At 39.4% G+C, this 72,089-nt stretch overlaps 2 long non-coding RNA genes across 2 annotated transcripts; both read left to right on the plus strand.

Annotated features, from left to right (window-relative positions):
- The first annotated feature begins 9,987 nt into the window (after window positions 1-9,987).
- LOC138916347 (uncharacterized) lies at window positions 9,988-41,690 on the plus strand. Its single transcript, XR_011423549.1, has 3 exons — window positions 9,988-10,081; window positions 36,890-37,047; window positions 40,139-41,690. It is a non-coding gene; the product is annotated as an uncharacterized lncRNA (long non-coding RNA).
- A 733-nt stretch (window positions 41,691-42,423) lies between these two features.
- On the plus strand, window positions 42,424-48,021 carry LOC138916362 (uncharacterized). The gene is made up of 3 exons (XR_011423568.1): window positions 42,424-42,486; window positions 43,951-44,013; window positions 47,948-48,021. It is a non-coding gene; the product is annotated as an uncharacterized lncRNA (long non-coding RNA).
- The last annotated feature ends 24,068 nt before the right edge of the window (window positions 48,022-72,089 follow it).

The raw sequence follows: 72,089 nt of genomic DNA on the forward strand, positions 1-72,089 counted from the left end.
AAGTGCATTATTATTCACCTAATACAACTAACATGAAAGTTATCATCTACAAACAAAACAAAATGAAGACCAACACAAACAAAAACGACAGTTGCAAGGCTTACTATACGTCAGAAACTCTTTGGAGAGCTGTGGCTACAAGGAGGAATAAAGTATCATTTCTAACCTTGAACGATTCACAGTCTAGTGGGGAGACAGAGATAAACCAATAGCTGTAATGCAGTGCAATACATTCTATAAATGAGACATGTACACAATTCTCATTCACACAGGTGAAAGAGAGATTGATTTTTCTGAGGATGTTGGGGAGAGTTACAGAAGAAAAGGAGAACTTAGAGTTCAACACTAGAGGGTGAGTTGATTCTCCAGGTAGGGAGGTGAGGCAGGTCATTTCAGGGAGTGGGACAAAGTCCTCTGGGTGAGTTGGGAGGAGTGGGAAGTAGTCTACCAAACTGAACAGAATGCAGAGAAAGTAGGAAAGCTTGGAGGGAGCCTAAATGCCAAAGGACTTACATATGATGTGGAGGCATTTAAACTTCAGGTGACCCTACCAGCTCAGGTATCAGAGGATGGTGAAGACACCTGACCTGAGAACCAGACCACCTGTGGGCAAGTCCTGATTCTGCCAGTAGTAAGCAAGTATCACTTGAGGCAAGGTTCTTTACCTTTCTTGCCTCCAAAATGAGGCAATTCCTGCAGTATTAAAATTCTAATTTATAGATTGAGGATAATGTTTCATCCAAAGAGATACTGAGTTAGAAAAATGAGTTTCATTTGCCTCTTAGAAGCGTATTTAATTCCTATTGTAGTAGTAGTCACTTCAGTTTATAAATAGAGCTGAATTTATATGGTGTAATCAAGCAAGGGGCTTGACATATAGGCTGATGATCTACAAATACCCTCAGCAAAATATTATAAATGAAGAATGGGAAATTGCATCCTCCAAAATTGGGAAAAGAAGAAATAATAGCCTGAGACAAAGGACGGGACTATTTTTTCAGACTAGACTTAAAAGCCTTGCTAATCTTTGAGAGCATCTGGGCTCTATTCCAGAGTCCCTAGAGGGCTTGGGAAGGGCTTCTCTGAGACGCTCAAGGGCAGGCGAGTGAGCTATTGGATTGTGGAAGAGGAAGGAGGAGTTGAAGTAATAAGCAGACCATGGCAGTAATTTGCAGGCTGAAGTCGGGCAACAATGGGCTTCGAGAAGCTCAGACCTGATGCTGTCTTACTGGTTTCTGGCTACCCACTTGCACTCAACCTGAGAGCACCACTCCCAGGAAACTCAGGACTCAGAATTCCTCATTGCCTTTTAAGGAGGTACCATTTACTGAGCAGCTACTGGATATTTGGCACCATTGTACTCACTCTACACACACAGGAAAGCCCTGAGAAGGAAGAAGGAAATGAACACACTTTGACATATATTGGACACTGACTGAGTACCGCAGGCTGTGCTGTGTGCTTTAGTGAACAGGATCGCATCTAAATCTCAGAGCAGCCCTTTCATGAAAGTATTGTATAATTATTATAATCTCCTCCTGAAGCTCATGAAGGATAAATAAAGCTGCCCAAAGTGCCCAAGCTTTAAACCTAGAACTCTCCAACTGCAAAGGCCATGTCTTGCTGCAACATTCTAGGAAGGGATTGTCAATCAATTCCTCATAGGGTTGGTTTCTCACTGGGTCATTGCTTATAATCTGTTGGAAGATTTCCCTTAATAAAAATGCTCCATTTGAATCTGTTCCTGCAGGTGGTAGAGACGCAGCCTGTAATGGCTGACACATGACCACTGGAAGGGTGTCCATTTTTCTTTCTTTCTTCAGTTAAGGCTCTGAATTGGATCCAGCTGTTCTTTGATGCAGAGGCCAAAAGACCCCAATATCCTGCTCTTTGTTTTCCTGGAAGTTATTGGCTATTGTTAGCCATGAAGGCCAGGTTGGAACCCCTTAAAAAACTAAAACGTTGGTCAATGGGTACTGGAAAGCAAGGTCAGGGAACAGTGGAGATGATGGTATTTCAAGATCAAGTCTCAGTTTCGGGTTTGGCTAAAGCCATGTATTGACCCTCATGGGAATAGTCTGTAAATAGGCCTTAACAAAGAAGCTAACTGGACTCTTCTCACCTTTTATGTAGAATAAATAATAATGTAATAATTCCCATCACTCATCGAGTCATTATTACATGCTAAATACTGTGTTAAGCTGTTTATACACACCATCATCATCATTTTTATCTCTAACATTTACTGAACACTTATTATATGCCATGCTCTTGTACTAAGCACCTTAGTCTTCACCATCTTGTAAGGTAAATGCTAATATATTCCGCATTTTTGAGGCAAAGAAATTGAAACTTAGGTTAACTAACTTATCCAACGTACCATAATTAGTTAATGACAGAGTCGGAGGCCGGGATGGAAATGTTTATTGAGATTCTCAAAGGGTAGACATCGGTTCCAATAGGATTAAAGGAAGGGACAGGAAAAGAACAAAATGATTGAGAGGACTGAGAAGTTTGCCAACTTCTCGTACTATGGCAGCATTATGCCACTGCCCCTTGTAGCTCCTGTTCTCGCCTTTTATCTCCTGGTTTTGCAGCAAGAAGGGGCTGACCATTTGGACAGGCACGATCCTAGGCATGTTTAGAAATGGGATTCCCAAATTTCCAACTAGATAGCAACTCCAGTGAGATGACCAAGCATGAGCTTGGTCGGACAATACCTTTCTGGATCAGCTTGGTCAGAATAAGAAACTCACAATTAAACTTGGAACTCAAAAGAGATTTTTGTCTCCCAAATGTCAGATGTGACAGAGGGCTGTTGGTGAGTCACTCCCTTTTTCAAGGAATAGAGGCATAATTCCCAGCGGAATAATGAGCTTCAGCTCACTGGCGCCCAAGGAGCTAACACAATGGGCAGATGTCCGAACTCTACTGGCCACGTCCCAGATGCAAACAATAGAACCCCGGCCAACTTCTACTAAAGAGAATTTCTGAAGCCATGGTATTGCCTTGGCAGGCCAAAAATGCATTACGAGACCGCAGTTATCCACAATAGTCTCACTTCATAAAGAAGGAAAGGATTGGGGAGGGGAAGTAACGTGAGCTTACATTCTCTGATGGAGTTTGAGGAAAAGTGCTCAGAAATTTTGCCTTTTTGCCCTTTTGGATGATGGATTGCTTCAGTTTTATGAAATGCTTGGGCTAAATCCCTTCTGGGTTGGGACTACATGAATATTAATTGGTCCCAAATAAGAAGAGTGAGGCCTTGCTCATTGCCAGTCTGGGACAGTCATCATCGTTGGTCTTTTCCAGACTTGCCCTTTGTTTGAAAGGAGACCTTTTTAGTGGGGAAACTCAGAGACTTAGACTTGGGTAGGAGATTTTATTAAGCTTTCTACAGTCATCAGTTATTTTGTTCCTTAAAAATCGCATCATGTTAAAGGACTGTAATGACATTGGATTATCTAAGCAGATCCTATTTCATATCCTCTAAAACGGATGCAGATTACGAAACTTAGGATAAGCACTTTTTACAGTTCCCAGAATTTTGTCTATTTGTGTGTTTACTTTGTGTAGTACTTTCATATGTATCATCTTCCCTCAAGGTAAATAAAGCAGGTATTGTTTTTCCCCTTTTACAGGCAAAACCAGCGATTAAATAACTGGCAAATGATAGATCACAGTGAGTGAGTGTCAGAACTGGGCCTTTGGTCTGAGTCTCCTGATTCCAGGCACCCTCTGTTTTCTACACAGTTCCTATCCAATCCATATGGGTCACTCTCTTCTCTCTACCACTCACTCCATTAATAAGTTCAGCCCTGGCTATGACTGCTTCTCTATAAAAAGGAGGAAAGTGGGGCCTAGACAACATTATATTTGTACAATTCACCTGGAGCCAAGGAACAACTTTTGCTTTCTTGGATGTATCAACTTTGGGCACACACCATTTCTGTGTGTGGGGGGAGATAAGAAATTATTTCTTAAGGGAGTGTTTCGAGGTCCGTTTTCTCCAATGAATAGAACTCTGTCAATCACACCAAGACAATGAAAAGCAGGAAATACAGATGCATTTGGCTGTGTAGGATCAAAAACTTAAAAACATTAAAAATCACATTAGGTCGTTTAAAGGAGTTTTTTTTCAGAGCCATTGAATAGCTATATATAATTCCCTTGGGACATAATTCTGAAGACTTTTGCTAAATTAGAGGAAAATAAAACAGAACAACTCCCCCTCAACTTCCAGAAGATTCCAGCCAAGCCTGAGTTCTAACCCTTTTAGATTTGGAATGGGTTCTAACCTTGGCAAAAAAGCACTAGCCCATCCCTACTGGAAAAGTCTCAAGAGAGTCAGTTCCAGCTTTCCAAAAACTTGCAGCCCAAATATGTTTGGCTCCACATCTGAACCTTTGTAATATTTGACATCTATTAGAAATTACCAAGTCAACTTCAGAAACCTAAAATTAAGCTGTACTCCAATGGGTGTAGGAAGTCAAACTGATAAGATTGCCATATAACTTAAGCAAACATTGAACCTGACTTGAACACCCGTGTGAAGGCTCTCTTACATTTTTGGCAAGGGCTCAGAGATCTTTGGAGATATTAATGAGGAGGAAGAGGAGGGAGATCTCATTTTTCTCTTTTAATCCGTTGCTTCCACATAGCTACTGTATCCATGACCTCAGAGGAGAGAGCTCTTGAAACTAGCCTAACAATGGCCCCTGTGAAATCAGAGTTCTTTAAAAACAAGGTGATAATTTTTCCTAATCTGAGTTAACCCAGTGGAGCTGGTAAAAGAATAAAAAGAAAGTTACTACTTTAACTTCACCAAGAGACTGGCAGCCTTTAAGCTGGGAAATCCTGGAGAAGTTCACTCACAAAGACGGAAAAGCACTCACAGATCAGATAAGATATTAATCCAATTTGGAACTCTCTAGAGAACAGACAGGAAGCGACCAATTAGAGGGATCTGTTCGGGCCTAAAAGCTGAGAAGACCCTCAAAGTGGCCAATGGACTTTTTGGTTTGGTTGGTTGCTTGTTTCTTTAAAGGATGCTATACCGTAGAAAAGCTGCCTACTATATTTTGTCTCTTGAAGGCTTTGGGGGTTTGGTAACCTTGCAATTTGTTTGTGAATGTCTAAGGCTCATGGACACACTGTCTGAGAAGTAACATATGCTACATCCATTTGAGGCGGCAGGAAGTAGCAGGAAAAGCCATGGGCCTGGCCCAAGCGTTCTGCCACTTAAACAGCAGTACGACCTTGAGATAAATCACTTAATTCCTCTGAGCCTCAGTTTCTTCAACAGCAAACGGTTCTTATAATATCTTTTTCAGAGTGTCTTTGTGAAAATTGAATGAAATAATGTGTATTTAATCGCTTAACACTGTGTGTGCCATAAGCACATGTTCTAGAAAAGTTATTTAAATCTATCGGAAATGCAAAATCCATCTCTCCTGCTCTCTTATCCCTTCTACTGTCTCATATTTTTTCCAGGATAAGAAAATCTAAGCTTCTCTCTGGAACAATATTTCATGATATTATGATAAGTACTGGACTCCTAATATGTAGTTACTTTCTCCCTCCAAATCAGAGCAAAGAAGGAGACAAGACAGAATATATTCATTTTCATTTTTCCCCTTTCTTTCCCTTCTACTAATTTCGTTAGCCACCTTGCCGGTTTCTTTAAATTCACTGTGATTATTTGTCTTCATTTTAAGACAGAACAGCCAGTATATTTTACCACGTGTAGAATAAACAATTAGAGTCCTTGATTGAATAGAAATGGTATGATGTCTAAATAGTAGTTTTTGGCTGATATTGTATAATCCACTGAAACATTAATGTCCTCTAGGCAGCCCACACGAAGCTTTCATAAAAATGACAGAGAGTTCCCTCTCCCTCAAACCCCTATGTTTCCCACCCTACAGAAAGGCTCTGGCATCTCCTACACGTCCTGCTGTCAATAGGATGATAACGTTTACTTTTACGTTATTATAATTGTGTTTTATGGGTACCACGGCAGCAAACTGAGTAACCAAAGGATTCCAACAATTTTAATCTACTGATGAATTATGGTTTTAATTTGTGTTATAATAGCAAGAAAAAGTATTCCTTATAATGCCACTATATACACCTTTGTTGTTGCCGTTAACAGTAACTGCAAAGCACAAAGTTGATGACAGCATTCCTGTCAGGATATTAAGGTCCATCGCAGGAAAAGTTGAGTTTTTGTTTCATCATTATGGGACTCAGTCTCTGAAAGACAGCTTTAGGTACGGTACCTGGGAGATTGGAAGGCAGGACAAAGGAGTGGTTTTTTGGAGATTTTGGCATTTGGAGTCTGACAGCCTCTTTTTCCAACCTGGCTCTGTTATGAAATTGGATGAGCCATTTAACCTAAGTGTATTCTGTCACCTGTGAAAATGGAATTAGAAACCTATTTCTCAGAGTTGTTCCAAAGATTAAATGAGATTATAATATGTGAAGTGTTTGGCAAAGAGAGTCACACAGTTAGTGTGAGATGACTGGTAGCTATTAGTCGAGGTTGAGAAACATTAGGGAAGATGACAAATAATGGGCAAGACCTTCAGGATTGGCATGAATCTTGGGCTGCAGCCATGACTTTCTATGTAACGTCAATGAACCGTTTGTGATTTCTCTGCTTTTCCCGCGTTATACTGTGGAGACTGATGCATTTGAGCCATTGTGGAGCCCTTGGCTTCCCACTGCTGCAGCTTTCAGAGTTTTTAAAGTGACGGACCAAGTAGCTTATTCGTCTGCTGGAGAGGCCCTGTCTGTGCATAAGAGGAAGACTGAGCCTGTGTCCACGTGAAATCCTTTTAAACAAGCTGGTCCTCAAGTCATAAATGACTTCCCTCTTTCCATCCTTCTCTGTCTACCTGTTTCTTTCCTTCTCTTCCTTTGTTCCATTCATTTATATAGTCAACAATTTGTTTGCGTGCTAATTATGAGCCAGTCATTGGTTGAGACTTTATATGTAACGGCAGTAAACTGTATGCTGTCCCAGCTCTCCCAGAGCTGACAGTCCAATGGTACGGAGGGAGGGACAGGAAGTAAAGACATATAGAATCGAATACACATTATGTTCATTTAGGTGGCAGTAAGTACTAGGGCGAAATGGCTAATAGGATGGAGGCTGATGGGGCGTCAGGCTGGGGAAAATGTTTCTGATCAAGGAGCATTGTAGTAGAGATTGGAGAGGGAGGTGAAGGAGAAAGGCATCTATATGGTCTTCTGGGGGAAGATCAGTAGGCAGAGGGAACAGCCAGTGCAAAGTTCTGCTGGAGGACTTGGGGTTACGCTGAGTTGAGTGTGAAGCCATCAGAGTTTGAGCCAAGGAAGGACAAGACAGAATGCAACTTTTTAGAATGACATTTTGGGACTCATTTGGGACATGGCAGTAAACACAGAGTTAGAAAAGAACAATCGTGGGGAAGATTAGAAAATTGATCAGAAAATAGAGGGTATTCTCATAAAGGAAACCTCTGCATTTTTGTTGAATACTAATGTTTAGTTAAAAAAAACCAAGCAAGTGGAGGGCTAATACTCTTATCTAAAGATGCAACTTCTAGCTTTTCTCTCATCCTTTCTCTTCCTTTCCCTTCTCGGTTCTCATTGGCTTATGAATTAGGATTCTTCCTGCCGGGTAATTCAGTTGAATCATGAACATTCATTTATTTCAATGATCCATATAAGAAAAAGTCCTCTTTAGTGTTCCACACTTATATTTGAGGTTGCCCGTGACTCAGTTTCCCAAACAGTCTTCTCTGAGAACTTCTAAAGAAAGCTTCATGAAGAATCTGTTCCTCATGATGGTCACTTTGCCCTATGTTATTTTGCCCTGGCTACCATTCCTTTGCTTGGAAAAGAAAGCACCCATGTGAGAAGGAAGTTATTCTTCTCCCTTAGCAGGAATGTAGACAGAGTCAGGAGCAGTGTTGCTTCTGATACTTCTGATCAATTTCTAGGTCATCATCCTAATAATCAGTGCTAATAGTTATCAAAGATTTACTATATGCCAAGCATATTGCTAAGTGCATTGCGTGCAAAACAGTGGCTCCTTGAAAGCTCAGTACTGCTATCGTCCCATTTTGTAGACAATAAGACTGCGTCTTGAAGAGGTTCAGTAATTTTCTCAATGTCATATACTTAGCAATTTTTGAAGGCCATACTCTACTGAGGTCTATCTGATTCAAAGTCTACAGCCTTCACAATCATGCAATATTACTTTCCAGCCACTCACTCATGCAAATCAGTTATTAAATAGGAAATTATTAACTGCACCAGGTATTGTGTTAGGGCAGGAAGTGCAATGTACATGTAGTTGTATAAATCAAATCTAATGTAAAATGGTATTCCTTCAAAACATTGAGCTTAACTTTATGTCCACAAAAAAATTGAACTCGTAAGGAGACTTTTCTTATTATGGAAAATTCTGCCCCTTTTTGTAATCATTAAGGGTTGGAGTACAACATTCAAAACAGAGTCTGTACTCCAAAAAAATCTTAGGTCCCATTTTTCTCTGGAAAAGGAGTGTCCCACTTTCAATTATTTCATGCTGAGCTCTTGTGTTTTACTTATTGTCAAAATATGTTTGTGAATGACCTTCTCATCCCTTCCACTAATGAGAACTAGTTTTCAGGAGAGATAAGACAGATTGCAATGGCTAAAGCCAGCACGCAGCTCTGCCTTGGTAGTGATGGAAAGGTAAGTCTTCCGTTTTTCAGTCAGAGCTGAAAGATTGGTAAGTTCTGCTAGATGATACCGTAAGACTGATTTTCTTAGTGCACGGGTGTATGAATGGTGCATCCTTTTAGGATCTGGTTGCAATTTATCTTTGTATCGTGTCATTAGCATTGGGAGGCATTTGATCACTTTTTGCCCCGTGTTGTAGAAGGGGAAGAGGAGCCTGAGAAAATTTGGTGAATCACTGAAGATCCTGAAGATGTTTGACTAGAACCTGAGTGTATGAGCCAGAGTTCTCCCAAGAAACAGGAACCAATCATTTATATAAATGTATGGAATTGGCTCATGTGATTATTGAGTCTGATGAGTCCCAAGAGCTGTAGTCAGCAAGCTGGAGACCCAGGTGGGGCCGATGGTGTAGTTCCGGGCTAATTTCTTGCAGCCTAGAGATCCAAGAAGAGCTGCTATTTCAGTTGAGTCCAAAGGCAGGAATGAAATGATGTCCTAGATCAACTAGTCGGGCAGAAGTTCCCCCTTACACAAAGAAGGGTCAGCCTTTTTGTTCTATTCACACCCTCAACTGACTGGATGAGGCCCATCCACATTAGTAGGGCCATCTGCTTCACACATTCTACCATTTTAAATGTTAATCTCATCCAAAAACACCCTCACGGACACACCCAGAATAATGTTTGACCAAATCTTTGGGTATCCGGCGGCCCAGTCAAGTTGATAAAAAAAATTAACCACCACACTGAATCTCTAGCTCCATGCCTTGTGCCATATATATTTAACTATGCTGCCTTTTAACTCTCCCTCCAACACACACACACACGCCCATGTGCGCGTGTGCACGTGCACACACACACACACGCAATGCAGTAACATAGTAAAGGCAAAACAGAAACAAACATAAGAGAGATAAATAAATCAGCAAATATTTTTCTGCAAGAATATTCTCTTGAATGAGAAAGGAGCTTACAAGCAGGATTGAATCTAAACATAAGACTTTATCAAAATTATTTGTCATGGCTTAGTGTTCACCTGAATATCCTGACCACACATAAGGTATAGACCCAGGCATTGTAAAAAATTGGAAATGAAAATCACAACAGGGATTGCTTGTGCATTTTAATATGTCCCGAATGTGAATCAATACCTTAGTAAGTTCCTGATTCATTGCATACCATGAAGTGACCCAGGGGCCTTTCAGCACTCCAGGTGGCATCCAGCCTGCTTGCCTTGGCCTGGCTAAGAAAACCACAGCTCACTGCCTTGCTCAACACACTCAGCAAGAAGACGAAAGGAGACTGGGTGAGAGAAAACATTCCGGGCAGCATTGACTCCATTAGAAAAGCCTCGGGACAATGAAGGGGTAATGTGTCTCGACTTCTGACGCTGTTAAATACTCTGCTCCTACTTTTCTTTCCATTTCTCACCTTCCTGAAGTCGGAGGGAAATGAGGAAAGTTGGCATGGACTCCACCTTGGAGAAAGAAAATCTTATTTGAATAAAGGTCCCACTTTGAGGAGCCCTCATTGCGTTGCTTTGGTAACTGGTTATTAACTCCTTATTAACTTGCCCACAAAACTTGCAAAGGTTGGATGGGAGGAGGGACTAGCCATGTTGAGTTTGCCAGATGATTGTAAGAGGGGCACTAAAATGAAATAAAAATTGGTGCATGTTTATGAAAGAGGGGACAGGAGAGAGTGGAATGCTCAAGACCGATAGAGTTAGTGGTTCTGAGCAGCTGATAATAAGAGCGTATTGAACTTGAAGGCCAATTTAGGCATCTGTGCTGTTCTCTCTTGAGGCGTGTGAATCCTAAATGCTTTGGGTTCACAGTAGACTTGGGAATCCTTTATCTTCTGTTGGCTAAGAACATGGGGACATAAAGATATTTGGAGCTAAGTTGAAAACAAAAGGCTTGCTTTCTGGTTGTAAGAAGGGACTTTTTTTTTTTTTTTTTTTTTTTTAACCAGGATAAGTTTATTTGACTATGAGAAGGGGGACTCAAACGGAGTTGGAGAATGGGGGGTAAACCTGAGCTGGACTCCTGATTGGAAGTTGGGTGTCTTCACAGATAACCCCGCCTGGGGCCGAGGGTGTGCATGTGTGTGTGTGTGTGTGTGTAGATGTGTGCTCATAAGATGCTAATAAGTGCCAGTTGAAATGAATTGAATCTTTATTGGTCTAGTAGTTGAGTGGGACTGGAAAATCCATTACAAAGTGAGTTGAGCTGCTCTGGGGATCTTCCCATGCAGCAGAGAACTCCCAAGAGCTATAAGCCCCCACCTACAAAGCTTTGTTCTGTGCAATTGCAAAATCCTCTCTTCTAATATTACTCCCAATGTAGATTTTTCTTATTAGGAAACTCATTATATGACACAAGATTCACTAATATATTATAAGATATTGCCACAAAATAAACTTTGCCCACAGGAAGAGTCTTATTCTCTTCCTTTTGGGGAAACTGAGGATTTTGCAAGGACTGGGATGATACTTCTGTATAAAAGTCAAAATACGAATTCTTCTTAATCTCCTGAAGGAGTAGGAGTCTACAGAACAAACTTGCGTAAGTGCACGCGCGTGTGTGTGTTACATCGGAAGATCCACTTGGGATAAAAGTGTTAAGGAAGCGCACAGAAGCTCCTAGTTAGGGTTGGCAGGAGAAGAGGAGAACAAACTTTGTAGCATGAGTTATTGAAAAGAAGTCAATTCAGAAAACCATCTGTACAAATTGAACTGGAGCAATGAAAAGGAAGACAGGCAGCAGGCCCATGACAGTGTGTGCAGGGGTCCGGGGCGGGGCAGGGGTGGGGGCGTCCTAGGGGTGGGGGAGTGCAGCTGCCTGTCTGGGTTACTGTTCCTCCACGTCCCAGGGAGGAAGGCTTGGGGGTCTGACAACACTCTGCATACATGTCTATTGGGGGTGTTGAGGAAAACAAGACTTAAGCCACATTGAAAGAAAACTCACTATGCATTTTTCTAAGACTTGGTTTTCCTAATTTTAGAATATCTGGGACTAGAGTAAAGCTGTGTGTCTTCCCTGGTTTTTATCCCACGACTCACATCTGTGATTCATTCCTTTAACTATTGCAAACTGGGGATCTGGCTGGCAGATCTTTTTATCGTTTTATCGCTGATGATGGGTGTATTCGTCTCGAGCCCTGCCAGTGGTATTATTTTAAATTTGTGCTTTGTCCCCTTCCAAAGGAGTTGCTTCTTATAAATGTCGTTGTCATCATCATCATCGTCGTCATCATATCAACAGCAGTAACATCTGCTACCATTTACTGAGCCTTAATTATGTGCCAGGCATAGCATGAGGGGATTTAGAACATGGTAGTCAGCACCCTAGACTCGGTCTTCAGACTGCTGGATTCAAATCCTGACTCCTCAGTTTACCACTTATGGGCCCATGAGCTCTTATCTGGACCTTACTCTCTTCATCTGTAAAATGAGTGTAATGTTACTTCCTAGTCTTATGAGATGGGATGAAATGATACAGGGAAACAGCTTCGCACTGTGCCTGGCACATGGTGAGCACCATGATAGTTCGCTATTAGTACAATTTTTCATTATTCTCTGCTTTATTTAACCCTCACAACAACACTAAAGGATGGACATTATTATGCCCATCTTACAGAATGTGAAGCAGATACTTGGAGAAGTTGAGTAATTTATCCAAGTTCGCGCATCTTATAAGTAATGAAGTTGGGGTTTGAATTTGCATCCATCATTATGGTGGCTTTTTGCCACTAGGCTAGACTACCCTGCAGCCAGTTCTCCTATGATCTGACTTTAGAAGGCAGCACACATCTCTTGGCAAATCAGCACTATGGCAAGGAGAATGGTATTTACTTACTCGTATTAATTAGTTACTAAAAAGTCTAGCACTTGTCATACATTATTTCTAATTATTTCACAACAGTTCTAAGAAGTTGACATTCTCATCCCATTTGGGAATACGTGAAGAAATAAAACTTTGAAAATTATAAAATACTCTATAAACTGTGGGTTCTTGAGAATGCCTGTAAAGCTCCTGCCTCAGGGCCTTTGCATTTACTACCTGGAATGTATTCCCTCCAGACATGGCTCATACCCTCAACTCCTTCAAATTAGTGAGGTCTTCCTTGACTGTCCTATTTAAATTTTGAACACCTTCCGTACCCTTGTCAATAGCTAAGCCCCTTTGTTGATTTACTATATTTTTTATATCACTTACACCATTCATTGTTTTTGAATGGCTTGTCTCTCCCTACTTGTGTGTTAACTGCACAAATAAGGGATCTTTGTCTCTCTTGTTCACTGCTGTAATGACATTACATAGAAGAGGGCCAGACAAATAGTGGGCACACAAAATCTATTTCTTTAATTAATGGATAAATGAATGTTACCTCACATGTCCTAGCGGTTGTAAACTCTAGGACTTGAGTTTTCGAATTGCTATGCCAGCATTTTTTCTATCATCTTGGGACTTTAAATTGTTCGCTACTGGAGTCTTCACATAGTCCATTTGCAATCATCTTCACAATGTATATTTTTGTCCTCACAAAAGGGTGTTGTTGAGGGTAAGGGGGCACAAACGAAAAGCTGAGCGATCGTCGATGCACACCATTAAATGCCTGTAATCCACACAAATCTGGGCACCTCCTGCTCTGTTTCCACGCAGCGCCAGAGTCAAATAAACACCAGTCCAAGACGGGCACTCATTGGAGAGACATTTTTGTCTTTACTGATATCTGTCAAAAACTGGTATATTTTTGTTCTGCTTACTACACACTCCAGGATTTTGTAAAATGCTCCATTCTCACCTCACGCAGATACTCTCTACCCACCAACCAAATTCTCCCTCACACTTCAAAAAGAAAAATTCTCCCCAATGCTCTTTTCTTTCCCTTCTGCCTCCCTCTGGCCTTCCAGGTGGAGTCTGTTCCTTTTTACAAGTGACTTTTTTCCCCTTCCCACTGGGAATTAACCAGCAGGTCTGGGCTCCTCTCAGTGATCTCTTCATCCATTATCCTAATTTTCCACAACAAAGGGTCAAGACGTCTGGGAGACCCTGAATTTGTCAGAGGGTTCGAGGGAGTATGGCGATAGTTATTAGAATTAACTTATTTTTTGTTCTGTCATATGCGCTGAAGCTGATTGAGTTTCACTGAGTGCTTCCTCTTCTTTATTTAGAAGAATGCAGTTATTTGTTAGGTCTCATCATGGCTTGTACCCACCATCTTGGTGATCACTCTGGCAATGACTGAAATGCTTTGTGGACATATTCCCCCAAAAGATGGGGAGGGCAGGTGGGAAGAAGGTTTGAAAGTAGGAAGATGGAGAGAAGATTCTATGTTTGTTTTATAACATTCTCCGTCCTAGAAAACTTAAAACGGTTTATGTGAGCTCGGACTAACCTAAACATTTTAACCTGTCAATCACAGCGTGTTTGTTGACCTAAGATGGACAGATAGTCAGATAATTATTAGAAGGAAAAGTTCTACTCCCATCTCTGTTATCTTGGCATTAATTTCAGGGTTTTGTTTTCCAACCTGGCTAAATAACACTGAGAAAATAAATGCACTCTGATCATTTTAGCTCTTTAAAGGGCTTATATGTGTTTAATGTTCTTTAATTTGTTTATGACAGGGAATCATGACTCCCCTTGCTTATTGCCTTAAACAACCCCTTTCCCTACCCCACCTCACTGTTTGGATTTTATGTCTATGTTTTCTACTTAACAGTCTCCATCTCTGAAGTTGTCTTTGTGTGGCTATTGCTTTGTTGAAGGAAAAGAGGGGACAGCAATTAGTAAGGACATTCTGAGGCACAGTCTCTGGCTATGTCCTGATTCCTGGGATCTGGGATGGACTGAGGCCCCATCTCATGAAGCCCCCTGATTATATCCGTCAGGCCAGGGGCACCATGTTGGTGTTCCTAAGGAAGATTCCAGAAGCCCCTCCTCTGATTTACTCAAAGGAGGACCACACCTGCCCATTTCCCTCCTCACTGGCAGAGATTAGGGGCCCTCCTGCGTCCTGTTCCTGGCAGTTTCCTCTCTGGGTCTGCCTTGTTCAGTCTTATAACTGGGGCCCTTATGTGCTTACCCTCTAAGACTGTGGATCCTGAAGTGGAGAGCCAAAAAAAAGGGCATCACTTCAGAGAAGAAGGGAAAGGCATCTGGAGGGATGATACGAGGCTCTTTTTGAGGTGCTGTGGCTCTTTGCCTTGCCTGTTCTGAAGTCAAACTGCGACCAAGTCATCACACACGGTGGAGGCGGGCAGTTGGCGATCCTCAGTGAAGCACGTGAGTGAAGGGTGACAAGCCCTCTGCTGCGAATTGGAAGTGATGGGTCTGAATTCCAGATCTGCCTCGTTCTGACCACGTGACCTTGAATGAATCATTTTATCTCTCTGTACATTGAAGCAGTTGGACTACAGGAGCCAATGATTTGATTTGTGACTCACTTGACGAAACGTGAATTATGGATCTTTTTCCTTGTTCCCCTACGGAGGGCCTACTTTCCTGGGACAACTCTGTAGGCAAGGGGAGAAAGTTGAATACAATAATGGTCTCAGATTTTATTCTAATAGATTAACACTTACTGAAGTCTCCAGCATGCGACTTAATGCAATACCGTCCTGTCCAGGGCTCTCCTGGGAAGCAATTCAGCCTGGGAGTTAAGAGAAGGCATCTGGACTCAGTCCTGAATCCTTCACTATTAGCCACGTGGGATGAAGAGCTGGCACTTTAATATCTGTGCACATCCATTTTCTCAGCTATATATTTCATAGAAATATTTCAGAGATTAAGTTAGTAGTATAAAGAATTTACCACAGAGCCTGGTTTATTATAAGTACTCATTAATATCAGTTATTTTCTGCTTTCTGGAAGTCCTAATGAGTACTAACAAAAGGCCAAAGGAAGGAGCAAGAGGGGAGTGTGCATACATTTTTGATTCATTTACTATATAGTGAGTACTTCTGATATGTTGTATGACTTCTGGGTGCTGTCAGAGATGCAGAAAAGAGCACTGCATGGCTTCCAGCTTCATGGACCCATGCAGAGAGGAAGAATAATAGGCAAAGAGCTGTCGTAAATAGTGACAAAAGTGATAGCAGAGACATGCCCAAGGTGCCAGAGTGTGAGTGGTATATGGTTAGACACATCAGCCACAAAACCCAAACTTAACACCAGCCAGAGGCACAGTGCCCAGGCAGGACATTTTAAATGCCTGATCGGTTATAGCTAAAGTTAGCGTTATCAGGAATTTTCCGTGGGGCTTGGGGAAAATAAGTAATATAGTAACCTAGCATGAACTATTACAATTCTACCACTCAGTCACTTTTAATTATTCCTCTAAAGCAGAGGTTCTTTATTAAGAGTTCACACCACAACCTATTATAGTTCTGGGGGAAAAAAAAAACAGGCTTTATTCTCAACCTCGAAGACTCTCATATAGTAGGCTCAGACATCTATATTTTTGAAATAACTCTGCTGGTAGTTGTGAGTTCTCTGGGGTCTTTCAAGAGGAAAGCTTTCTGAAATATGGGAACTTTTATGACTGGGCATAGGACTCACGTTTGCTGTGACTGTGTATCCACATCTCCTTTGAAGGAAAACTTCTTACCATTAATTCCTTCTAAACAGGCAGCCCCTAAAAAGACACGTTCCATTATATTCTATCTTATATCTCTGGCAGAGCTGAAGGATCCAGAGTTGACAGCACCTGTGGCCAGTATAATCTCAGTTGACAAATCTCCTAATCAATGATGTGATGGGTTTGTAATGTGTCAGCTTGGCTAGGCTGAACTTCATTTCCCAGAATTCCCATTCTTTTAGGGTAGCCAGATTAAGCAAATAAAAATACAGGGCACTCGGTTAAATTTGAATTTATATAAACAATGAATACTTTTGTTAGTATAAGTAGGTCCCATACAATATTTGACACATAGTTATACTAAAAATTTGTTGTTGTTGTTGTTTATCTGAAATTTGAACTTGACTGGGTGCCTGTATTTTATCTGGCAAACCTACTTTCTTGTATGTCTCTGGTTAGAGTGGACCACAAGGGAGATTCTTGGAAGATTTGGAGGGTGCAAAGGAAGCAGCAGCCATTTTGTGCTTCACATATGTTATTGCTGATCTGCTGACTTGTCTCATTGGTGTGAAGCAGCAGAAGGACCTGAAACTACTCTACCTTCCTCTGGATCCTCCTTCAGCTTCCCCAACTCCTAGACCAGGATGATGTGTTTAGCTCTGTAATGAAGGGCCCTGACTTCCAGTGGATAACCTCAGCACCAAGGTCAGAGGCCGCAGGAACTGACATGAGTTGCAGTCTGTCCACGTGAGGTTCCAGTTCAAGCTTGTGAGTTCTCACTTGACCTTGATCTTCCCCAGTTGACAGCCATTGTCCTGTCCCAATGGCCTGCCCACCTTCCAGCTCCAGCACCAGACCTGGAGACAACAGTCTTACAGAGACTGCCTAGCCACCTCTGACAATTGGGTAAAGCCAGTCCACTGTGGCAAATCAACCATTCTCATCAGGACCTCAGAAAAAAGTCCAGGTTGCTAAGTGTCTTTGGCCATTGCCTACTTTTATTCTACCTAACCAGCCTCAGCGTCTAGGAACGATGCTTTTTCATTAGCAATCATCGTGCTAGAATGGCAAAATGAGGACTGTTACCCTGAGGCATCACATATCTCTGAGAGTATGTGAATTTTTGTTAGGGAAAAAGGAGCAGCGGCAGACTGAGCGTGTCAGAGTTCTGCTTCTATGGAATCATGTGTCTTTGCAAGCCAACTTTGCAAGTCAGTCTTCTCTTGTAATTTTCTTCAGATAAATGAGTAGGTCATTCTCTTATTTACTGTGTTTATCATGGCGGAACCATAAAGACAGAATTAGAAAGTGGAAAACAAATATACAGGCTTCCAGTCACCTTGCTCACCCTTAGAGGTTGATGGCCAATCCTCAAGGTGATTTCTTTATTTAATACAGCAACGTGTGGGCCCTTTATCATTTCACATCATATCACCCATGTGGGATACTGAATTCTGAGTGTTTTGTATATATGCATTATGACATTTATATGTTCAGGTACAAATTGTGTGAATAGTGTCGAGAGAAGTGAATTCTGTAACACTAGAGGCATAGATCCAACATGTTAAAAGGAGACTCAGCTTTTAAACATGTTTACCCTATGGCTGTTTAGCTCTCTACAAGGTAGCCACTGATTTGCTGCTTCTAATTCATAGATCTCCAATCCTTTCCTCCCACTTGGAAGTGATTGCGTGAGCTAACCATTAACGCTTTACTCTCATGAGCAACATTTGCAATAGTCTTCTTTCACAAAATAATTGAAGCATCTCCGACAGTCTGGGCCAAGTCCACACAATAACTCTAGAAAAAGAAAAGATAGACAAAATGAGGAAAATGAAACCAACAGAGCTACCGCAATCCAAAGAAATCAGAAATATCCTTTTTCCTATGAATAGTTAGAAACACCAGGAGCTACAATTACTCTGCAGATCTGGACATCATTTGCTGGACCACAATATTTTCCTTTCTTACCGAACCCTCTTTCTTCAAGACAAATTTTTCTGTTGGTGAAGACATGAGTTATTCATCCAAAGTCTTTGCAGTCAAACACTTTATTTTCAGGAGTTATGGAAAATCCTAGATGATTCTACTGTAACGTACGTTTTTTGGTCTTTCTCCTTCCCCTCATTAAGATGGTGTCAACTTACGTTTAACTTGACTGAAATTGGGAAATCATGAAAGCCTTAGTGGGGCAGATGATGGCTCCTCTGTGGAAAGATGACCCAAGAGGTGAGTTTGCAAGTTTTCAGCTTTCCTTCTTCACATATCCAGTTGCCAGTTTGGCTTCCCTTTTGCATTCTTTTTGGTTCTGTTCTTAGAACCTCAACCTTTGGCTTGGAGAGAATGCTTAGTTTAAATTCCCAGAGTGAACTAGCATAAATGCGTCTTCTTGGCAAGTTTGGATCTTATGACCTTGATTATATTACCATTTATATATTTTAATTAATAAGATTTTTAAAAAGCCAATGTGGGCAGTTAAAAGGCCTGTATTCCTTTTGTTTATGCAAAGAGGAAATGTGAAAGTACTTCTGAAAGGTGAACATTGTACAATCTGTCAGAGCTGCATTTGCCCCCATCGGATTGGCGGTCAACAGAGGAAAAGGAAGAAGCAAAACAAAATCTGAAAGTGATAGCAATAATTTATGAGTAAAGAAAATATCATAAATTGATAGAAACTACTTTTGAAATCAGGCATAGAGATAACTGCAAGTTTCGATTGCATTGGTCCGCCAGGGGTTAGCATTCACGCACCTTCGTAGTTTCACTTTGACACGGGGTAGCATCTGGGGTCAGAGCCTTCAAGATAGGGAACTGAGAGAAAGAAGGTGAGAAGACGTCCTGATAAACCAGAACGTGACCTCAGACTTTATGGAAAGGAAGCAAAGGAAACCAATAAGAGTGGTAAAGTTCAGGCTCAATTAATCCCTTGGAATCTGATCAAGTCATTGTAAATTCTCTTCCCTGAGAGGAAATAGGGAGAGAGAGAATCCTGAGGGTCTCATCCTCCTGGAAGTCTACACAGCATGGCCCCTCAAAGAATTTGTTGGATGTGACCTCTGACCAGTCTTCTTATCTATTTGGTCAATAAATATATTTATTCATCATACAGAACACGACTAGCCCTGTGGAAAATACTTAAAAATGTAAACAATGATACCTACCCACAGGGTGTTGATAGCTTATTACAAGGGACAAAACATGAAAGATAAGAAATAAAAAGTTCAATCAAATTTCTTAAATTTCTCACAAGATATACTTTGATTCTGGAAATGTTGTCTTAATTTTTCTCGTTCTTTTCAACTCCCCAGCAACCACCCCGTATCTTTTAAGATTGTTCATATTGTAATTGAGCCTAAAGGTTCTCAACAGAGGGCAATTTTGTCCCCCAGGGGACATTTGAAGATGTCCGTATATTTTTATTGTCACAGCTGTGTGTATGGTGGGGGACCACTACTGGCATGTAGTGAGTCAAGTTCAGGAAAGGTGCTCACATCCTACAATGTGCAGGACAGTCTCCACAACAAAGAATTATTTGGCTCAAAATGTCAATAGCACTGAGGTTAAAACCCTTCATTTTTAGCCTGTTAATCTCTCCACTGTTGCCTCTTTGCACCAATATCTCATAGATATATTTCTGGATACTCTCTTTATTCACAGCTCCATATATTTGCTTGAGCATAATGTAAGTAAATATATACAGATATGTAAATAGACATGGATATGTAAATATATGTGTACATTATGTATATTTGACTTTAACCTATCTGGGTCAGTGCTGTGAGATGGATTTATTTTTCTTTCCAGAGGGTATACCAAATTTAAACTGCAGGAAGGGGGAGTAGGGACAAGTCAGTTATTTCAAGGACAGACCTGAGCATCGACAGGACAGTGACAGCTTTCATTCTTTCTCTAGTCAGATGCCACATCATCTCTAGATTATCTTTTAGTAATTATGAAACTCTGTTTTTGTTGGTGGTGGTGGTGAGCAAGATTGGCCCTGAGCTAACATCTGTGCCAATCTTCGTCTACTTTTGTATGTGGGATGCTGCCACAGCATGGCTTGACAAGTGGTGTGTAGGTTCGCACCCAGGATGGGAACCCGTGAACCCCGGGCTGCCGAAGCGAAGTGCGCAAACTTAACCATTACACCACTGGGCTGCCCCCTGTTGTTGTTGTTTTAATTAGTACTCCTGGATATTCTGTCCACACAGGTCAAAAACAACATTATTCATTCTCTTGACATCTGTCCTGTCACCCTCCGCCTCGCCTCCAGTGAAAGGTTAACATAGACAGACTTTCCGATAGCCATAAAATAAGTCCTGACAGGCCAAGATTTCCTTTTCCACTCTCAAGAAATAAATCAGCTGTGTCCTATGAACTAGAAATATGTATGGAATCTCCAGTTTTATTTTGACTTTTTTTTTTTAAGGAAGATTAGCCCTGAGCTAACATTCGTGCCCATCTTCCTCTACTTTATATGTGGAACGCCTACCACAGCATGCCTTGACAAGCAATGTGTAGGTCTGCACCTGGGCTCTGAACTGGTGAACCCCAGGCCCCCGAAGTGGAATGTGTGAATTTAACCACTGTGCCACCAGGCCAGCCCCTTATTTTGACATTTTTACTTGCTTCACTTCTTTTCATTTTTTTATGCTTTATTTTAAAAATTTATTCCTATGAGTAATTATTTAATTATTTGGAAGAATGTGACTTGCTCATTATACAAATTCCAAACAAAAAGACAAGTCAAAACACACAAAAGCTGATTTCCCCAGATCTGGGATTACTATTTCACATATGTTTCTGACAACTCTCTACAATTATACACAAAGAGATGGATGAATGAGTAACATGTAGATACAGAGAAAGAAGGAATCTTACTTATATGGGACATCTTCATGGATTACCTTTAATTTTCCTGGAATTTAATAGTAGAAAAACTGAAATAAAGCTGAAGGAATTTCAAAGCTACGGATAAATGTTTCACAAATACCAGTGAGATGTGTTCTTAGAATATTCCTCTAAGGCAGAAGATTTCAACCTTGACTGCACACTGGCATCAGTTGAAAAGCCTTTAAAAATCTAAAGACTTGCACCCAAAGCAATTAAATCAGAATCTCAGGGGATGGACTTAGGCATTAGTGTTTCTTAAAGCTCCCAGGTGATTCCAGTGGGCGGCCAAGGTGGCGAACCACAGCTCTAAGATTAAGAAAAAATGATTATGAAAAATTCCGGACTTAAAATCTGTGCATCTTTTAAAAAATTTTTTTGAACTTAATCAACTGATGTAGTGCTATGTAATGTGAGGAGATTAACATTCTTAAACTTTCTCCCACTGTTCCTGCTTCCTCTCCATCTTTGTGATCTACAGTATTTTTACTTTATCTGTGTGCCATCACAATTCTCTCAGTTTGAGGAGGAACCAGAGAGGTGCCCAGGATGGAGAAGCATATTCTAGAACAAGAGAACAGGCACCTAGGCATAAAAGAGGGGATTTGGGGAGAGTGAGGTATGGCAGTGGACCATACATGCAAGGAGAAATCCCAACCCAAAGAGACTCTGTGTGGCTTCTTACTCCGTTATCAATGAATTAATTACATTTACTTTGGGAATTAGGAAAATTGACCATCAACTACACCAACTATAACTATTCAACTACATTACTCAACAATTTTTTAGGGATCATCACCAATACTCTTTATTTTGGATAGGTTATTTTTAGGTCACCGACCCCTTTAACTCTCAGGCGAGATCCATAGAAATTCTGATTTGGAGATGGGTGGGGGGAGCACTGATTCACAGAGTCCTGAGTCAATTTTCAATGGTTCACAGCCCTCAGGTTAAGAATCCTTGTTTTAAATCTACCTTGCCTTTTCTCTTCTTTGTTTATTCACTGACCAAGCTGCATTTAGGGTAAATGGGACCTTCCCAATGGGGGAATAGGTTTCTGACTGAGGGAGAGGAAAATGTAGAAATACATTAATTACTATGTGTGCTATTTGAGAGTGAGTATCTTCCTTTTCTTTTCTTTTTTTTTTTTTTTTTTTCAGCTCAGGCAATTAGGGCTACAATGAGACAAGTCGAAATGTGTTCTCTGGAAATAGAGACTAGAATACAGTTTAGCATCCCAAGTAGTTATGTCTTGAAAAGCAAGGATGGACCACTTTAGGGGAGCCAATTAGCCTAGGGAATTTCCAGAGCTGTGCAGGTCTGTCCTAGACAGTGGAAGAAGCTCACTTATCTTCCTGAGTCACCCAACTAAGTCATGATCTATGGAGAGTGGGGAAACAGATCTTTGGTGTGTGCCAGAATGCTGAAAAGCTTCCAGAATTAAGGCTACTAACGTTTCTATTTCTTTCCTCCATTACTGTCCCTTCCACTCCCACCTTGAATTCACTAGGCAAGACTAGGAACTGGTGTATTTGGGTTCCATGACAACTTCAAGACAATTGTCCTATTTCTCTTTTGTTGAAGATTCTGCCACTATTGACACTGCATTCTTCCAACCTTGAGGACAGTATCTTACCTTCCTTTGTAACTTCAGAGCAGGTCAGTCTTTCTCTTGATCATAACCATTAAAATCATCCCTGGTGCCTTTCTAGCATTCTGGGCTCACTGTTTCTTTATTTCCTCAGGTCCAATGATCTCTGTTTTCTCTCTCCATGAGCCATTCGCAAGTGTGGCCACATCTTAGATCTCATCATTGTCAGAACTGCCCCACTTAAAAGGTCTCAGAATGTGAAAATCCCTTCTCAGAGCATGACCTCCTTTCTGTTCGTATTTTCCACCCCATCACTCGTGCTAGGCATTCTATTTATCCTCACAGTAATTAAATCTCCATGGCTTAACACAACAGAAGCTCGTTTCTCATTCACACAAATCAGTGTGGGTCAGCAGGGCCTCCATCTGGGATCCAGGCTCCTTCTACCTTGCGACATTGTCATCTCACTCGATACATGGCTTCCAAGTTCACCTCAATAGTGGTAGAATGGAATGGAGGAGACACAGCAACTTTTTTTCACTGCCTCACCCTGTACAAAATGCTCTTCATTTCTGCTCTGTCTGTTGAATTGAACTTATCACCTGGCCCCTGAACAGCTGTGGCGGAGGCTGAGACATGCACAGAGACTGGGGCTATTTGGTGGGCACTGACTCTCTCTGCCGCTCCCATTACGCTTTCCAGTCCCTTGAGGTCTTCCTTGACTGTCTCCTTCATTCTGGCTCCACGTACCTCCTTTATCAGTTGGAATCATGAGGCCCATCATGTCATGAAAATGCTAACTCTCTTCAGAATCCATCAAGACTTTCTTCGTAAATTTCTCTATTCTTGCCTTATCAATCCCATTTCCCATAGATCCAGGCAACCTCCGCTGTGCATATCCCACTTCCTTTTGTGGTTTGTCAAGTAGGGATAATGTAATGAAATCATGTTAATTTGATCCAAGGAAGATTAATTCTATGCAATTTCAGGTAGCTCATCTCATTATTCATCTCTGATTGACTACTTATTCTGCGACCGTTTAAATCTTTTTCGTATCTTTAAGCGGCTATCTAATCCAGTCTCTTCAATTTCAGCATATGGATTAATATTCAATGTTAATGAAAGGCAAAAGCTATGTGGCCAATTTGATGGGATCTCCTCAACTCTTCTGTTCTCAATACTTTCCATATCTTTGTCCGTCTTCTCTTCATTTGTCTCTATCTTATGAGACATATTCTCTTTTCCTTGCTAAAACACATTCCTTCATTTTGATCAATTTCTGTGTCTTTACTAATCATCTGGTGCCTGTTCCATTCACATTCATACTCTCCTAATTATTTAAACTTTCTGTGTCCATAGGCTTCTCTAGCTGGACACATGCTAAATATTTGCTTAGTCCTGATTTTTTCTTTACTTTTTACTCTGAGATCCCTTTAGGCTATTGCCCTAACTCTCACCTATTTATTAAAGTCAAACTTCATAAGAGAGAAGTCTGTACCCGTTTCTTTTGCAAAATAGCTTTACCTCCAACGGCCAATACTTCCCCTGTATGAAAACTACACATTTAGATGGCTATTAGTGGCCCCCTAATTACCAGATGCAAGAGTGTTTCATCTTTCCTGATATAATTCAAACTTCAGCAAAGTTTAATATTTTTGATTATCCTATAATTCCCTCTTTCCCTTGCTTTTGTCACGCTGTGTATGCCTATCTTTCCTTCTACTTTAGTGATGAATTCTATTTATAGTTTTTTTGGGTGATCTAATTGCCTCGCTCCTTTCTCCTACTAAAATAATACAGATGACTCTGAACTGTTTCTCTCAGAGAGAATGAAACTTTACAGAGTCGTTATCCATATGGGGCTGTATTTCAAACTATATTTCTTATAGAGGATACTACATCAAGTATCCAATGCTTCACTGCCTGGAGCTAAATAGAAATTCCTGCTCTTTCTGGTTTTTATTTCCCTGAAACATGTGGTCTCCAGCTAATTCGTAACAGTCTGAAGAAAATCCCACCATTGCATCCTGGATCTTGTGACCTATGACCCTCAAGGGAAACTTTGGATCCATGATGTTTTGATGTATGAAAACCAAATCCAAATAAAATAAAACCAAAGAGAAGAGCTATTATCTGGAGGTTAGCCATTAGCTAGTCTAACTGTTTATCAGCTCCAAATTGTTGGAGAGATTTGTCATGGGCCCAATGTCAAGTCTATAGAGTTGAAAGGAAATAGAGAATTGGCTGTCATGCTGAAATGCAATAAGTAACGTGTATAATCCAAGAAGAACAAGTGGAAATGTTGGTCCTTTGTGACACTTGACAGTTCCTAATAAGAATAGCTTGGCAACGTATATCTTCTTGAGGATTTTTCTTTCTTTGTAGGCACCTTTTCTGAGATTTTGGTTGCTATTAACAGGATCTTTTGCAAAATTACATTTTTCTTCATGATTCAAAATTTTGTCAGAATTTATCCATCTGTGGATTTATTTCCATTAATATTATTCAAAACAGGTTGAATCTGTTTAATCTGCATTTTAAAGTGTTTAGCTTTGAGTTCCAGAAAATTTTCTTTAATTACAGATTTGATTACTGCTTCTCTTGCTAGTGTTGAAACTGTGCATTTTTTCCATCCTTGGAAATAACTTTAATTCTTAGCTTCTATATTTATCATCTGTCCTCTCAGCAGTTTTGTTTTTTCGTCCTTTACCTCTTTATTGTGGAAGAGCTTATCAAGTTTGTTTTGAATCACTGATTGAAAATTTTGGCCTGCCATTACTGCTTTTAGAAATCTGCTATGAAGATTTTAATTCAGCCATTGTAGTTTTAGCTGCCACGCAGTCCTTCCCTGCATCGCCTGTTTTGTGTGTGTGTGTCTGTTTTAAAAATGTTGTCAGTTTATTGCCTTTGTAGCTAATTCTTTTCTGTCGTTCTATTTCATCTCTTCCTTTACTACAAGCTGTTTGCTACATATGGGTCTTAACCTTTGCTTTATAGAGGACAATTCTTGTATACTATTGAGAATTATCTTCTGGTTCTTGGACCGTATCTTTTTTCAGAAATATATTCTCCTCCCGAGTTTTCATGAGCTTTTCTTTTCTTTATTCCAAAATCCCCCATCCTTAGGTCCCATTTAGCTGTTTCCCCTTTTTTCTTACCTATCCTTAAATGAGGAGAATCCATTCCCATGTAGGGTTTGCAAACATACCAGGTACGTGTGATGCTCTTAGTTCTATTCTTCTTGATGGTGAAGAGCAAACTCCCAGGCCAGGGTCCTGTGCTCAGCGAGCTTTCATCTGGTACAGCTCTGCTCCCTGAGATAAGAGATTCTCCTCTGCCTGAGTCTGTAGAACACATACGTAAATCTAACGGCTTTGAAGTAGGAACGTTTTCTATCAATACCTTCAGTGCTTTAATTGTGAATACATTTTGTAGGATACAGTGAATAAGGCAATCACTGCTCCATACCCTCACCGCCCCCATTCCAGACTCATTTCCTTAGAAATACAGTCCCAAATGCATGCAGTAATGTAAGAGTTTGTGGGGGAGGCCTAAGGGGGAGACAGACAGAATTCTTAGTATTTCAAATGTCCTATCCCATTGTGAAATCATGACCACTGAATGTTGAAGTTGGTAGCCATTTTGCCTCATAGGGAGTAGTCAAAATGACAGGAATACAAAGAATATCCATGACTTCTTTTATTCTTGCAAGACTTCTTTCTTTTATATGTAAACAGCCATTTTCTCCCCCCAGTTTGGCTCCATTTACCTTGTGTTTGATAAAATTTCCTTCCAAATTCAGAAATTTTTTGTCTTGCAATTTGGAGTTTCCGTATTATTGTGAGTTTACTACTTTTTCTGTGGGAGGGGGTGGAGCGTCCCTTTAGATATTTTTACTGGAAAGTTGGTAGAGGCCGTATCAAGCTGGATACATGTCATTTAGAAACGAAAAACCGTTATGTTTTCAACCAAATTACACAATTCTCTAAAATAAATTATAGTGTCTACTATGAGAGCTACTCAGTGGAATCATCAGAATTTCATTTGGAACGGACCCTCCAGAGGTCATCAAATCCATCTCCCAGGTTCCTGGAACAGCTGTCTCTAAATTACCCTACATATATTTAAAAATAAAGGCTCCAAAGTGCCCAACTCCCTTCCGGCAGCTGCTCCACCTCCCAAGTCCCAGTCCTTTGTAGGCCTGGGTTCTAGGTCTGCAACCTGTGGTCAGCTGGAGCTGAGTCCTGAAGTCTCTGGGGTAGCCCCTGTGGTCCTGGATGCAGGGAGGCCTGTCCCCACCAAGCTTGGAGGCAGTTGAAGGCTCCAACATTTCCACTCCACCCACAGCAGACTACCACTCCTGCCAATTCCTTGGTCTTTCAGTGGCCTGGGTCCCGGGCAGCCTGAGATTTTGTGTGGGGTGCTTCTGGGAAAGGTCCTAATGCCTTTAGGAATCATGAAGGATATACCCACAGGATCATAGGCCTTGTTCCAGCCTAACCAAGCTCTGAGAATCAGGCCCTGGAATAATATCCAAATACAAGGATTTCATTTTCCCTAATAAATCTTCCAGTACTTTAATAAATAAGACTTTTTATTTTTCTTTTCACTTTAAAGCAGAATTGTAATGATCTCTGAAAAGATAGGCTATATTTATAACTGGAGCAAATAAATTTTATATCCTTATCTGTATCTATGTGATGCATATGCGTGTATTTGGCTTTTTATAACTAAAGATCTCTTATTTAAAGCAATCTGGCCTGCCCACTTTCCCAGAGAGAGAAAAATGACTTAGGCTAGATTTAGTAGCATAAAACTTGTTTTTCTTGTGTTTATAAGTGTCAGCTTTTTGGGGGAGGAATTTGAGGAACCATCCGTATTCTTCAGGTAAGGCAGAGGTGGGGCGAGGGACGGCCTGCAGAGATCCATCACAGGGGCAGGAAAAGTCAGCGCCTCGTCAATCACTGAAGAGGCATTTCATCTGCAGACAAGAGCAGCTCGCGTGTAACCCCTGGAACTGGCCTGACTATGCTCGGAGCTCTGCTTCTCAGGAAAAGGAGGCTGCCTCTCAGAATCCTTGCCAAGACTGGCAGGGGCTCCTAGCATCTTGCAGACGAGCCTGGTGTTGTAAGTGGTCTTCATCTCATTCTTCTGTGACACGAGCAAGTGGGGCTGGATACTGCATGAACTTGGCCCTGAGTCAGCCTGGCCACAGAGTGGCTGTAAATCTTCCCTTTTTGCTTTTAGAAGCCAGCCCCTTACTTTCTCTCTCTCTATTTGCCATCCTTCAGTGGCTGTGATTTGGAGGGCAGCTCCAAATGTCCTTTTGTATCCTGAATTGATATGACAAAGATTGGTAAAGAAAACATAATGGAGAGATATAAGAGTGCACCTGAATATCAAAATGCTGCTTTTCGTGTTCCCAGGTCTTTGAAAGTGCTGCTTAGTAAAGATCTCGAGAAATCATATAGAAGATGGCCCCAATACAAACCAAAACACCAAAAAACCCAAATGAACAAACAAAACGGAACAAAAACATGACAAAAACAAAAAACAATGCTCCTACCATTTGTATCCACTGGAAAATGGTTCTTTTTTTTTTTTTTTTTTACTCCAAGTCACTCCAATAGCTATATAGTTAAATATTGAGCATGTTTTATTTGTACTTTTAAAATATAATTGCTTATTTAATAGAAAAATGCACATGTGTGGCTATCTCTATGTGTGTGTATATATATAAATGGATTAACTGTATTCTTAATATCTGTCGGTCTTATATCACCATTTAAGTTTAAAATTAAAGGCCTGAATCTTATTGTAATTAACCCCCTTTTTTTTTAACCATTCCATAGTGGCTAATATAAGCAATAGACCTGCTACATAAGAAACTTAGAGAATGTAGCAGATATTGTTGCAATTGAATGCAACCGTTCCCATCTCTCCCTTACTCCTTTCAGGCAACATTAATTCCATTTGTGTTGTCTGTAAACTATTTAGGACAGGGCATGTGGTACAATTGTGACCAATGAGAAATGAGAGGAAGTGTGCAAAGCAATCTTGTAGCTAATGAAGAGAAGACATAAGCAAGAGAAACCTCACCTTCTACTGCTGATCATTGTTGTGTCTGCTTGTGATGGCTGGAACCTCAGCAGCCATCTTGCAACACCAAGGGGTAGAAGCTGAGAACAAAGCCAGTATGCTGAGGATAGCAGAGCAACAAGATGGAAGACGACTGGCCCTTGATGGCATCTTTGATCAGCTGAATTATCCAATCCTGGATCCGCCCTACCTGAGGTCTTCTTGACACATGAAGCTTATTGGCTTATTGTTTAACTAGTTTAATTTAGAGTTGAGTTTTATGAAACTTGAAAGCATTCTAAGTGATTGGAAGAACAAATGTTACTTGGTAAGCTGTGTGTTTGTGTGTGTTGATGTGTGTGTATATATTTGTTAAAGTGATAGTAGGTAGGATTTCAACTATAAAATTATTGAGGCAGCACCTGAAGCCTAGGAAGTGGGCATTCAGACCTCAGCCCTGAAAGGACTTATGTGTCTGATAATACACAAATCAACTCTTAGTGCTTCATGCATGTCGCCTGTGAGTTCAGGGTACTAATATCTATCCTGCCTTCATTTCAGTTGCAGGTGCTACTTTGAGCACACTGGTTTAAGCAGAAAATAACTTAGTTCCCTCTCTCTGTTCAAGCCTACATTGTAGCTGTGATACTTTTCCTATTCCTAAATGGAATCTAAGGCATATCCTATGAGGGATGTGTGTGTGTGTGTGTTGTGTGTTTATACGTGTGTGTGTGTGTTTCTTAGATAACACAAGAAGATTCTTGTGGCTATTTTTTTTACAAAAAGTAGGTCATTCAGAAAGTAAAATGTGAGGTCCTGAGTAGTGATCACAACCTCTTCTCCCAAAATTGTTTATGTTGCTGATGGCCAACAGATTAAGAAATATAATGATGCTTTTTATGTAGAATATAGCTGGGCTTTTAAACCAATAGGAGCCTTGGAACAAAACTAGGAAGAGAAGCAGCTCTTCTCTTTTTTAACCCCCATACAGAAACTAAGTTTCTACTGCTGTCCAAGAAAAATAAGAAGCCCAAGCTGAATCATACACTTCCCCGTGCGTGGTCCATATTGAAAAGTAGGAGTATGTTTAGCTCTGCTTGTCTTTGTGATCCATGCAGCTCTTTCTTCTTGGTATTTTTGCAGAATAATGACTTTATGTTTTAAGACAAAATACCACGTGAATGAATTTGTGACACATTGTCACTTTGAATTCACTGTGGTGATTCTCAGAGCTCCTAATGGAACTCAAGAGTTTATATCTAGTTTCTACATTCAGAGTAGAAACAGTAAGAAGTCACCCTCCAGAGTTAATGACCTACTCTCCAGAGTTCTCCTCAGATTCCAAGTCATCTGTGGGCAAAAAGAAAAATGGTTGCTACTCAGTGACGCTGAAAGGACTGAAAACTGAGACTGATTCTAGTGTTTTAGAGGAGGCCTAAATGCAATTTGCATTTATTTTCCATTGCTTTTACTCTGCTCTTGAAATGTACTCATACCTGTACAGTTTACCTACGAGGTCTAAGCGAGAGTGGAAGGTAAAAAACATTTGTGAGCATTTGAATCATTAAATTATTTCTCAGTTAAGTGTCACAAACTCCACTCTCTTACCATAGCATGGTTCAAAGGGCAGTAATCAAGTTGTGTCGTAGCTACCATGAAAGCCACCATGGGAAATATAGACTTCCTGGTAATCAGATGGAATTGGCGTTCAAGGGAGGTGATCTTTATCAGAGACACCTGGCCCCACTGGATCTGCACATACGGAAGCCATGACTCACTCATGCTCTCTAATAGTCATTAATCTATGTCCTTCCTTTTCTTTGTATATTTTGGACAAATAGCTTTGTAGAGGGAAAGAAGCTGTTACCTATACAAGTAACATACAGAATCAGTGATATCAATAATTTAAAAAGGGAATTGATGACTACATTTGAATATAATGAAGATTAAGCATAACTCAAACCCTAAATAGAGTTATAAGTATGGGTGTTTCCAACCTCTGTCCAGCTACCACAGTCTTTCCAAAAGGTACAAAATGACAAAAACCTTACAGTATTACTAAAGATAAAGACGCATTGAAGATACCAAGATATAAAGAGATTAGCTCTTTTATACGCAGGTTCTTTCTGCATCTGCTCAGTTCATTGTACTTATGACGTTTAACATTGTTGAATTGTATCACCGTTTGTCTCCCCTGGAAGACTGTGAACGTTTGTTGCAGAGACCATTGCTTTTTCAAATCTGTATTCTCAGAACTCTGAGGCATTTAATAATGGATGCAAAATAAAATTTTGAGAGAGTTAACAAATGAAGAGCTGAGTATCACTATTGGAACTGCAAACATTAGCTTGGAAGGAACATCTGTTTTTCTTCAGAGCTATTTTGAGAGTTTCTGATAACTAAATCTCATTGAAGAAAGATTCTAGGACAGCTCTACCCTAGCAATATAGGATATCAGGAGGATAAGTAAATTATGTAAATGAGTTATTTCAATTTTTATTTAATTTGTACTCTTCATTTTCTGGGTTGTTAAATGTCTTACATATTGGTGTTTCTAATTTGTTTTCCTTTTTCCCCTTATTTTGCATGCATCTAATGGAAAATAATTAAATAACGCTGAACACGCACAATTAATTAAAAAGAATTGTGATTATGATAATGACATGTGCGATGTGTATTTTCCAATACTACCAAGCAGTTCCCCAGTTCTCAGAGGATACTGACTGGGTGTCCTACAGTTTAGCTCACGTCTGACACTACCTGGAGTTGCAGTCAGATCCCACAGGTGAAAGCTCAGACCCACAAGACTGCACCCATTTCAGCTGTCGATCTCAAATCCAGGATGTTACCTGCACTTCTGACCTGTCCTGGCTATAAATAAGCTTCCCACGACCCCGTCCTCAGGTTTGATTAACTTGCTAGAGTGGCTTACAGAACTCAGAGAAACATTTACTTACACTTACCAGTTTATTATAAAGGGTGGAGATGAGCAGTCAGATGAAGAGGTACACAGGGTGGGGTCTAGAAGGGTCCTAAGTGCAGGAGCTTCTGTCCCCATGGAACTGGGGTGCACCACCCTCCCGGCATGTGGATGCCTTCACCAACCCAGAAGCTCTCAACCCCATCCTTTTGGGTTTTTATGGAAGCTTCATTTGGGTTTTTATGGAAGCTTCATAGAGGTGATTGATTCAACCTCTAGCCCCTCTCCAACCCCTGGAGGTCAGGGAGTAGAAATGAAAATTCCAATCCTTGAATCATCATTGGTTCTGCTGGCAATCAGCTTTCATCCTTAGGAGCTTTCCAAAAGTCACTTTATTAACGTAAACTCGGGTGTGGTTGAAAGGGTCATGTTATGAACATGACATCTTCATCTCTGCTATCAGTTAGGAAATACCAAGGGTTTTAGGAGCTCTGTGCTGGAAACAGGGACAAAGACTAAATATGTATTTATTATAAATCACAATATCACAACATGTAGTGATAAGAAATTAGAACTTTATTGCTAAGAAAGTGAATGTCAATAGAAATAAGTATAGTTTACTTCTTAGCCAAGTTCTTTCTACTTGGCTGAAGATTTTGTGTTGAGCTGTGCCTCACTTTAAGGAAAATTCATTTAAAATATGCATTTCCAAGAAATACAAAATATTTATTTCAATGGAGGTTGAAATCTATTATAGTAACTAACATTTGAAATGAGCTTTAGAGTTCCAAAAGACTTTTCAGATCCATCGCTACATATCAGTCTTATAATGGCCATGTGACATAGATATGATTGTGACATTACCCCCTCCGGATAAGCAGTAAATGTAAAGAGTCAGAAGTCAAACCTAGCATTTTGGCCAAATATGCAAATTGCAAAATATATTCACTTTACCCTCAAAAGTGATTATGTTCCTTGCAAAAGCTCTCTATCCTTTTCTAAAAAGACAGATTTATTGTGGAGTTTCTTGAAATAGCAAGACCTCTTAAACGGCTTCGGAATCAGAGTTGATTTGCCATGATTTTTGAGGACTGAGATTGCTGCATTTAAAAAAGTTTGTATTACCTCTTAAAGGGCCTCAGATACCCTGAACAAAAGTATTTCAAACTTCTGCTTCAATAGCTACCAGCTGAACTATGGAATAATAGGATCTAACATATTTTGGAAGTCATTAATATTCAATAAACTACATCACCAAATTCAGATCTACAAAAGCCAGGAAGTGGAAGAATTATTGTTAATGTCCCTTGTCCTGTCACTTATTCATGGCTTCTTGAAGATAATGGTCATTACTAAAAAGGAATGCAAAGTAAATATCTATACTTCTATGTTTTCTATTCATTGTGAGTATATGTCCCACTCATAAAATAGAAGTGGCTGGCAGAGATGAATTGCTATTCTTTAAAATTCTTTATGTAAAAGTACGTTTTTTGATAAAGGCCAGTTCAGTAATGGAGGGATCTCTTTGAATCAGGAGTCCCCAGGGCACACAGTATAGTTTAAGTTTTCATCCAGATGTGAGGAAATGGGAGCGTTGTTTGTACTGAACCATAGCTGGGAAATGCAAGAAACGTAAAGCCAAGATAGAGAGGAGTAAGCTGATAAGGTGACAAATTTTCCATCATATTGAGGTAACTGTGGCCGCGTAGAGAGATGCACATTGCAGCAAAAGGCAAATTTGTTCGGCACTCCACAGAGTTTAAAAGTGACAGCTGGGGGTCAGGGTACCCTGGCTTGAATGCTAACTCTACAACTTAGTTTGTTTGAACCCCAGCAAGTTACCTAACCCTTTCTAAGCCTCAGCTTACTCATTTGATAAATGGGAATAACGACAATACATGAGGACTGCATGAGATAATGTTTGTGAAATGCTTGGCACAATGTATAATAGCTATTACTATTACTATTGTTATTATTAATATTCCCCAGGTACTTGGGTTTCAAATATGGCACTTTCTATGTCGCTAATGGGAGATCAACATAGATATAGGAAGTACTAATGCCCCTTCCATCATTTCTCCTACACTTTGTACTTCCATTTCACTCTAAATGAGAAACAACATCCTGCCCTTTTAATTCAACGTAAATGTAATATGTTAAGGATCCCGTGATAAGTAAGTTTTAGAGCAATCAGTAAAATTTTACCAGGTAGTAAAACCACAGCCTAGTTTCAATGGGCATCATTTGTCTAATAATTGGCTTTCAAAACCATTTGTAACTTAATCTTGAATTCCACCAGATGTTCTACGTGATAATACGACCTTTTTTCCTTCAAAATTAGGTCTAGCCCATGTACCCGGGACACACTGGTCTCCTTCCATCTCCCCTAATCACACCAAGCCGATGGGATATGCAATCAGAGCCTGATCAGGGTTGACCAGATGTTCCGAAATTCGTTACTCAGCATTTACTGTGGAAAGAAAAAATAATGCTATCAATTTTCAAAAAATGCAAACTCCTTTCCAAAAGCTAAGCAAAATGAGAAGTAGAGTAAACCATTTGCTAGTTAAAGAGAAGAGCAGAATGTGGCTCACTGGACTTAGGAAATGGAATAGTAACAAGAGATGCTGAAGTGCAAAGATACGTCTCATTTTCATACTTGGAGAATTACCCTTTGAGGAAATTTCTGCACAGATTACCTTGCACGTCATTCCTCCACTCAAAATGGGTTTTGTTCTTGCTCCAAATCCTTTTGATTTTGCATTGCTTTTGGTGTGTCGGCCTTGTATATCTGTCATGAATTTTAGGAGATTTTTGCCGGTATGAATCCAGCCTCAGTCTGCACAACGCTGTCAAACTTCAGTGATATCACGCCACTGGCGTACTTCCCTACCTTCCTCAGCAAAAAGGCCCAACGTCTGATAATACCCTTGTGTCCTAGTTTGCTGGTACCTTATCACCCACCCATCAGCCTCTCTCTCACTCTACTCCAGCTGCACTTTCTTTTTTTTTTTTTTTAAATTTTTTTTAAGGATTGGCACCTGGGCTAACAACTGATGCCAATCTTTTTTTTTTTTTTTTTTTCTGTTTTATCACCCCAAACCCCTCCTGTACACAGCTGTATATCTTAGTTGCAGGTCCTTCTAGTTGTGGGATGTGGGACGCCACCTCAACGTGGCCTGACGAGCGGTGCCGTGTCCGCGCCCAGGATCCCAACCCTGGGCCGCGCAGCAGAGCGCGCGAACTTAACCACTCGGCCATGGAGCCGGCCCCTCAGCTGCACTTTCTTTACCGTTCCTTGAGCCCACCAGGAATGCTCTTGGGTTTTCCCTTTGCTTCTCCGTCTCCTTGGAATACTCATCTCCAAGACAGTTGCTTTGTCTGCTCAATGAGGACTACTCTGAATACCCCATATAAAAATGCAGCCCCTTCCCTCAGCGCTCCCTAACCTTTATAGCCTACTTTATTTTTCTGTATATCACTTGTTACTATTTAACATACTATGTATTTCGTGTTTTCTTTTATTTTTTTGTCTGTATCACCCTTTGAAATATAAGTGCCAAGATGGCAGGGATTTTTCTCTGTTTTGTTCCCCACTGTATCCTTACCGCCTAGAATGGCTCATAGTAGGTAATCAATAAATACTTGAAGATTTAATTGATTAAGTAACTACTTGCTCAGCCAAGAGGTTTCAGCAAGAAGTGTTGTTCTCCAAAATTACCTATTGAACAGAGAGTGGACTATGGGAGTGATTCTTTAGACCCGTGATGGATAGATGTGGCTGTCTTTCCCCAGTAGTTCAGTGTTGATGGTCAGTTTTCCCCTCCAATCTGAAACATGCTGGTGTGAAGAGTAGGGATTAAATGACCTTTTAACTTAGTGACTGCTCGTTGCTGCTGAGAGAGCGAATAAAATTCACTTTATGATCCTGCATTTCCCATTAAAGTTTAATTTTTTCTCTCCCTGTTATCCTCTCTTTATTTTGCTCAGCAAGTTTATACTAATCCCTCTTGAAATGGAAGACGCTAGCTAGGATGCTCTTAGATTGCATTGCAAAAGGAGTTCTTCTCCTTTCTCACCCTTAAGATTTACTCCTTTATTTTGAAGAGAGGGCCTGGAAGTTGCTGAGCTCTCCAAGGAACCAGTTGGAAGGTGGACAAGAATAACAGTGCAAGTCTCAGGACCCAGTCACTGTCGGGCCCCCAGTGAGAGGAGGGAGAGAGGGAGGTGTCATTTGAGGTACCTTGTCCATGGTTGGAAGATTGTCGGGAAGCTCCTGATGAATGAGATGCTAGACTTCATCTGCTGCGTTTCATCCCTGGGCCATGCTGCAGAACCCAGCCACATCTGTGACTGATGGGAAGCAGATGTTTCGCTGTGCAGGGAGAAAGCACTCAGAAATGTGGGACTGAGGACTCAGACGCCCTTTCTCTTTTGTTCCTCCTCAAAAACAAATCGAGGAGGGAAAATTACACCCAAGTAATGACCCTGCAAGAGGGCTTAACTACAACAGGTTGAAACCAATCCCATGTTTTAAGGATTTGTGTAATTTAAAGAGAAAAAAAGTAATACGTGTGCTTTAAAGTTAAGTTCAGCCAATTGGATAGTTTTTGGGATTTTTTTTCACGTCAAGTTCTATTACTGCTGTTTCCATAACATTTCTTTGTCTCTGTCTCCTCATGTTAATTCTTGTTGTCACTCAGATTCCCTTGCCCTGTTTTCTGTATTTGCGCTATAGCTTTCTAACTTGCCTCCTCACCTCCTCTTCCCCACTACAGACCATGCTATGCTCCATTGCTGAATCAATTACCTAAATCTTAGGTCTGATCGTGTTATTCTAGTCCTCAAAAACTTTCAGTGGCTCCCTGTTGTCTACTGGATAAAGTCCATATCCTCAGTATTGAATTTATGTCCTTTGTCATTTAGATGCAAGCTGTATCAGTTTAGCCTGTTTCCCACTACATTCTTTTTATTTAATTTTATTTATTTATTTATTTATTTTTGAGGAAGATTAGCCCTGAGCTAACTACTGCCAGTCCTCCTCTTTTTGCTGAGGAAGCCTGGCCCTGAGCTAACATCTGTGCCCATCTTCCTCTACTTTATATGTAGGATGCCTACCACAACATGGTGTGCCAAGTGGTGCCATGTCCGCACCCGGGATCCGAACCAGCGAACCCTGGGCCACAGAGAAGCGGAAGGTGCAGACGTAACTGCTGTGCCACTGGGCTGGCCACCCCCCTAGTACATTCTTAACACTCCAGTTAAATGTGAGTATATTTATACAGTATGGATTTTGTTTTCATTTTTATTTTTTTGCAAACTCCCTTGGGTTTCTTTCCTATGTGTTTCTGGTCACGATTGTCACTTCATCTGATAAACTCTCTATATTAGTCTGTTAGGACTGCCATACAAAATACCACAGACTGAGTCGCTTAAACAACAGAAATATATTTTCTCACAGTTCTGAAAGCTGGGAATCCAAGATCAAGGTGCCGTCAGATTTGGTTTCTGGTGAGGCCTCTTTCCCTGGCTTGAACGTGGCCACCTTCTCTCAGGGTCCTCATGTGGTCTTTCGTCTGTGCACCCTCATCCCTGACGTCTCTACCTCTTGTAAGAACATCAGTCATATTGGATCAGGGCCCTCCCCTCATGGCCTCGTTTTAACTTCATCGCTTCCTTAAAGATCTCATCTGTAAATATGGTTACATTCTGAGCTACTGGGGATTGGGATCTCAACGTAGAAATTTGGGGAGGACACAATTCAGCCCATAATGACCCTGCTGGTACCTGCACATCCAAATCCTATCTGTAAGGAAGAAATGAAATTTCCCCTAATGTCTCACTTAGTTCCCTTAGCTATTAGCACCTTTCTTTATCTTTATCTCATTAGTATATGTTACTTTCTCGAATATATTATAGCACCTTCTATATAACTTCTTTTTTCAGTTTCTTCCTTTTCAACTTTATTGGGGTATGATTGACAAATAAAACTTTTATGTATTTCAGGTGTATAACATGAAACTTTGAGATATATATATACACATTGTGAAATGATTACCACGATCAAGCTAATTAACATATCTATCACCTCACATAATTACCTTTTTTTTATGGATGTGGTGAAAATACTTGAGATCTGTTCTCCTAGAAAATTTCAAGTATGTGATACATTATAATTAATTATAGTTACCATATTGTACATTGGATCTCCAGAATTTATTTATCTTATAACTGAAAGTTTGTACACTTTGACCAACACCTCCACATTTCTCCCCTTCCCACTAGTGCCTGGTAACCACCATTCTATTCTGTTACTACGAGTTCTACTTTTTAGATTCCACATACAAGTGAGGTCAGGCAGTATTTGTCTTTCTATGTTTGGCTTATTTCACTTAGCGTAATGTCCTCGAGGTTCATCTATATTGTCTTAGATGGCAGAATTTCTTTCTTTTCTAAGGCTGAATAATATTCCATTGAGTACATATATGTCACATTGTCTTTATCCATTCATCTGTGGACAGACACTAAGGTTGTTTCCATATCTCGGCCACTGTGAATAATGCTGCAATGAACATGGGGGTGCAGAAATCTCTTTGAGACAGTGATTTTGTTTTCTTTGGATATATACCCAGAAGTAGGATTGCTGCATCATACGGTAGTTGTGTTTTTAATTTTTTGAGAAATTTCCACAATGGCTGCACCAATTTACATTCCCACCAACGGTGTATAAGAGCTCCCTTTTCTCCATACCCTCGCCAACACTTTTTATCTTTCGACTTTTTGATAACAGCTATCCTAACAGGTATGAGGTGATATCACATTTTGGTTTTGATTTGCATTTTCCTTAGGATTAATGATGCTGAGCATCTTTTCATATACCTGTTGGCTATTGTATGGAAGTCTTCTTTGGAAAAATGTATATTCAGATCCTTTGTCCTTTTTAAAAAAAATCTATTTGGGATAATTTGCTATTGAGTTGTATGAATTCCTTGTATAATCTACATATTAACCCATTATGGGGTATATGGTTTACAAATATTTTCTCCCATTCTGTAGCTTGCCTTTTCATTTTGTTGATTATTTCCTTTGCTATGCAGAAACACTTTATTTTGATGTAGTCTCACTTGTTTATTTTTGCTTTTGATGCCTGTGCTTTTGGTGTCAAATCACAAAATCATTGCCAAGACCAATGTGAAGAAGTTTTTCTCATATATTTTCTTCTAGGAATTTTATGGTTTTACATCTTACGTTTAAATCTGTAATCCATTTTGAGTTGATTTTTATGTGTGGTGTAAGATAAGGGTCCAGTTTCATTGATTTGCATGTGAATATCCAGTTTTCCCAACATCATTTGTTGATTTATTGTTTATTGTTTATTTCACAACATCCTTTCCTCATTGTGTATTCTTGTTGCCTTTGTCAAAGATTAGTTGACTATATATGCATGAGCTCTCTATTCTGTTCCATTGGTCTGTGTGATTGTTTTTATGTGAGTACCATACTGTTTTGATTACTACAGCATGGTAATATAACTAGAAATATAATATAATTTTGTGGTCATGTCCATATCCTGTGATGCCTGTAGCTTTGTTCTTTTTGCTCAAGATTGTTTTTGCTACTTGGGGTCTTTTGTGCTTCCAAATGCATTTTAGGATTGTTCTTTCCGTTTCTTTGGAAAATCTCATTGGAATTTTGATAAGGATTGAATGGAATCTGTAGGGATTCGGAGGTTCCCTTAGTCTTTTTCTGTGGATACATCCACTTCACACTTCTTCCTTCTTTGGCGGCAAATCTTAAGATTATATGTCTTCTCTCAATCCTGGGAAGCCAGGATGAATGCTTAGAGCCTCCTATTTGTTTTTACTAGGGCAGTGCCCTAAAATGCTCAAGTCTGTGTGCCTTCCTCCAATCCTGCAGAGTCGGGCTGCCTTTCTGAGCATGCTTGTGAACCATCTGTAAAGGCTGCACTCCTTGTGCACATTAAAATCAGGGTTCTGTGGAGGGATGACAATGAACACTCCTATTCTGCCATCTTGCTGATGTCCTCTGTGCACCTTCTTTTCTCTTGTACTTGAGTAAGACTTTTTGTGGTCAAGTCCATATCCTAGCTATATTTGAGTCCTGGGCAGGTCCAAGACCATAATAGCACATAAAAGACATATCACAGAAACTTGAATCAATAATAATTATTACACATTATGCATCAAACATTTGTCTTAAATAATTTTGATCACATAATCTTATATCTACTTTTGTGACATAAAATCATTAAAAATAGATATATTTCTCAATAGGTGATATTCTGGTACTTGTGCTTTTCATTTATTTGTTTTACTTTATCTTGCTTTGATTTTACAGAACTGATATGCGAGATCAAAAGAATCTTCAGTAGTAAGAGAAGCTGAGAGCAAATAGAAGCTCTCTGCTCCCAAGGCGCCTGATCCTTGTCTCTGCTGTAGCTCTTACATGCCTCTCTGCTCCGCAAAATTAGGCTTCTCAAAGGCAGAAAGCCAGAGTCTTTCAAGTTCGGATTTCTAGGTCCTGGCAAAGAATGTGCATATAGTGTGGACACATAGTAGTTGCTTAATGACTATCTAGAATATAAGTCAATTGATCCATGCATGACAAGACTGGACTAAACTTGCTGATTTTCACCTCAGGAAATGGATTTTGAAAACCCATCAAATTCAGTTACTTTGTGGATTTTTAAATAAAAGATATATCTGAATGGCTTTACTGTGGGTTTTCCACTTACCAGTTGTTTGATCATGGAAAACTTTCCTAATCTACCTTCTCCTACCCCAGCTCCAGGAGTAAATGAGAAAATACGAATGAAACCTTTAGCACATGACTTGGCAAATGGTAACTATCTGGAAAATAGTATTATTATGTGTGTTGATTTTGTTCGCAAGCATTTGCTGAGCACCTTTCCCTGTTCATTGGTTCACCAATAGGTGCATCCATATTGCCTTGCAATTCAGTAGACAATCAGTGTATGTTAATAGCACGAATGAATGATCCCTGCCCCTAAGGAATTTGCAATTCTGAAGGTAAGAATATTTATAGATATTAACAGCTAATGAACTATATCAAAGGAAAGCATTTAATCGAGAGAGAATGTGTGCTGGTGTGTCAGAGTAATAGAAAAATAGTTGGATCTTCGTTTCATATTAATTCTTGTCCCTTGTTAGCTTCACAGTCAGGAAGGGATGAGAATGGGCTTCTAAATTTTCCTCTTGATGAATTTTACTGAAATACATGTAAGATATGGGACTCACTGATGTCTTTTGGTAAGCAAAAGTTGATTAAAGTAGTCACTGACAATCCTCTAAACCAAAGTAATATGCCACTGTTCATTTGAGAGAACTAAGAAATGAAGAAAGAGAAGAAGAAGAAGAGGAAGAGGAGGAGGAAAAGGAAGAGGGAGGTGAAAGAGGAAGAAAAATAAAAACAACAGGAATGATAGAAGCTACTATCTGCCAAGTACCAAATGAGTGTCAAGTGTTTCATAAGAAATTTTCTAAATAATATCGTTTTTTTAACTGTAAAGGTAAGAACATCTCATGAAGTAAAGATTGTTTCCTGTTTTACAGGTGATGAAACTGAGGGACTCTAAGATGAAGTCTGTTGTCTAAATTTACACAAATAAGTAACTGAGCCAGGATCGGAAATGACTCTGCCCGAATACAAATTCCACCTTCTCTTCTCACACTGCCTCACAAAATAAAATTTACTGGCAATCCAGGTTAAATAATTGATTCTCAAAGCCTGGCATATGATAACGTGCACTGTGAATCTCCAATAGGAAAAGCTGTAGTAACCATTGCTTCCTGAAAATATTTGACTGCCAGTATTTCTTCCTTGGGAGCATATGTTAGTAATCCTGTTATTAGGAATACACTGACAGATGCTCTTTTCGGGCATCAATATTATTTTGGAATTGCAACATATTATTAGTATCTGGTTTTATGGTCCTCTTTCCTTTAAAACTGTTTATGGCATGTAATTTATCAAATCACTTTAAATATCTTTTAACATATGAATATGTATTTGGTGAAGTCTCTTTTTTCCACTGGAAACATTGCTGAGATATCAAACCACAAAGTGTTTTTTTTTTAAGGCAGTATTCTTGGTGGTATGTTTGGCTTAAAAATATCTCAGGTGCATCGATAAGGATTTTTACAGAAATAAACTTCGGTATAAGTTCTTACCCCATAAACATTCTTGTTTTATAAACATTTCTCTGTCACTTAGTGAGATTTGGAAAATAGAGAATTTCTCATGGTCTCACCATCGAAACAATTTTAAAGAATTTGTTAAAATTTTTCTATATTTTGTATTCCAATTGAATCTAAAAAGAAGCTATAGAATATCTGCTGTGTATAGAACATTATAGAAAGTCCAAGGGATGTTAGAACAAGATAAGATCATTGTTCTCAGAATCTCCATCTAGTAGTAGCCTTATATATGCATATATATTTATATATGTGTGTGTGTGTATATATATATATATATATATATATATATATATATGTATTTTTTTTCCTCTGAGACATATCAGATGAGAGTAGGTTAAATAAAGCAAGAAAGACCTGGAAAGGACCTCCTGACTGAGGTGGTCGATCAAACCACCTAGGAAAGCCGAGAAAATCTCAGAGGATAATGAAGTCTTGAACCAGCATCTCCAACCGAACGAGTTTTTCAAGGTACACTAAGATTGGCGAAGGTACAGGCTGCCATGGTTTATATTGCATGGCACATAGCTGTCTCCGTTCTACATGACTTAAAATCCTAGACTGTTATGGGCGAAAAGACATTTTCAACATTCTTTTTCCAAATCCCACACATTTTAAAAAAAACACAAATCCAAGACACATGCACCCTGCTGGGAATCCATCCTCTATGTGTGGGCACTGACTACTCTGTCTGGAATTTGCTTGTGTGTAGGAAGTATGAAGTATATTAGTTTTTGGAAATTTGATACCAGACATGGACAGGTAAGGAAACACCAGTCAAGTTAACTTTATAAAGAAGTTATTTTGTGGATGTTTGGGAAAGTTAAGGGGTCTTTTGAAACTGAATTTTAAGTGCTTAGAACTAGAGTAAGACTTATTTGATTTCTCTTATCTTCATGCCTCAAGAAGCCAATAAGCATGTCCATAAATTTTGGAATGAAATAAGCACAGAATTCTAACCTCCTCTGTGAATGTCAGAAAGGAGAATTTTGTTGTGTGCGTGTGTGTTTAAACTTCACTCTTAAAATAGACAATGTAAGATCAGAATATCTGCTTTCTAATTCCTGAAATGCTGTGTGATCTTGGAGAAGTTATTTGTACTATACAGACCTATACTTCTCTATTTGTAAAACAGGGGCAAAATGCCCATCAAGACCTGTGTGATAGAGAGTGGAACATAGAAGTCAAAATGACAGACTTGGGCCAACTGTGTAGGAATTTAAATAGAAATCTTATGAACTAGTTAAAAGTATATTCATGGACAAGAAGTGGAAAGAACCACAGGAGGGAAAAACGTGAATATTGAGTGGTAATGTTTGGATAACTTTTACTTCTTTTCAAAAGTCTCATTATAGATTTTTGTTCTAGTTGAGAGATATAAATAATACTGGAGAGTTCTACTTCCAGCAAGGCTGACTAGCTCCTGCCAGACCAATGCTCTCATAGGTAAAAACAACGAATTCTGGACAAAAGACAAAATGCAAATATATGAAGGCACTAAGGCTAAGCAAAAGTAGACAAATAGTGAAAGGAAGTTGACGTTTGAAAGATGGTAACAGCATGGGTGAGTTTCCCATTTTTCAGAGCTTTTAGCCTCAGGGTAGACCCCAGTCAGTCTGCATTATGTGGAGCAGCTGTATCTCAGATACAAAACCTTAGCCATATTAGCTTGAAAAGCCAGAGGAAAGACTCTTGGGTGACCACAATATCTGGATGATAGAGGAGGAGAATCTCAGAAAGAGAAAGCTTTAAATTGTGTGTTTAAACTCTTCCCAAATCTCTGGTTGACTCCTGAACCACACATGCTCAGGGAAAACCCCAAATAGCCTAACTAAGGCTAAAAAAAAGAATTGAACTTGTATTTCAAGTTTGAATTTAATCTAGTAATGCATGCTTAATTAATTAATTAATTAATTATTTTTTCTTTTGCCATAGCTTGGCCTGCCCCTGGTCTCAAAAGGAATTGAGCATTGAGTATGTGTCATGGTGAGGAAGGAGGTAAAGGGAGAGGGAAAAATCCATTCTGTCCCACAATATTTTGCTATAATAAATAACATTCGCATGGGTTTTATTTTTGTTAATATGCTTCAGAGAAACATAACTGAACCCAGAATCTCTGTAACATATTTTTAATATTCAGAGCAGGAACCAAAATTATTTTTTATATGAAAAAACAGGAAAACATAAGCCCTTCCCAAGGGGGCTAAAAAACAATCAATGGAGACTCATCTCAAGATGATCCAGAAGTTGGAATAATCAGACAAGAATTTTAAAGCAGCTATTATACCTACGATCAAAGACGTAAAGGAAAATATACTTGTAATGAATAAGAAGATAACAAATCTTAGAAGAGGAACTAACTATACCAAATTGAAACCCCAGATAAATAAATAAATAAATAAATATATATATATATTAGTAATAGATGGATAAAAACTGGGAGTAAATCACAAGTTTCTTCATCAAGAAGCTGCTTGTGAAATTACAACATTTTAATACATCTTTGGGAATGTTTCCATGAGGTGGGTACTCAATAATGTGCAATGTCTATTGCCAGAAAATATGTAGCAATAGAGGGAGGAGAGAAGAGTAACGTGATAGAAAAAAGTTGGAGGAGGTAATATTACTACTAATAACAAAGCAAACTTTTATTTAATGTTTGCTGCCTTCCATGGCCCATGCTAAGTCCTCACTTCTGCAATTATCCATTATCTAATTTAACCTCCTTGGGTACTATTATTGTCCTCAGAATACACATTTTAAAACCTGAGTCGTAGAAAATGGAAGTATCTAATCCATGGTCCCATAGCCAGGAGGAAGTTGATTCTTTGAAGTACCACACTCTGATGCAGCGGTCTGTTCAAAACACAAACCAGAAATATGAAGAGCAGGGATGGATTTCTCTTGTTTGTGGGACTGTGCTGACCAATTGCGTCTGCAAAGGTGAAGGAGGTAATTCCTGGGGAGGGAATGATAGCAAAGCACTGAATGGATTCAGCTTCCAAAATAAAATGCCTCTTCCACCTTAGGTTTTTGCCACAAATTTCTCTAATAGTCAGAGGCAAAATCTATTGTTTTATCATTAGAGGCAAGAGTGAAAAACAAATATTCCTGGGAGAGGAAACCATCTGACTTTAAACAATGCAAAGATATAAATTAAAGTTATCAATTTTTTCTTGGATGGGATTACATTAATAACAATTATTTTTTTGAGAGCTTATTCTATGCCAGACACACTTCTAGGTGATTTATATAAATGATGTGTTTTACTCATTGACTCTCTATGAAAGATGCACTATTACCCTATTTTATACAAGTAAAAACAGACTCAATGTGATTAAATAACTTGCCCAATATAATGCTTTGTAAATGGCAGAAGTGAATTAAAAATTGAGCCTGATTGACTCCAAATCTTGATTTCTCAAACTCTACCACCTCTAGAGAACACTGGTGTCTAAATTTAAAGGAGGCAGAGAGGATGTAGGGGGAAGGAAGCTAGGATATAGTAAAGCGAGACTGATGATGTTGAAGACAGACTTTTCTTTTTGATCGTATTTCCAAAGGCTGTGCTGTGAGTGACATAGATTCACACTTGAAGGGCCCTGAAGAGAAAAAGGTATAGAAAGACCTTAAAATGGGATGATTAATGTCTGACTAGTGGGAACTTTCTCCCAACTTTCACATCTAATCAATCATTAAGTCCTTCCAATTGTTTCTGCTTGAAGTTCTCAAATTTGTCTCTTCACATTCACTTCCCCCGCCATAGTCCAGGCTACCAAATCACTCACTTTTCCTAGTTTCTCATCTCTCTCTAAATTTGTCTTTTCATTAGCAAAGGGTGATTTTTTTAAAACAAAAATATGACCAGAGCACTCCATGCGTAAACATTTCGATGACAGCTCAAATTCCTCATTTTAAAGTCTAAACTCCTTTACACAATTTAGTGAATTGACTGATGCAGTCTCTTAATATTGGACATTGATTCTTCATTTTTACTATTACAAATAACCCTTTGATGAACAGTTTTGTATATATCTTTATATACATCCAAAACTGTTTTATTGCAGAGTTAAAAGTCATGCTCTTATTTAGGCTACTTCTTATTTTGATAATTCAGTCAACTTTAAATTTCCCTGCCTTGGCTGAGGATCCAGGGCTGGTCCAATATGACAACAGTCATAGCCATAGATTTCTTCCAACGACACACGTCATGACAGTAAACAGGGATGAAATAGTGAGGAGGCAGGAAAAATTACTCAGTGCTTTTTGGTGTAGAGGCCTATTTGTTCTTATCTCTACTACCATGTTGAAATGGGAAGGATCTGGAGGAGGAACTAGCAAACGTGACCACTAAAATGATTCTAGCTTTGCCTGCAAGGTGTCTAGGATGACCTCAGGGAATACTGTGAGAAAAGCATTTTGGAATAGATAGAAGGGGTAGTGGATACTGAGAGGAGCTATAGAAGGTAGAACATAAGTAAAACTGAGATTGAAAATACAAAAAGACCTTAACCCACAGAATCTTACAACTTAGGGATGGAAAGAACCTCAGCTATTCCTCTTTTACAGCTTCCTGTTAAAGATGGTGATCCTGAGGTCAGAGAGGCCAAATGACTGGCTTAGAGTCACACAGATAATAAGTGGCACAGTGGGGTGCAAAAGAAAGAAGGAATACATTGAATGTTTTTCAGTAATGCTAAATTTCTATCCAGGCTAGAAATAGTACATTGGAAAACAAGCCCTGGGAAGACTAATATGGAAGGCAGGGAGAGAGAGAGCACCTCTATTTTATGAAAAAGATCCTTCTGACAAGCATCCCTACCATTTCAACTTCTCTTTATAAACCGTGGTCCTCCTCAAAAAGGAAGAAATAAATAGAAGCAAATATATCAGGAAGACACGCATGGAATTTCAGAAAAACAATGCAGATGATTTGATATAATCAGTAGAACTGGGCACTTAGTAGAACAAAGGTAAATGAGTTTGAGAACCCGGTCAGAAGTTAAAGATGCTAGATGTTAATGGTATTAAGAACAAGAAAGAAATCTAGGGCTGTAGCCCACACAAAAGTGAAAACAGAAAGAAGGCAGGAAATCTGTGGAGATCTGACGAAGGGGTGTGCATGTATATTAGGAGAAGAGATTGAAGCTGGACTCGTAAGAATAAAGTCAAATTGCCTCTCCCTCTTCCTCTCTCTCTTTCACTCCACTTCGTCTCCTTCAGACCTTGTCCTTTCCCTTCCCACACCTATAATATAGTGTTAACTCCTAAGTGTTTTGAAATTATAGACAGATGATGCATTCTTCTCAATAATAAACAGAGAGGAGAGAATAGGATAAGTTTAATTGGGGGAATATTTGAAAATTTAGAAGCAAAACCATCTGACTCAGAGGGAAGATGCATCATTAAAGCCTTGAGGAATAGAAGTGTTCTTGGGTAGGTGAGCTCGCTGCTGAACTCAGTAAGGAACTTTCAGATCTTTAAACCAGCTGTTGGCTGAGAACTGTATTCAAGTTGATGAAAAAGAGCATTTGGTTTGCAGGGAGAGCAGGATAAGCACTCTAAGCAATACTGGACACCAAATATGAAATATTTGTGGGGATATTATTTGAAGCCTAGCAGCAGTAGGTGGCAGAATGATGCATGAGACCCAAGCAGCAATGAAAGGAAGATGGCGTGCTACTTGCTTACTTGGAGAGAGACGGTGAATAGCTGTAAGAAGGAAGATGGCCAGATCACCCAGGGAGCATGGACCAAGACCAGGCCAAGTCTCCTCTGGAAGACAAGGAAGCTTGTGTGCAGCAGTAAGGAAACTGTGTGGGTGGGGCTCAGGAATATGTACTTTTTTCATGTTTCTAAAGAGTGCAGAGAGAATATTAGAAGAATAAGCTCCGATGGCCTGAAATCAGACTTCGTCTATTTTCCTTTGTAGAATGGGTCCAGGTCCATCCTGGGAGCCAAGGAAGTCTTTCTGGACAGTCTCTTCCCTCTCACCACTACCTACCATCTCCAGTCCAGCAGTTTGTAAGTCCTATCCACTTTCCTTCTTTAAAATATCTCAAATCCACTCAGAATTATTACTGGTCTAGTTCAAGCTCTTGTTATTTACCACCCATATTGAAGCAATGCTCTTGTATAACGCTGCAGCCAGACTAATCTTTTAGAGAAGGCAAATAAAACCACATCTTACTGTGCACCTGCTTAAATTTCTCCAACAATTCCCCATTGTTTTCAGGATTGTATTCTACATCACGACATACAAGATCTTTTATGATCTAGGCCATACCTAGTTCCACTTCCATCAAGCACCAAACCCTGCCAATTCCATATGCTTATACAGGTTTGCACACGTATGTTTACACACATGGTTCCTACTATATTGAACTACTGAGCTTCTTGCAGTTCTCTAAATATACTGTGATTTGTCTTATTTTAGCAATGCTGCTTTGGGCAGAAAAGCTGTTACCACTCTTTTTCACTCTTTAAAGATCTCAGCTTCAGTGTGACTTCTTCCTGGAAGCTTCCTCATGGTAGAGCATCTGGTGATTATCTCTATCATAGTCCCAATCATAATCTATTAAAATTATATATTACTTCATCCACCCTCTGCCATGTGGCTTGAGTGTGTGGAGAGCAGAGATGGTCCCCTTAACTCTCTTTACAGATCTTCAATAACTCTTATATAAATAGATGAATCAAAGACAGCTCAAAGGAAAATATTTTTCTTGTAATTTATGCAGTTTTACGTATGATCCTGAGTTGGATCCTATACTGAGTTAGAGGGGAGGAAAGCTATAAAGAACATCATTGGGATCATTGGTAAATTTTAAAATGAACTGTGGATTAGTTATTAGTATTGTATCAACGCTAAAATGGATTTTGATGATTTTGTAGCTACATAAAAGAATATCCTGTTCCTAAGAAACACACAATGACGTGATGTATAATAAAGTGGTGTAACGTCTCCAACTTACTCTCAAAGGTTCATAAAAATTATATAGATGTACAGATAGAGAAATTGCTACCTTTGCCATTAGAATTTAATTGTGTCTAGGTTCATATAGTTGCCTGTCATGTTTTCATTTGTCTTTGGTCTCTCCATCTACAGGTTAATGTCTTGGAGGACATGAGGCCCTCTTGGATGTTTTCATAGTGCCTAGTTTACTCTGCTGAGAAAGATGTAAAATGTTCTAGCCCGTTGAGAAATCACTGATGCACAATGAATAATGTTCAGTTGAATGAGTGAGCAGCAATTTGGTTTAGTGGAAAGAACAAAGGACAGAGAGCCAGGACACCCAGGTCCTCAACTCTGCTCTTCACTAAGCAGTTGTATGTTTGTGGGCAAGATGTTCACCTCCTCTTGGTAGTGTCATAGTTTATAAAAAGAAGGTTGGGCTATATGACTTCTAAGATTCCTGCTAGTTGGAAAGCTCTAGGCCTAAACATGCAGTGTAGAAAGACAACAGTAGAACAATCATTCAGAACATGGTATGCAAATAAACCAAAAGGAAACAAAAGCATGAGTAATTTGCCAAAGGAGACAGGTGCAAATGATATTCTCTCGCTGCCTAAGATGAAAGGGATATCTCCTCAAGGAGAAAGTACTATAACTAGTCCAAAAAGCCCTAAGTGATTATAGATGAAAAGAAGGAAAAAACAATGATGGAAAAGGAATGCAAATGTCCATCAGGAAGAAATTAGACAAACTGTCATATAATCATACAATGGAGTACTATACAGTTGTTACAGTAAATAACTTTGGGCTACATGCAACGTGTTGATGAGACTCAAAAGAATGTTTTTCATAAACATCCAAACAGTGAAACAAGTTGCATAATTCTACATACAGTATCATACTATTTAAAAATGCCATGGAAAAAGAATATATGTGTATATATTTGAAGGATAATAATGATAAATAGCAAATTTTGGACAGTAGTGACCTCAGGAACAAAAAGATCATAATAAAAAAAGAGAAGCACAATACTTTTGGAATCTGATGGACAGGAAACATCAACTTTAAAATAATTTCTTAAAAGAAATTTGAACCAATTCATAGAAATGCTAAGATTTGGTAATAATAGTAAGTAAAGACAAAATGGTGTTTCTTAGGTTATTCGTTATAACTTTCTGAGTGTTTTGAATATTTCATAATGAAAGACCACATCCGAAAACAAGGGAGAGGGTAAAAGTAGAGGATGAAGTTGTCTCAAAGTCTTAGGGGTTAAAACTTTGGAGAAAAGAACTTAAGAAAAAGAGTGATAGGAAAATAAAACTAGACGCAATACAAGAAGTGCTTTTGCAAATGCTCTCAAATAACCATGAAGGCGGAATAGAGGGCCCGCTCATTTGCATTCTGAAGGCAGAGAGCTGATCCCTTTCTGTGCACTGAGAGAGAACTGAGCTGCGTATTTCTAGCCCATGCTATCTGAATTCAGGCATCCAGATTGTAGAGTATAAATCAAGCTTTCTTTTTCCCGTGTTTCTTGGCTTAAGTTTTATAAAAAGATGTAGCTTTATTTTGGATATAGGTTTTCCCTCTTTGGGGAACAGGGGCCAATGTGTCACGTGGCCATTGTTTCTGACAGTTCATTTATGCAGATGAAACAATCCATTCATTTGGTGAATCCATGGAATCGATGGCTTCCACTTTGTACTTCTTGAAAAATATACAGCATTTCAGGCCCCTGGATTTACATTCCACAGACTTTCTGGTATAATGGAATAGTTTTGGGTCCCTCGAGGGCAGACATATGGCTCTGCAAGAGTGTTGATGGCTTTCCTACGACATGGGCATGAGCATTTCTACGTGTTCTCACTTGGAGCAGTTCTTTAAACAGCTCTTTGACATATAAAGTGGGAAGAAATGCTTCTCAATGACTATTTATGAGAAAAGTTGCTTATCGATTTAGATCCTAGGGCTAAAACGTGGCCAGCTCATCTTCTTCTTCAGGCAGCGATGCTTCTAAATTAAATTGAGAGCAAGTATCATTTTTAATAACAATTCGATGTACACCTTTCTTTGGAACAAACATCTCTACAACTCTATTTTTATCTTCTGTGTTCAGTTAAGTACTTGTGGAAATGAGTGTTTAACACCCTGAGAATTAAGAGAAAATAATTGTATATGAGATGGGAGAGAGTTTATCAATTAGCAATTGACTCACATCGCCCCACAAAAATATGATACTTCCCTATTATATTTAATAATGATGCTATGTTTGGGCTCATTCTTACACAACCCTATCAGGGGGATAACTGCATTGTGGTCACCAGTGTCCTACCAGGTCTCTACTCTCCGGTAGCTGTGAGCAGCCCGCCTGCTTTGGGAGCAGATGCACTGTGAGTAAACAATTAGCAACAAATCTATGGCCTTTTTAGATAAAAATTCAATATCAATTCACGACCTTGAAAGATATTTGCATGTGTATAGAGGAAGACTTTGAGTACCAGGATAATGAGTTTGTTTAAATGATTAACGTATGAGGATAAAGATACTGCTTTTGGCTCCAATCTGCTTACGGTTTCACAGCCGGAGATACTAGACAAGCCCATCAGTTGACTGAAGGAGATGCACTCCAGTCCTTCTGCAGGAGCCTTGATAAGACGCTATGTTTTCCTCATCCTTGGAGATGACTGACTTGAACAAGTCTTGTCGAGAAGACATAAAAGATCAAAAGCCTTAATTGTTACTTGCAAATAAGTGACACAGAGAGGTGGCACATAGAGAGGTTCTTGACTAGCCTGAGCCGTGAGAGGGGAAAATAGATGCAGAGATTCATCCTCTGTTGGAATTTATTACTCTTTGTTATGCCCCTAAAGGAAAGTAATTTTGTAGCCATTATCTTGTAACGTCTTTTTTGTAGTCAATTCTCTACATATCTACCTGCTTTACTATGAAGCAGGAAGCCGTAAGGCTGCAGGAAACAGTGTCCAGTGGGTTCAACGAGTGACTACAAAGTTGAATTATTGAAACAATTGTGTAGGGCTCTTGAGAAAGCACCAAGCATTCTAATCGCTGGAGCACCCCAATGGTTCAGAGTGCCCTATCGTCTTCTGAAATTGCTCTGATTCACCCATGCAATCAATCCAAGGCTGTTTGCTTTAACACTATCTCTTTAATATTATTAAAATGTGGCATTTAATAATTAATATTATGAAAGCCTAGCTTGAGAATGGGTTTGGAAGTCTGACTGCTTAGTTCAAATCAGTGCTTCATAACTTACTAGCTTCGGAGACACAGAAACTTATTTTACCTTTCTGAGCCTCTACTTTACCGGTAAAATGGGGAAGATAACGTTACCAAGCACATTGTGTCTCGGCTGGGATGCTTTCTGCTGAAGGTAACAGGAAACCCCAATTCAAACTGGCCTACCCAGCAATGAAGTTTATTGTCTCATACAAGTGGAAATCAGGACGACAGTTTATTTCCAGGTGAAGAATGATCAATGGCTCAACAGTGCCACTCAGGACTCAATTTTTTTCTCTCTCTCTTGTGGGCCATCTCATGGTGGCAGTGTGGTCCCATTAACTCCAGATGTCACACCCAGGGACACTGATGTGATGTGAGAAGAAAGGTTGTCTTTTTCTTCTATATTCTCTTTAGGAGTAAGGAAATCTTTCCTAAAAGCCCCTTGCTGGACTTCCTTTCATATCTAATTGGAGAGGATTTGGTCACATGCCCAAGCCTAAATCAACACTGAAAAGAGGAATGGCATTACAATGATTATCTTAAGATAATCACTTAGAATGGATTTCAGAAAGCAACCACTATGACTGCTACACAAAGGATTTTGTTAAATATTCAATGAGATACTGCACATAAAGCACTTCAGACAATCCCAGGCACAAAATAAACTCTCAGGGAATTGTTATCTATTACTAGCTATAATCAATTTAGTAATTTACACTAATGCAAAATTATAGATATTACTTGATGTGCTTTCCTAGGAAGCTTTTTGTTTCAATGAGCAATGAGATTTTCAATCAAAATAATAAACATTTAATGGTGGATTTGCAGACATCAATGAGCTGAATTAGGAATCTATTTTGTGGGCTTGGGGTACTTTCATAGAAATCCATGCATTTGTTTAATGAGAGGAGTTACAGCCTTAGAATTTCAACTACTGTTGGAACTGGGGAGTTAATGAAACTAACAGGAGGAAGAAAAAGAAGAGGAGAACCAACTTTCTCAACCACAACTTGGCCATCGCCCCTTCCCTTCCTTTAGCATAGTGAATTACCTGATCTTTATGGCTATTGCAGCCCACGCCAAAGACCTTAGATTTCTCCTAGCAACCCTCACGCTGTCCCGCAATTTCCCTGATTTAACTGCCAGATCCAAAACAGCATCAGATAGAGTCCCTTTAGCTCCAGGCACTGGGGGAGGTAATCCTGCAAATAATCACTGTTGTTCTTGCATTGTCTCCAACTCCTTCAGAATTCTAACCACATAATGGAGAAAGAGAAGGAATAGACCCAAGGGTTTAAGATTGCTTGGTGTAGGCTGAAGCAGGAATGTAAGCGAGCTGCCTCACAAATCATTCTTGAGGAGTTCTGAGGTGAAAAAAGGATCTGCTCGTAAGGACTAATGAGGTGTCGTGCAGTGAGTTTTCCCTCCTACTGTACGTTTTATTTGTCAAAAGGATAAATTCCAAATAGGGAACAGATTATAGTTTGACCTTAGGGTTCAAGTAAGGGTCCTAATTTGACTACAAACTTTAAGATACATTTCATAGGCATCTTCTGCATTTTCTTTTACAATCAGTATACAAGATTGGCTGGGGCAAGCCTTGTAGCTTTTTACACGACCTCCCCCAACTCAGGCTCAGGGCTAGTAAACAGCAAGGGGCATTTCTGGGCCTTAGTGATGGCAAGTTCGGTTGAAAGGGGCAGTGCAGGTGCTTCTACAACCCATACCTCAAATGTGCCAAGACTCTGGCGCCTACAAGGTTGGTTTGGGACTCTTACAAGACCAGCCATTCTCTGGGAAGTTTCCAAGAACTTCCTGTTACTAGGCAGGCAAAAAGAGAGATGAAGAAAAAGTAAAAACAACTTCATTTCTTTTGGGGAGTTCAGCATAATTTTTGTGGTTCAAGACAGTTTCAGAAAATGCCAAGCTTGCAATAACTGTCACCTTTTTGGTAGAGCTGTGGGTAGACAGATGGTTACTGGTCCTGGTGGGGATGGCGGTGTGGGGGTGGTATGGAGAAAATCTGTCATCAAACTTTCTCAGAATACTTTCAGTAACTATTCCTTGATATCAGCAAACTCCCATGAATTCTAAATTGAATTAGTGCCTTCTCTTGACGGCCTTGAGCTTAGTTGTATAATCATGTGCTGGTATTCTCTCCAGTATGTAAATACCATATTAATAAAAGAAATATATCTAATATATACTCGTGGAATTACTGCTTTCAATACTTGCTTTGGGACTCTTAAAGAAGAGAAATACAGATATAGAAAAGGAAGATCTCTTTGTTATTGCAGAGCCTCCTAAACGGCTTATCTGTTTTGTTTTTTTCTTTTTCAGGAAGGAAAAGAATACTAAGTGACTTAGCTACTGCTGTTTGAGCAACAGCTCGGGAAACACTCATCTCTCCTTTTTGACAAAGTTATTCAAGAAGTGTCTCCCAGAAATGGACATTTTGCCTCGTTTGCTAACCGCAGTATGACATTTTAAAACCCGCGAGTACTTCATGTAGAGGAGGCTCGCTGTATTTTAATGTAAAAATAACAGAAGAGAAAAGCAATTCTAAAAACCTGTTCAAGACAACATTGTATAAGGCATTTTTAAACAGACTCCCCCTGGTAGTTTGGCTTTCTATCGGGAAGGACAAGAACAAATATCGTTGACCTTGAAGTTTACCAACACCCTTGTGTCTATTGTGAAACCTCCTCCCTTGCTTCCTCCCAACCCCCACCCGACACACACGCTCTCACACGCATTTCCTAATTGTAAATGAGCAGATAGTCTATTTGGAGGTCTGCTATGGTCAAGCCAGGTGTATAGAAAACAGAGCCATATAAAGAAGAGAAGGATCCTTACAAAAGCATGTTGACATAATAGCCTTCAGCAAGGACCCTCCTACGAGTGTGGCTGAAATCTAAGCAGCCCCTTCATTTCCACGTAATTAAGGAACCCCAATTAGTAAATTAGAAAGCAGGAATTCCAGTTTCAGTATTATTTAAAATGTTATAAATTACTATTGTCACATTGAATATTTATTCATTCATTTACTTACTCATTCACCTATACATACAGTAAATTTAGATTGAATTTAAAATATCCGTAAGTTACTGTTTAAGAGCTAGGGGTGCAAAGATGAATATGCATGCTGCCTTGCTCTCAGGTGTCTTCCAGTTTCTTTCTAGGGGATAGAGGAAGGGAGATACAGACTCATAACTATAATAGAATATAATAAATGCAGTGACAAAAATATGAAGAGGGAGCTCTCAGTGCCTAGAAGGGTGTGAGTCGTCATGATAGCTTAGGGATGATCAGAAAAGAGTTTCTGCAGAAAATTTCATCTCAACTATATATTAAACTGAGAAAAGAGATAGTCATACAACAGAGGGTAGTCTAAGGGAAGAGACTCCAAGCTTCCAGAACAGCTTATGCAAAGTCACAGAGTTAAGAATAGCCTGATACATGAGAGATTATAAGCAGTTTGATGTTTCCAGAAACCATCTGTCAATACAGGGCGTATTAGCAGATAAGGCTTTAGGAGGAGATGGGAGCACATCTCAGAGGGCCTTCTTGTGACATTTTAAGAGCTTGGATCAATCTTATGGGAAATTAGGAGTCACAGAATGATTTAAACAAACGTGTGGCAGAGCTAAATTTTTGTTTTCAATAAATTATTCTCTGTAGAGGATGGATACGAGCAATGATGTGCTAGTAAATGTTTAACAATTGCCTGTCTGAAAACAAAAAGTCTTGCTTATAGTATTTGCCAATTTCCATGGTGTAAATACTCCCACTATGGCAGATTTAGGTTATGAACTTGAAGCCACTGAACCTAGGTTTGGGAATAGAAGAGCACAGTTGACTTCCATGAGCCGGTACAGCCACCTCCAGCCCGCCACTGGGTTGGAGGCAATAGATTGGAGGAACTAAGACACATTAGGAGGCTTGTATAGTTCAGGCAAAAGATAACATGGGCCTGAGCTAGACGAGGGGCAGCTTGTGTAGAGGAGACCGGATGGCTAGGCTAACCTAGGGGATTGTTTAGACGTGGAGGTTGAGAAATGAATAAGGAGAGATGACTCCTGTGTTTCTAGTCCAGATCACAGGCTTAATTGCCACCCAGGAGAGAGAAATCTGGGGGAAAGCATGCTTTAAGTAGAGGATATAGTCGGACGTGGACCATCCTGACAATGTGTTTAATCATTGGTGGTGCATATGATTCCGAATCCTGGGAGCTAAGAAAGGGGTGCATATTTGGAGAAGAGGTGTAGATATGGAAGTTATCGGTTTATAAGTGATGATTAAAAATGTAAGTGAATAGGACTGACCAGAGAGGTATAGAAGCAGACAAGTAGAACAGAGCTTCCCAGCTTTTGTGCTGCAGTATCCTGGTGTTCCTTGGATGGGTCACAAGTATACAGACATATGGATTCCTTTACCTTTAGGGCTGCTTCTGGGTGTCTGGAACCACACAGCAGGGTTTGGACCAGCAGAAGCCCAGGCCAATAACCTCAGATCACTAGCATCTTTATCATTCCCTTCTCCTTCATGTGCTGTACAAATGTTATCATCTTCTAAGTGTTTCTTGATATAGAAAAACGTGAAATACTAGCATATTTTACAAGCACTGAATATATCATTTTCTAAGGGAAAGGGAAAAGAAAATAATCTTTAGAAGGAGACTGAGAGGGAAAGATCAGGGAGGGTCAAGGAGGCCCTGGAAAGAGTAATATCAAAAAAACTAAATATTTAAATTTGCAGAATGAGCCATCTTGCTGGTGATCAATTACCAGTGCAGGTCAGTTCATCTGCCTACCATCTGTTTCATTCATTTATTCATTCGTGCTGCAATTTGTATAGTCACAGGCATGAATCAAGCCCCTGTGAATTGTCAGGTGCCGGACTTCTGGAACATCAGTTATTCATTTGGTTCTGGGTGACAGCATAGAGCAACGAACATTGCAGCAAGGGAGAGGGTGAATTAGTTTTTGTTGATTTAAAGGTCTAGAGATCACCTTAGTGTTCCTACCATTTGGAGGAAGATGCAGTTCTACTCATGAGGGAATTCACAAAATCAAGGAGATTCTTTCTGGTGTTTTGATGAGAAATCGCTTTAAGTTTCTTTATTCCTTCAGGAATACTTGAGTGCGTACTGTGGGTTGGACACTGGGCTGAAAATTCAGTAGACAAAACAGATGAAATCCTTGCCCTTAGGGAGCTCACATTCTAGAGGTGAGAGACAGACTATAAGCAAACGAATAACTACAACATATAGGATGTCAGATGGTGATGAGTGCTATGGAGAACAATAAAGCAGGGGAGGGGGTAAGAGGGGCTGGGGAGAAGCTGCAATTTTAAACAGACCATTCAGGGAAACTCTAACACACTCTAAAGGGTATCAGGGAGGTCTCCCGAGTCATAATGGTCAAACTCAACCAGAAACCCACATGAAAATCTAATGCATTGTTACTTTCCCAAAGGAACTCATTCTCATTTAAGAACACTCTGAGGCCTGATTTTATATCCCAATTTTGGCCCATGATTCCATGAGCTTATTTGGTATTCATATTAGTTAATGGCTAAACCTTTCTTTGCTCAGCATTCCAGAATGAATACCTATCATCAGGCTGCTGTGTGTTAAACAAATGGAACGTTGGAAGTGTCTCTAAAACACTCTTAGGTCTCCCGTGGCTTTGAAATGGGATATTTTGAATATCTTACATTTTACCTTCTATACTGTCTCACCCATCTCGTACCCTTTTATTTCTGATAAAAGGCCCACTGGCAATTTTATTTCCCCTGCTGGTAGTTTTCCCCCAGAACCTGGTTGTTTTCCTGGCCGAGAGCTGACTGAAGTACATCCTGATTTGCTGGCTTGACTCTGCCGGAGTGTGGAGTGTCCTGGGACTTGGCTGAAAGCTGCTCATGGGAGTCTGTGCTATGGGGCCTCTAGGGCAGAAGGGACAGTGGTTATAATGAGGTCCCTCTGGTCCTTTGAAAGTTAACCTTCCTTGGATGGGATTCAAGACAGATTTGTCTTGAACAGTGTTTGGCAAAACAGGTGAACCTAATTTTATCTAAGGTGCATGTTCATGAAAGAGCAAATGAAACCAAGTTTGGAAACTCAAATCTCATCTGAAATACTCTAATGAAAATCCCCGAGAAATGACATCTTAGGGAATCCTTTAGAAGGTGAGTAATCAACATCAAATTTAACTTAGTGCAGTCGCAGATTTGTGTATTTGGGGTATGCCTGTTGGTATTATCCCTTTAGTGAAAACTTTTGGAGCATTTGAGTTATGCACTGATCGGTGTGACGGCCAAGCCTTTATTGCGTGACATGGTCCCTAAACCAGGAGTCTTTTGGCTACAACAGAGGTCAGCAAATTTCTTCTGGAAAAAAACCAATAGTAAATATTTCAGGCTGTGCAGTCTCTGTAGTGCAGCCACTCCGCGATCCTTCCACTGCAGTGCAAATGCAGCCGTAGACACCACACAAGTGGATAAGCAGACCTGTGTTCCAATACAACTTTATTTATGGACACAAAAATTTGAATTTCATATGATTTTTGTGTGTCATGAAATGCTCTTCTTCTTTTAGTTTTTCTTTCAACCACTTAACAATATAAAAAAATATTCTTGGTTTGTGGAGCATACGAAACAGATGGGGAACTGGATTTGATCCGTAGGCTGTAATTTGCCAACCCCTGAGCGAGAATCTTCTGTTATTCAGGGTACTGCTCACACATCATTTTCCCTGGGTTTATGTGATTTTTGTTTAGTGGAGGTTTGGGACATCGTTTTTACATCTGTGTATTTAATGCAAAAAAGTTCCAACCAGAGTGCTGACATTTCCTCTGGGTTCTTGTATCAGTTAAGTAACCTTTCTGATGGAGTTTCTTCACCTGTAAAATGGGGAGGACAGTTCTTGCCTCAAGTAGGTGATAGGAGGATTAAATTATATGATGTTTATAAAGCACACAACACAGTTCTTAAACAGAGTAATCACTCCATAAATTAACATTCAGTGTGTGATAGGAGGTGCTTAATAAACGCTAACATCTGCCCATTCTCTCTCTCATTGGAAAAATGTTTTGCTCTTGGAGATTAAACTCTGAGGGCAGGTATGTGGCTAATGAATCTGAGGATGATTAGTAGCCAATACCATCTTCCCCTTTGCTGTTGTGGGTTGTCATTTCCCCTGTGTCGATGCCTCTAGCTACAGAGAAAATTTGCCCATATTGTGTATTTCTGGCCATCCTTGACTTGACTGTTGACCTGGCAGTGTGAGCTGGCCTTCCTTGTCTGTGGACGTTGTAACTTACTGTGCTTGATTACGGTCCAGGCTGCGGAGAGAGCCCTCTGAATCTTATTAGCCAATATGTCAGACAGTCAGCTTCCCTTCAGATCCTTTTAGTTTCCTCTTTCCAATCAGAAGGCCTGTTGAACTTTTGGTTGCTGTTGGTCATCATGAAATTATAAAGATATAGTTCGGAGGGTTATTTCTTCCCTGATACTTTACTTTTTCTCTTCCTTGAATATGTACATTAGGTCACTTTTGATACATTTTTAGATAGGTAGGAAAAATTCACCAAGGAGAACTCTATCCTGGATGGGATGCTGAAAATTAGTGAATGATGGGGCGTACAAGTCAACATCACAGCAGGATGATGAGACCAACTGTTGAAAACAGAGCTCACACAGGAACCTGCAGGTAGAGCTGGAGTAGGAAGGTCTGGAGATCTCAAAGACACAGTGACATCTGCACAAGAGGAGGCAAAGTGGAGCTTGCTTTTTGTCATCTGCCTTTGGAAGTGTGGTAGCGCTATAAGAACTGTGGTTCATGTATATACAAATTTTAGTTTACTGGGGTTTTTTTTTAACAACTAACAAAAATATAACAAAAACCCAAAATGTGTTATGTTTGTTATGTTAAATGTACATATATTATAAACCATATATTATAGAGAATAGACAGTAAAGCCAATACCTAGGGGAAAAATAAAATATGAAGTGTGGGTTCCCCACTGTCCAGGGGCCTGGGGCAATAAAGATGAGTGAGGAGGTGGGACCAGGGACTGCTGTTTTATGGCCACCAACAAGGAATTGCTTTATTTCAACATTCCTTCCAAGTTTGATCACCTCTTTTTGCTGTAGAAATGATTTTAGAGTAGATTCTTGCCCACTGACAGCTGGATTATAGTTAAGAATTATTTTCACCAGGTCTATAAAAGCTGAACCTCTCCTCTCAGACCATGGAAGGCTGTTTCAGGTTTAGTAACCAGGAGGCTGGATTCGCAAGCTTCCCTGTTTTCTGTATCTACCTTCCAGGTAAGCCTGGGAAAGAAGAATCAACTGAGAAGTCCTATCTAGTTAGTGCTGGGAAAAGATTCTCAAGCATTATAAAAGATGAAGCTGCTAGGAAGTTAGTATGCTAACTAGGAAGTTAGCATACTACTAGGCAACAGAGTAACAATCTGATATAAGAAAAATGGTCCAGAAAATAGTAAATGTTGATGAGGATGTGGAAAAATAGGAACTCTTGTGCATTGCTGGTGGGAATGTAAAATGGTGCAGCTGCTTCAGAAAACAATATGGCAGCTCCTCAAAAAATTAAACATAGATTTACCATATGATTCGGCAGCTCCTCTTCTGGGTGTATATCCAAAAGAGTTGATAGCTGGGACTCCAGCAGATATTTGTACACTCATGTTCATAGCAGCAATATTCATAATAGCTAAAAGGTGGAAGAAACCCAAGTATCTATCAATGAATAAATAAATAAACAAAGTGTGGTATATACATACAATGGAATATTATTCAGTCTTGTAAAGGAAGGAAAGGCTGACACATGCTACAACATGGATGAACCTTGAAGACATTATGCTAAATGAAATAGGCCAGTAATAAAAGGATAAATGCTTTATGGTTCCACTTCTATCAGGTAACAAGAGTAAGCAGTCAAATTCATACAGACAGAAAGTAGAATGATGGTTGCCTGGTGCTGAGGAGAGAAGGGGATGGGGAGTGTGTGTTTAATGGGGACAGAGTTTCAGTGTGGAAAAGTGAAAAAAGTTCTGGAGACGGATGATGGCAATGATTGCACAATGTGAATACTTAATGCCAATGAAGTATACACTTAAAAATGGGTAAAATGGTAAATTTTATGTTATGCAGATTTTACCACAGTGAAAACAGAGAGAGAGAAAGAAAGAAAAGGAGAGAGAAATGTCCCAAACCAGTAAATGTTGAGCCATAAAAGACAATGGAAGAAGAACACGAGGTTCAGAACTGCGCTTAGCCCAATGCTTTTCGTTTAGTGTCTCTGCAAGCTAGAGATTAAATATCTCATGCCCACTTCTCTTCCTTGGGTAGAGAGCTGGGTTTAGGCAGGGGAAAAAATCACTGTGCAACAACCCATTGTTAAAGATATGTTCTTTTTGTTCAGGACATAGCATATAAAATGGCTGGTATAATGTAATACTGAATGCCACAGTGTATGGTACAGATGAACCAGGAAATTCCATTTGAGAATAAGTTGGTATGCTGAATGATCAAGGACTTTCCAATAGGAAAAAGACTTGCGTAATGCTAGCATGTTCTCTGGTGTTATCAGTCTCTCTCTATGCCAAATAACTCAGCTCCCTCACTTCCTCTCAGGCCTCAAACTGCCTCCCTGTTCCCAGATGCGCACACTTATCACCTGTCTTTAAGAACACTTTGTTTTACCCTACGGATGGTGTGAAATATCTGATGAGAAGGTTGCAGGTCTTCATTTGCGGTGAGAAGATATTATCTTAATCTTCAAAAAGTCTTTGATCATTCCCAATGATTCTGACCGGTTGACATAATCATGAAGCGTAGCCTCACCACCAGCTTCCAAAGCAAATGCCTGGAGGAGGGAAACAAGAGTGATGCACCCTTGAGCTTTCTTTCGTTGCCTCTCTCTCTCTTCATTTTTTTTTTCTTTTTAAGGAAAGATTGCTTTAAATGAAGAATAAATAAGAGTGAAAGAAATGGTGGTGAAGAGAAGGGTGAGAGTGGAGAAAAACACCAGGGTGTTTTTATTTTATTTTTTTTTCTATATAGCACTCTGGGAAGTTTTGAAGGGAAAAAAAAGATTTAAGAAGTGATACTTTTGAACTTCAGCCAAAAGCAAGCCATCAAAATGGGACACTGTCTCTTTAAGTGCAAGCCTGCACAAACGAAAGGAAATTAATTAAGTATCCGACGCTGGTGTGGCGCCATGGAAAGAATACACAATCTGGGTCCAGCATGCCAAATCTGAAATGAAAATGAAGGTGATCCGTCATATTTGGCTGTTTTTTTAAGACAGAATATATATTTTTGAAAGTTGACTAAGCAATTACCCAAATTAAAGAAACTAGAAAAGCAAACAGTGGTAAAAATGCTTTAATTTTTTAGAGGGTAAATTAGTTTTAAAATGTGTGCCTTTTATTATCTTAATACCAAAGAGAAAGAAAAAAAAAAAACCCAGGGTGTTCCTTAACTCCTTAATGGCGTCATCTAGGAGAATTTATTTACTGCCTCCGCCAATGATAAAGTTTCCAAACTTAAGGAAAACTTAAGGAGGCTCAGGCTGCTTCTAAGCTCTAAGGAAGAGATGCTTAGTGTATGTTTCTGAATCTGAGATTTGTTAAAGGTCTTTTTCGTTTCTTACGTTTGGGTTTCTATGCTCCACTTGCCCACCTTATGTGCGGTCAGCAGCCAGATGGATTCCCTTCTCTGCTATCACCTCTTACCCTCTGCACCACTCAATTTGGGCCCTGCCATTTGGCAGGTAAGGGAGTCTTGCATTGCCGTGTTTTTGTATTAATCTCTGGTAAAGACTAAGAGAAGGAACCAAAGGGCTTTAGCTAGAAAAGGATCCATCCAGACGACAATAGGACATGTGCCAAGCGGACGGTATGGTCACCTGGACTTCTATTATCCTTCTTCAATGGGAAAGAGAATATCCGAGACAAAGCTCCTGGGAACTCCATCTTATTTCTCAACACCCCACAGCTTTTCCTGATACAGTAGGTGGAAGTAGATGTCAGAAGGAGACACCTCCTAATATAAATACAGTATTTACGGAGATTGTTGAAGAGAAGGCTGTGTTAGGTTAGACTCTCTTGGTTGCAACAGGCAGAAAAATCCACGAGAAGTGGTCTTGAGACAAAAGGTAGTTTGTTGTCTTTCACAGGTTGAAAGCTCTATCAAAGGTCTGGCGTTAACCATGATCCAATTGAACACCTAGTTATATGTGGTGTTGACTGGAGTCTTCTCTTCCTATTTCTGGCTGCTCTTTCTCACTCTGGAGCTTCATCTTTCCTCATGTAAGTCTAGTGAGAAAGAGGAAGTTTCTGAGAGATCAATCACAGGCTTTGGAATTTTGCTGTCCTTGATTGGCCTAACTCGGGCCATGTACCCATTTATTAATTCTTCACTGTGGCCAAGGACATGAGATGGGCATACAGAATTGCCTTTGTCATATGTTTCAGAAGCTAAGAGCAGAATTGCCTTCATGAAAACTACTTGGAGGAAGAGAGTTTGCTTTGACTGATTACTACAAGATAGAGGGGAATATTATGTATGGCAAAAATAAAATTGCTTACGTTCTAAGTGAACTTAGGCATTGTTAAATGTTTTAAATTGCCAACAGCTGTTTCACAACTAGTTCAGAGAATTAGGGATGGAGGCAACAAACACCCATCAGCAACATATGCAGAAGGTTGGTTATGGTGGGGAAATTGATGGGAGCTGGCTTGGTGATGTGATCACCAGCCCCTGATTTAGAGCCAGACAGTCCTGGGGTTACACATCAGCTCAACACTCTCTAGACGTACAATCCTGGCCAAACTGCATAACCTCCTTGATCCTTAGTTCCATCACTTGTAGATTGGCATAATGACACCTACTTTGTAGGTGTATTAGTTTCCTGTGGCTGCTGTAACAAATTACCAAAAATTGGTTGGCTTAAAACAGAAGTTTTGTCTCTCACAGTTCGGGAAACTAGAGGTCCAAAATCAAGGTGTTGGCCCAGCCATTCTGCCTGAAGGCTCTAGGGAAGAAATTATTCCAGGCCTTTCTCTTAACTTCTGGTGTTGCCAGCAATCCTTGGTGTTCCTTGACTTGTAAATGCGTCACTCCAATCTCTGCCTCTGTTGTCACATGGTGTTCTCACTGTGTGTCTGAGTCTCTTCTCTTCTTACAAGGACACAGTCATGTTGGATTACGGTCTAATTCAGTGTGACCTCATTTTTATCCTGTTTTTTTTTTTTATTGAGGCATAATTGACATATAACATTGTGTAAGTTTAAGGTGTACAATGTATTGATTTGAAAAATTTGTATATTGCAATGTTACTACCACCAGAGCTTAGCATTAGCTAACACCCCTATCATGCCACATAATTATTTATTGTTTTATGGAGAGAACAATTAAGATCTAGTCTCTTAGCAACTTTGAGGTTTATAATACAGCATTGTTGACTATAATCACTGTGGTGTGCATTAGATCTCCAGGCCTTATTTATCTACTCGTTGCAAGTTTGTCCCCTTAGACAACATCCCCCAATTCCCTCACCTCCCAGCCCCTGGTAACCACCCTTCTACTCCCTGTTTTTATGAGTTTGGCTTTATAGATTCCACATATAGCGATACTAAACTACTGATGGATCTCCAAAGGAAATGAAAACAGGATATTGAAAAGATATCTGCACTCTCATGTGTATCACAGCATTATTCACAATAGCCAAGATACGGATGAACCTAAGTGTCTGTCTGTGGATAAATGGAGAAAGAAGATGTGGTGTATATAAACAATGGAATATTATTCAGCCGTGAGAAAGAAGGAGTTTCTGCTATTTGGGACAACATGGGTGGACTTAAGGGCATTATGCTAAGTAAGCTAAGTCAGACAGAGAAAGACTAGTATATCTATATGACTTCATTTTAATTTGATTATCTTTGCAAACACCTTATTTCCAAACAAGGGCACATTCACAGGTACTGGGGGTTAGGAATTCAACAATTTTTGGAAGAACCAATTCAACCCATAACATAGGGTTACTGTAATTATCATATGAGATGATGCATTTAGCCATCATTATCAGCTAAGTCTCTCCAGCCAGCCATTCACTACTTGCAATGTTAGAATAGGAGAAGATTAAAAAAAGCTTTATGAAATATAACAAATATATAGAGACATGATGAAAGTTTAAGTATAACCTCAATAGGTTTTCAAACTGAGCATAACCATGTAAATAGCAACCAGATCAAGAAATAGAATGTTGTCAGGATACATACATGGGCCATGTGCTATGCATATGTTTAGCCTCGTGGATAAGACTACACAGTATTCCAAAAAGGTTGTGCCAATTTATACTCCGACTTCAAGGTATAAGAGTTCCAGTTGTGTAAATTTCAGGTGAGGAATCTTATATAAGTGTTTCTTTTGCTTGATGATGTCTAAAAATCTTATCAAGAGCTATGAAAAGTCTACCAAAGGAAATCTTAGTTTAGCATTTCTCTTCTGATTAAAAAAAATTTTATTTTTAAATGGAGGGGGCCCTAACAAGGCTTTTGGAGCGTGAGTCAGGGTGGTCTTTCTGGGCTTCTGCAAACTTAAGTAACTTCCCCATGTCACTTAACTGATTTCCTGGGATCTAAAGTTCTTGGAAATTTGGTATATTATAATATCTTTTTTCTTCTCATTTGTGACCTTTAATTTAAATATAGATGACTCCTTTTTATTTAGACCTGGGAAGATGGGACGTAGCATATATTGGTGCATTAACGATGTATAACTAGAGAGTGTGAGATCCAGAGAAGCTAAATAAGTTGCCTAAGGACAGCTAACGAGTGTCAGTGACTGAGCTGGGACTGGAAATCTGGAGTGTAGCTAGGTGATTTTTACACTTAAATATGCATATATTTCTATATACGTGTTTTCTCAAATATGAGCCAAGTGGTCACACAATTATTAACTCAGGAAGGATTCTTCCTTTATTTTCATTTGCTACAGGACTGTATGCTGACAGTTTAAAATATAAGAAGCTATATCAGTACTTTATTATAGAACGTTACTACTATTCTTTTCAGCTCCTTGATTTGACATCCTACTGATCTCTTCTTGGTTTTCTTCCAGAGTCCAATTGTGTTAATTCTCTCTTTACTACCCCAGAAAACTTAAAAGGAATAGAATTATTTTTACTTATCTTTTTCAGAAACTGTAGGACTCAGGAGAAAATCTTTGTTCCCAAATAGGACTTCAACCATCTTTAACCATAGAAAAAGACATACAAGAAGGAGATAATTTAAAATGGGTGTAATGTAAGATGCTGCTTCTTACAAAGTCAATGTGTGAAGAGGATGCTCATAGGCTTAATGAAAACAACAAGAACTTTGAAATCAGTATAGTTGAGTTCAAAAACAGACTTTCCCCCTTGGACCTTTCCACTGCCTCAGTTTTGTCATCTTTATAATGATAACAATGTTGCAAGAATTAGAGATGGTAAATATAAAGCATCAGCCCAATATCTTACAATGAGTGGAATTCAATGAATTTTAGCCATCATTATAAGTACTATTAATATTCTTTATTATTATTATTATTGAAGTAAGGTATATTTCTGACACATTGATGTATTTTACTTTATTAGAGTAATATGCTTATTAAGCTATGTAAAAACCTTCTAACACAAGTTAAAACAGAGGCATGAAAAGCCTTTTCCCTAAATGCCTAACACTTAATGCAATATTAGCACAGATGTTAGAAGAACCACAATGTGTTTGTAAGTGCACGTTCAAACAGAAATGTGCCAGAACAGTGGTTCTCAAGCCCAGGTGAGCGTGAGTATCCTCTAGGACTTTTTAAAACATGCAACATTCTGGGCGCCTTCCCTGAAACATTGATGGATATGCCAGCGTGGTGCCCCGCTCTGGAGCCAGACTGCCTTGGTGTGGATTCCAGCTCTTCCATTACCAGCTAGTAACTTCGTGGAGTTATTTAGTTTTTCTGCCTGAGCTTTCCCATCTGTAGCACAGAAATAACACTGACACTTGCCTGGTACGTAGGAAGAACTCAAAAAATGCTTGCTTTCATTAGGAGGTGGGAGTCTATATTAAAACCAAAACAAACTCCCCGACAAATCTGAGATTCAGCCTTGTTTGAGAATCATTGACCTAGAGACAGCATGTAATGTGGTATTCTGGATAAAACTGTCAACTTCAAACTGTAACTTCTTAAATTCCTCATTCTTTCTGAAATCTAAAGAAAACTTAGGTGTTAGAAATCGAAAGAATGAGAGATCGTTTTGCTTTGAGGAAAATTAAATTGTATACGTAGTTTGAAATACATAGAAATTTCTGTTTGAAAAAGTTATTTATTCATATGCAGTTCTGTCCTTTATTTAATTACATTGAAATGGCTCCTTAGAAAGAAAGAAGAATGAGAGAGAAACAATGATAGATTTCAGGTTGTATGTTCAGCCTTATTCACTACCAGCATTCAAAAGTAGATTTTTCCTAATGGCAGAGGCTGCTTAACCTGGATGTCAGTTGCACAAATTTTTAGGACAAGTCCTGACCTTTGCATTAAGGATTAAATAAACTCAGGCTTAATGTTTGAAGTATTAGCGTCATGTCTCCTTTGTGTCTTGTCTGGCTCAGAATTTTTGAATCATTTCTGATTTCTCGATTCTGCCTTTTTTCTTCTTTGGTGCCAGGTCTGAAACAGGAATTCCTGTCTTGGTTTCCATGTTTGAATACTTGTCTTAGTTTCCCGCCTCAACGCCTGTAGAAAGGCTATAGATTGGTTTTCAAGTTGCCAGTGCTCTTTCCTGCACCTCAGCCTATTCAGATTTCCCTGTCTGTCTGGATCTTTGAATGTTATCTGCCTGCATATCCACAGGCTCCATGCTTTTTCCATATTTTATGATTTTAGTATTTTGAGTCTATTCTCTTTTTCACCTGGTCACTCTAGCAAAAGTTTTGTCGATCTTCTTAAAGAACCAACTTTTGGCTTTATTGATTTTCTTTACTGTTTTTCTATTTTTTATTTCATTTATTCCTATTCTAATCTTTATTATTTCCTTTGTTCTGTGTACCTTGGGTTTACTTTGCTCTTATTTTTTCAGTTACTTAAAGTGAAATATTTGAAATTGTTCTTTTTTAGCATAACCATATACAGCTGTAAATTTCCTTCTAAGCACTGCTTTAAATTAATCCTATAAGTTATAGTGTGTTGTGGTTTTTTTTCATTCATGTCCAAGTATTTTCTAATTTCCCTTGTGACTTCTTCTTTGACACATTGGTTATTTCTGAGTTTGTTAATTTCTACATATTTGTGAATTTCCTAATTTCCATCCGTCGACTTCTAATTTAATTCTGTGTGGTCAGACAGAGAACATACTTTGTATGATTTCAATCCTTTTAAATTCATGGAGGTTTGTTTTATGGTGTAGCATATGGTCTATCCTGGAGAACATGCCCTTGACAGGAATGTGTGTCTACTGTTGCTGAGGGAAATATTCTCTTAGGTCTGTTAGGTCTATTTGCTTTATGCTGTTATTCAGGTCTTCTATACCATTGTTGATCTTCTGCCTAGTTGTTCTATCCATTGTTTGAACGGGGTTTTGAAGTCTGTAACTATTATTGGTGAATTGTTTACTTTCCCTTCAATTCCGTCATTTTTTGCTTTGTGCATTTTGAGGCTCTGTTGTTAGGTGCATATATGTTTATAATCGCTGTAATATGGCCTTCCTGATATATTGGCCTTTTTTTCATTATAACATGCCCCTCTTTCTACCTAGTAATATTTTTACTTTTAAATTAAATTTTGTCTGATCTTTGTATATTAGTATATATTAGTATATCACTTCAGCTCTCTTATGGTTGCTGTTTGTATGGTCTATCTTTTTTCCATTGTTTTACTTATATCTTTGAATCTAAAGTGTGTCTGCTATAAACAGCATATAGATGAATCTTGTTTTTTCCTAATATAATAATCTTTGCCTTTTGATTGGATTGTTTAATCCATTTACATTTAATGATATCAATGATGTAGTGGATTCACTTCTATTCTTTTGCTTTTTGTTTTCTATATGTCTCAAGAATATTTCATTCTTCTTTTCCTCATTTACTGCCTTCTTTTGTGTGAAGTGAGTATTTTGTGATAAATTTCTAAATTCCTTTAAGAATTTTAAAACTATTTTAAAAATTTATTTTCTTTGTCATTCTTCTAGGGCTTACATATGTTTCTTAACTTATCAGAATTTACTTTGGATTTATAATTGAGATATTGAAACTTTACTCCCAAGTAGTTCTAGTCCTCTGTAACCTTCTCTCTTTTTTTCTTTTGCTGTTATTGTCGTAAACAGTATGTTTATATATATGTTACAAACCTCACTATATATTGTCATAATCATTACTAGACTAGTTCAGGAAAGTCTATTCCATCCTCAGGGTGCAACTTCTGATGTCGCATCTCAGAGAGTGCAGCTTTGGGCATGTGTGCTATCTCCCTGACCAACAGGGATGACTATGGTTGTACCCAGGCTCTGTTTGTCTATTCCTTTCCCTGACCTCACCCTTAAGTTTCTGGCCAGTCTGCATCTATTGATATCACATCCAGCTGTTAGCCTCCACTAATTGCTAGTTAATTGCTCTATTATTTTCAGCAACATCCTGTGGCTTAAATTGTTCCATAGTCTGATCCAATTAAATGCAGGCATCTCTTCCAGGTTAGCGTGTTGCCAGTCTTTGAGGCTTGCTCTAGCTCCAGGAGGAGTCTTCTGAACTATCTTTACCTTGGTTCTCTCTGTTAAACGTCTAGTGGTCTACTGTTTCATTTGCTGCAAACATGAATCTATCACTGTCCTCTTTATTGCTCATTGCTAACATCCCCATTGTTTTAGACAGAGTCCTTAGGCATCAAATTTCTCATAATCTGTTCCAAATAAAGCCAGTTCCCTTAAGAAGAGTTACAGAGCTCTCTGTTCTTATGGATTGCCTGTCCTGCCCTGGGCAAAACCTTTGCATGCTTGCTCTGGAGATGGGGAAAAGGACAACAGCCCCCTTGTTCCAGAGTGAAACACCTGCAGTGGGCAGGTGTAGTGGCCCCCAGTCTTCTTGGCTTGCTTCTCCCAGTGTGGAACCTCTGCTCTATGAGCAAGCTGTGACAGGGATGATCAGAGTCCAGGATTCTGTCTACTAGGTCTTTAGTAGAGCTTCTACTCATTGTACCCTAGTTCTTTCAACTCTGCCTGCCTGGAAGAGTTCTGAAACATGGTGCTAGGGAGTATGAGAGATGCCAACAACCTTCCTCTTCTGGAGCAAAACTATAGCCACAGACTGGGAGCTAAAGGGGAGAGAAAGTTCCATCTTCATGGCCACCACTGCCCACAATAGGCTTCTGTCACACTAAAATGGGGGAGAAGTCATGGCTCAGATGCTACAAATTCTCACTGTTTTTACTGAGGTTTAGTAAATGTTTTGAATAAATGTTTCTTTATTTTCAAAGACTTTACAGGAAAAAATAATAATTTTCACCAGTTAAAATGTTTGTTCCTCTGGGGAGAGAGCCCACCAGCTCTTCACACTGCTGTTTCAGAAGCCTTACCCTTCTCTTGTCTTCTTTTTCTTGCATCAACATAATTTCTTTTTTGACCTAATGCCACTAATTGCTCCCTGCCTGTTCCACTTTTCTTTTGACTTTGGAAGCACTTGAGTGTGTGCTATGAGAATAAGAATGCTGAAGGCAGTCACAGCACTGTGAGTCTGACAGCCTTATGAGTCTGACAGCGTCCTTGCCTGATGGACAGGTGAGATTTCTCTACTCAAGCTCTGGTAAAGCCTAAACGGGAAATGCTTACTACCACCCACAGAAACACACATTCAGCAGAATCCCTATGATTAAGCTTATCCTAAAGGATTTTCCAAGCAAATAGCGTCACTGATAGCTTCTCCAGGCTTCTGTCTGTAGAGCATATATGTTACTTTATTTCTTGACTGTGCTCAGAGATTGAAGTGACAGTTCAGAGGACTGTCTATAGGGAAGTTGTTCAGTAATGTGTTGGAGATGGAGTTTCATTAAAAGAAATCTACTGAGAAGCATTTTAAAGCCACTGGCCTAGGATCACCACAGATCTGGTCCAGATATGGCTTTTCTCCTCCTTAAGGACTAAAGGAATATATAAAAATATTATTCTTTTTAATGCTTACATCCTCCCCAATAACTGAATGCCACATGATTGACAGATATGAAAACAAGTCAATGGACTATGAAGATATTTCAGGGTTCAAATGTCTATAGGACTGTGTAATGAGATGGACATGGAGGTAGATGAGGGAAAGGGATGTATCAAGAATGACTCTTAGATTTCTAGGATTGTGCAACAGTACACTGAATATCTTACGGAGACAGTGGAGAGAGAAAGAGATAGAGAATGAGAATGAGTAATAGACTGAATATTCCCAGGATTTAAAAGCTGTGGTGAAGAGAATGAGCCCACAATGAAATTGAGAAATGGAGATCAGGATGCAAGGAAGAAAATCAGGGACTTCTGGGCTAAGAATAGGGTTTGACACAAAGAAAGTGGTCAAAAGTATGACGTTGTGACAAAAGTTACGACAAAAGATGGCTGAAAAGGACCATGTGATTCTGTGACATGGAAGTCATCATTGACTTTAGTAGGAATTGTTTGTGGGATGGGAAGAGTTTTATTACAAAGGTTTGAGGAAAGAATGGGAGGTGACCTGGTGGGTATAGGCATATGTAAGCAAGAGATAGCTGATACAAACTCCTTTTCCTTTTTAACTCTGGAGACATTTCGAGAGCAGGAAAACACTAAAGGAATGAGGAGATAATTCTCATTGTGGAG

Source organism: Equus caballus, chromosome 11 (genome assembly GCF_041296265.1).
Source record: "Equus caballus isolate H_3958 breed thoroughbred chromosome 11, TB-T2T, whole genome shotgun sequence".
Lineage (NCBI taxonomy): Eukaryota > Metazoa > Chordata > Mammalia > Perissodactyla > Equidae > Equus > Equus caballus.